At 36.8% G+C, this 72,089-nt stretch overlaps 3 protein-coding genes and 1 non-coding gene across 5 annotated transcripts in view; 2 read left to right on the top strand and 2 right to left on the bottom strand.

Annotated features, from left to right (window-relative positions):
- Positions 1–25,659: 25,659 nt before the first annotated feature.
- TRNAM-CAU (transfer RNA methionine (anticodon CAU)) lies at positions 25,660–25,746 on the bottom strand. The gene is given in 2 exon segments: positions 25,660–25,695; positions 25,709–25,746. It is a non-coding gene; the product is annotated as a tRNA-Met (tRNA).
- Positions 25,747–44,894: 19,148 nt separating this feature from the next.
- On the top strand, positions 44,895–46,029 carry LOC140886518 (protein DELAY OF GERMINATION 1-like). The gene has a single exon (XM_073293119.1). It carries the CDS (start codon positions 44,942–44,944, stop codon positions 45,785–45,787), a length of 846 nt encoding a protein of 281 aa, XP_073149220.1. The 5' UTR covers positions 44,895–44,941; the 3' UTR covers positions 45,788–46,029.
- A 126-nt stretch (positions 46,030–46,155) lies between these two features.
- LOC140886517 (protein ATAF2-like) lies at positions 46,156–48,044 on the bottom strand. Its single transcript, XM_073293118.1, has 3 exons — positions 47,790–48,044; positions 47,214–47,488; positions 46,156–47,084 (listed from the first exon to the last, which is right to left on the bottom strand). Exons 1-3 carry the CDS (start codon positions 47,959–47,961, stop codon positions 46,629–46,631), a joined length of 903 nt encoding a protein of 300 aa, XP_073149219.1. The 5' UTR covers positions 47,962–48,044; the 3' UTR covers positions 46,156–46,628.
- Positions 48,045–69,918: 21,874 nt separating this feature from the next.
- LOC140892290 (psbP domain-containing protein 2, chloroplastic) overlaps positions 69,919–72,089 on the top strand; it is a 5,342-nt gene continuing 3,171 nt past the window's right edge. For both annotated transcript variants that reach the window (XM_073301133.1, XM_073301134.1), the window contains exon 1: positions 69,919–71,326. In XM_073301133.1, the coding sequence (XP_073157234.1) occupies positions 70,982–71,326 (345 nt within the window). In that variant the 5' untranslated portion in view covers positions 69,919–70,981. The remainder of the gene's footprint in view (positions 71,327–72,089) is intronic.

Raw genomic sequence — 72,089 nt, 5'->3', positions numbered from 1 at the left:
AGTGTGACAAATCTCTGGCCAGAGTACTTGATGTGATTTAAGAAATGGTTTCTTAGTAGCACATGCGATGTCACTAATTTGATCTTCAAGATGCATTGCATAGTTATCGAATCTTGAGCGACTCTCGATATACCAATGGTTGTTGATTCGATCGGGATATATGGATGAAGGGACCGTACTGTACGCTAACCAAAATCTACTGGTTCTTGTAGGCACTATCAGTGATACCTAGGGAATCATGGGGCGATGTTGCTAGGCGCTTTACCATGATTCGTTGGGCAAGTCGGAAAGTGTTGTTCCGAGTCACAAGGAGTTGTGAGCCCACGGCTAGCTGTATCCCTGAACCATTGAGGGTCACACAGTGTAATGGAGTTTTAATCCCCGTTGAGATAGTTAAATTTAAAGAGTTAAATTTAATGAACTAAGGAGTTGGACTTCTTAAATAAGAGTAAGGGAGTAGGATTTCCTAAAATGACATAGGGATGGACATTTTTGGAAACCACTGAATTCGGATTCAGGAAAATTTATTTTGACTTTAAAACGTGCAGAAATGGTTTCTGTGCACATTGGTGAAATCGTTTCATCAATCGGAGTCACGATGAATTTTATATTAATTTCTGAACGAGCGGGCTTTGCTTGTCGGGCCCCAGCTTATGACTAATGGGCCCTAAGGTGTTAGTGGCCTGCATTATAAATAAGTTATTTCAGTACAGAAATTACACACAACAGGTCATTATTTTGAGAGCAATTTTCGAAAACCCTAGCCTCTCAAAACGTTTTTGGCCGCGCCCCTCCCTACTCTGTCAGAGAAAATTCCGGTCTGTGATTTTGAATCGCAGTAAGGAATAACGAATCAAATTCGTGTATTCTCTTCGCAGAAAACTTCTGATAGATTTTCTAGTGCAATCTATCAGAGGGATTAAACCTCTGTTCGTGGACCTGATTGAAGGCGTTCATCGGTTCCAGGGAGAGACAACAAGAGCAGAATTGTTCTGTTGGTGTCCATTAATCTCGTTGCGAGATTTGAGGTAAAATTTATTTAATTGTTATTTAAATTTTACACACACGTAATTCAATCGATGAACGGTTGATACCCATACCATGGAAACGTTCCATGAAAAATTTTTAAACTTCCGCTGCACCGGGTATCAATCGTAATTGGTCTGGGAACTCGCCAGTTTTCCAACAGTGGTATCAGAGCCAGGTTGCTCAGATCAATCGATTGAATAATCAATTGTACAAAATTTTTGAGTCTCGGTTTATGAAACAAAATAAATATTTTTAATAAAAAAATTTTTTCGGGGCAAAACCCGGCAGCGATTGGATCGCTGCCCGGTGGGGCAGCAATTGTTGCTGCCCCGGGCGGCGCACGGCGCCGCCCAAAGGGGGCGCACAGGGCCGCCCAAGGCGGCGACCGTCGCCGCCCAGGGCGGCGCACGGCGCCGCCCAGGGCAGCGCTGTGCGCTGCCCAGCGCAGCGCTGGGCGCTGCGCAGGGCAGCGCTCGGCGCTGCCCAGGGGCGGCGCTCGGCGCTGCCCAGCGCAGCGCTGGGCGCTGCGCAGGGCGGCGCTCGGCGCCGCCCAGGGCAGCGCACGGCGCCGCCCAGGGGCGGCGCCAGGCGCTGCCCTAAGGGGGCAGCCGGGCTGCCCCCGGCCCGCGCCCCGGGTGCGGGCCGACCCGGGAGTGTCCCGGGTGGCCCGCGGGAAAAATTAATTTTTAATTTTTTTATTAATTTTAATATTTAAAATTTTATTTTTGGTCCGGTCAAAAATTGTTTTTGATTGGTTCACGAGATTTCGGATCGAATTGTTCGAGTCCGTAAATTTTAAAATTGATTTTGGATAAATTTGAATTTTTGGAAAATTTTAATATTTTATCCGTAAATTGAATTTTAAAATCAATTATTTTGGTACAATTGATGATAAGATATGATCTTATGATATATTAGATAAAATATGATTTTATTTGTAAAATTGGATTTTATAGATAAAATATGATTTTATTTGATATGGAGATAAAATATGATTTTATATGTGAAATGTGATTTTATATATAAAATATGATTTTATCTTGTTTAAATTTGAATTGCCACAGCATGTTATCCAATAAATTAATTTTGAATTAAATGTTATTGGATAAGGATGATCGATTGCCATGACCAATTTTGTAGGTGTATGTTAGGAATTTACATTTTGTCTTTATTGTTGTTGGTTTTATTAATGGGCCTGGTTTATGGCCCGATATGAATGTCATATGTAATAAAAGTGGGCTTGGTTTATAGCCCGTTCCCACCCCCTAAAAATGTATCCCCTACTTGTCATTGTTATTTAATTGTAAATACATTAGATTTAGTGGGAGATCAAGATTTGAAGATGGTGGGCCCAGCAGACAATGAAGACTGAAGAAATGTAAATTGGAAGCATATGTAATAGGATTGCATTTGCATACTGCATATTACCTAGGATTGGACTAAGACCCGTGATTGGCAACCACGGGTCAATTAGAAATGGAATCGATCATCCTATATAATATGTGATATTATGATTGTATGCATGTTTAGACATAAATTGCGTGAATCCGGCAATGCATGCAATAAATTAAAAATGATGAGACAAATATTTTTATAAATAAAATCCCTCATTTTAAATATGATTTAAAATTTATATCAAGATAAATAAAGGAAATTTAAATATTGTTTAAATGTTCCCACCTTCCATCAACGGTCAATGTATGTGATGCTACCCGCGGATACGGTCCGGCTCATATTATTGGGGGGGCCCGTTCGTCGGAAAGCTGTACATTGGATCGACAAATGTTGTAAGTTGGGTGGAACTCCCATGGGATCGGCTCATATTATTGGGGATCCACATGGCGACCGTCCATCACAACTTAATATTGATGGGTCATCTTGACATGTCACTTTAAACGGCGTCATATTATTGGGCCCTTATTGGACATGAGGTAAATACATGGGGGTTGCTTTGGAAGCAATTGGGCTCTACCTTTTGAGAATTATGGTTGGCTGATATTATTCGGGACCATAAGTTTGTCAATTGGACTCCATGTTCTCACTAAGGAAAAAGTTTCCCGTTTTCACTAGAGGGTGGTGAAATCGTTAAAATAGTGGGAGTGAGATTCATAAAATTAAATTCGCCTATTTTATGTCTTAGTAAATTGTTAAACAATCATTGATATATGTCTGTTTTTCCTTTTCAGTATTTCACACAATGAATTCGCGAAATCCTTTATTCTCGATCCTCGAACAAAACAAGCTGACTGGCGCCAACTATACGGAATGGTTCCGGAAGTTGAAGATTGTCTTAACTTCGGAGAAAATGCTCTACGTGTTAGAGAAAGCACCTCCGAAGGAAGCACCAGCTGACATAAGTCCGGAGGAATTGGCCAAACTTGATGCATGGTGTGACCATGACATCAAGACCAAATGCTATATGCAAGCCTCGATGTCTGATGAACTCCAGAGGCGATTTGAGGACACGGTGAATGCTGCTGACATTCACACGCAACTCAAGGAACTTTTTGGGGCTCAGTCGAGGGCTGAAAGGTTCTCTACTGTTAAGGAGTTGATGACGTGCCGCATGCGTGAAGGGACTTCGGTCCGTGATCATGGGGTACGAGTGATTTGGCTCATACAGAAGTTAGCGACCCTTGATTTGGTGTTGGAGCATGAACTCAATGTGGACTTGCTGCTTCTATCTCTTCCTTCTTCATTTGATGGATTCGTGATAAATTTTAATATGAACAAGATAGAGGCCACCCTTGAAGAGATGGTCAATATGCTCGTTACATATGAATCCACACTTAAGAAGGATAAGCCAGCTTTCTTGGTGGGCTCCTCATCTTCTGCTAAGAAGGGGCCAAGTATGAAGGGCAAGAAACGTTCTGCCCCACCCAAGAAAGTGGAACCCGAGAAGAAGCAAAAGACAAAGGCTTCAAACGATGGAAAATCCAAGGATGTTTGCCATTACTGCAAGAAGCCGGGTCATTGGAAGCGCAACTGCAAGGAGTATCTTGAGCAGTTGGGAACTGCAAAGGGTATGTTCTATATCGAAATAAACATGTCACTTAATACAACTTCTTGGGTATTGGATACCGGATGTGGTTCTCACATTTGCAATGATTTGCAGGTGATGACAAGAAGTCGCAGGCTTAGAATGGGTGAGACCCAGCTAAGGCTCGGGAATGGTTCCAGAGTTGAAGCTACGGCCATTGGAGATGTTTGTTTGATTTTGCAGAATGGTTTTAAATTATTGTTGAGAGATGTTTTATTTGTGCCAGATTTAATTAAAAACATTATTTCTATTTCTATGCTTGATAGAGATGGTTATTCTTGTAATTTTGTGAATGGGATTTGCAGTATTTACAAGAATGAATGTTTAATTGGAAATGGACAACTTGAAAACGATCTATATAATTTAAAACTAAAAGACGTTCCAGTGAATTGTATTGACAAACCGGCGACAACAAACAAAAGGAAAATCGATAGTCAAAACCCGGCAAACCTTTGGCACGCTAGACTAGGTCATATTTCCTCAAGGAGGATGAACAAGCTAGTGGGAGAGGGCATGTTTGATATGTCTGATATTAACTCTCTACCTACTTGTGAATCCTGCCTAAAAGGGAAAATGACTAAATCTCCTTTTAAGGGGAAGCCTGAACGTAGTCAAAATCTGTTGGATTTGATCCATACAGATGTTTGTGGTCCATTTAGAGTAGGGACTCAACATGGCCACACCTACTTCATTACCTTTACTGATGATTATTCTAGGTATGGGTATTTATATTTAATGAAATATAAGTCTGAAGCATTTGAAAAGTTCAAAGAATTCAGGGCTGAAGTAGAAAACAAGCTAGGTAAAAGTATTAAAGCACTTCGATCGGATCGAGGTGGAGAATACTTGAGTACCGAGTTTTTGGACTATCTAAAAGAGAATGGGATTCTCTCTCAGTGGACTCCTCCTATGACACCACAGCTTAATGGTGTATCGGAGCGCCGTAATCGAACTTTGTTGGACATGGTTCGATCCATGATGAGCTTCACTGAGCTTCCACCTTCGTTTTGGGGCTATGCGCTTGAAACGGCGGTATTGTTGTTGAATAACGTCCACACTAAAGCAGTGGACAAAACACCATACGAGTTATGGAATGGCAAAGCTCCTAAGTATTCATACTTGAGGATTTGGGGATGTCCTGCTTACGTGAAGCGGACAGTGGGAGATAAGTTGGATAGTCGATCCAGCCTGTGTTATTTTGTGGGGTATCCGAAGAATTCAATCGGATATTATTTCTATTATCCTGCTGAAACAAAGGTGTTTGTTTCGCGGAATGCCACCTTCTTGGAGAAGGAGTTCTTATTGGATAAGAAAGGCGAGATGATGGAACTCGAAGAAGTTCGAGAAGAACCCGAAATACAAAATAACGATCCCACACCTCAGGAACCATTGCTGGACACGCCTGCACCTAGAAGATCCGAGAGGACTTCTAGACCTCCAGTTCGATATGGTCTTCTTCTTGAAGAGGGTCAAGATGAACCCGACATTGGATGTGATCCAAGAAGCTTCAAGGAAGCAATTTCTGATGCGGATTCGAATTTATGGCTTGAAGCTATGCAATCAGAATTGGATTCGATGCATACTAACCAAGTCTGGACTTTAGTGGATCCTCCCGATGGAATTGTTCCAATAGGGTGTAAATGGATCTACAAAAGAAAGCTTGGGCCTGATGGTAAGGTATTGACCTACAAGGCGCGATTGGTGGCGAAAGGTTATACTCAAAGGCAAGGAGTTGACTATGATGAAACCTTTTCACCAGTCGCAATGTTCAAGTCCATAAGAATCCTAATTGCCATAGCTGCATGGTATGACTATGAGATATGGCAAATGGATGTGAAGACTGCTTTTCTTAATGGAGACATTAAGGAAGAAATCTATATGAAGCAGCCTGAGGGGTACACATCCATGGGAAGCGAGCATAAGGTATGCAAGCTTCAGAGATCAATTTATGGTCTAAAACAAGCATCAAGAAGTTGGAACCAGAAATTTGATGAAACAATTAAAGACTTTGGTTTCATCAAGAACCCGGAGGAACCTTGCGTGTACAAGAAAGTAGTTAAGGATGCGGTGACATTCTTAGTACTTTATGTTGATGACATCCTACTCATTGGGAATGATGTAGGGATGTTGCAGTCAACAAAGATATGGTTATCAGGTAGATTTTCGATGAAGGATTTGGGTGAGGCATCCTACATTCTTGGGATACAGATCTATAGGGATAGATCTAAGAGAATGATAGGACTCACTCAATCAACCTACATCGATACCATATTGAAACGGTTTTCAATGGATGGGTCCAAGAGAGGACATCTACCCATGTGTCATGGAGTTTCTCTATCCAAGTCTATGTGTCCCAAGACTGATGCAGAGATAGAGAATATGACACATGTACCATATGCGTCAGCTATAGGTAGTATCATGTATGGGATGATATCTACCAGACCGGATGTAGCATTTGCTCTGAGTGTCACGAGCAGATATCAGTCTAATCCTGGTCAGATGCATTGGAAAGCCGTGAAGGACATTCTTAAGTACTTGCGAAGGACTAAGAATATGTTCATGGTTTATGGAGGACGAGAACTCAAACTGGAAGGCTATACCGACTCTAGCTTCCAAAGTGATGTGGATGACTCGAAGTCAACCTCTGGATTTGTGTTCATGCTCAATGGCGGTGCTGTCTCTTGGAAGAGTTCCAAGCAGGACACCACAGCGGATTCCACCACTGAGGCTGAATACATTGCAGCATCAGCTGCTGCTAAAGAGGCCGTTTGGATGAGGAATTTCGTCCAAGAGTTGGGCGTCATTCCTGAATTTGTTGGTCCAGTCCCGGTGTACTGCGACAACACGGGTGCCGTTGCTCAAGCAAAGGAACCAAGGTCTCATCAAAGATCCAAACACGTACAGAGGAAATACCACATAATCCGGGAGATTGTGGAAAGAGGAGACATCAGTGTCGAACGAGTGGCCTCTGCAGACAATATCGCTGATCCACTTACTAAGCCTTTGCCAGGACCATTGTTTGACAAACATCGCGAAGCAATGGGTCTACGTAGTATGACTAGTTGGCTATAGGGCAAGTGGGAGATTGTAAGAGTGGGTGCCCAGTGAGCCAACTGTGTGGCTATGGGCTTTGTTGACTCTTTGTATAAACAATCTTTTGTTTAATATTATTTACACTTTTATGGCAATGACTTTATATTACTTCATATTGTTATATTGTGATATACTATTGTTGTTTTGATAAAGACCTTGAATATACTATAGTGTATGTAAGATGTGGTAGAACATGGAGATGTCTATCATGAAATACATCTTATAGTCACTGTATATTCTAAAACCGTTCCTAGTCGATTGAGCCGTCCGATAATAAGGATAAGGATCGCTCGAGTTTGAGACTAGCATTTGCGATGCGGAGTACCACGTTTCATTGGTAGGGAACATGGAGATGTTCGAAGCATGCAAATGGATATTCATAGGATGAATAGTCGAACTACCCTATCCGGACTTTCCAAGTGGTTATCACTTATCGAGTGGATAAAGTCCGCGGTTTTGGTTGTACACCATTAGTCCTTACGACTTGAAACATCATGGAGACTCTATATGCTAGTACTGTGCTTTGACTCGTTTACCGACTCTGAGGGGGTCATCAGGTGTCGAGATTGGGTACAGTTACGACACATATAGGAGTCAATGCATTGTTGTCAAGGATTCACCACATACTTGCGAGTGTGGATATCCTATGCGATCTGAGGAGATATTAGTGTGACAAATCTCTGGCCAGAGTACTTGATGTGATTTAAGAAATGGTTTCTTAGTAGCACATGTGATGTCACTAATTTGATCTTCAAGATGCATTGCATAGTTATCGAATCTTGAGCGACTCTCGATATACCAATGGTTGTTGATTCGATCGGGATATATGGATGAAGGGACCGTACTGTACGCTAACCAAAATCTACTGGTTCTTGTAGGCACTATCAGTGATACCTAGGGAATCATGGGGCGATGTTGCTAGGCGCTTTACCATGATTCGTTGGGCAAGTCGGAAAGTGTTGTTCCGAGTCACAAGGAGTTGTGAGCCCACGGCTAGCTGTATCCCTGAACCATTGAGGGTCACACAGTGTAATGGAGTTTTAATCCCCGTTGAGATAGTTAAATTTAAAGAGTTAAATTTAATGAACTAAGGAGTTGGACTTCTTAAATAAGAGTAAGGGAGTAGGATTTCCTAAAATGACATAGGGATGGACATTTTTGGAAACCACTGAATTCGGATTCAGGAAAATTTATTTTGACTTTAAAACGTGCAGAAATGGTTTCTGTGCACATTGGTGAAATCGTTTCATCAATCGGAGTCACGATGAATTTTATATTAATTTCTGAACGAGCGGGCTTTGCTTGTCGGGCCCCAGCTTATGACTAATGGGCCCTAAGGTGTTAGTGGCCTGCATTATAAATAAGTTATTTCAGTACAGAAATTACACACAACAGGTCATTATTTTGAGAGCAATTTTCGAAAACCCTAGCCTCTCAAAACGTTTTTGGCCGCGCCCCTCCCTACTCTGTCAGAGAAAATTCCGGTCTGTGATTTTGAATCGCAGTAAGGAATAACGAATCAAATTCGTGTATTCTCTTCGCAGAAAACTTCTGATAGATTTTCTAGTGCAATCTATCAGAGGGATTAAACCTCTGTTCGTGGACCTGATTGAAGGCGTTCATCGGTTCCAGGGAGAGACAACAAGAGCAGAATTGTTCTGTTGGTGTCCATTAATCTCGTTGCGAGATTTGAGGTAAAATTTATTTAATTGTTATTTAAATTTTACACACACGTAATTCAATCGATGAACGGTTGATACCCATACCATGGAAACGTTCCATGAAAAATTTTTAAACTTCCGCTGCACCGGGTATCAATCGTAATTGGTCTGGGAACTCGCCAGTTTTCCAACAGTAATACCGAATCAGGTATTAAAGTTCTGAGAATAGTCTCAATATCTGGAAAATCAACTCAGATAATCCATCAATCAACGAATGGTATAATGCAATCACATATAACCAACTCTCAGAACATCAGTCAATCCATCGATGCCACATTCTGTCGAATAAATCTAAAGTCTTAATCCTGACAATAAATTTTCATCATTCCTGTAATTTCATCATATCTCTATCTTCTTCACAGATCTGAATAAATAACTGTTATTCACATCTCATACAGTGTATTCTAAAATTTTGATTAGTCTATTCGGACTATCTATTAATCAGAGTATAATATGTTGTAGTCACAGATTTCAAAGTATTCAGAGCTGTTGATAATTGGTATCACATCAAGTGAAGTTCATTCTCGACATTCAATTCATCTTCTCTGACTATTCTTCCAATTCAAGGATAATATATTGTACCTTTACCTCAAAAAGTACTCAAAGTCTTCGGATCATCTGTATTATAATTTAATAGTAAACCCAATGTTTCAATATGAAACAATATTTCTTGGCTTACTGATTATCTTATAACGAATCTAATCACAATTCAGTGATTTGATCATACAGACAGATCATCGTATACAGTAATGTCAATCAATTTGTTCATAACTATCACCTGTTTACCTCATCTATACTGTTTCATCATGGTAGTTTCACAAAATATTCTTTCAAATTATAATCTCGTTTCAATTTTTGGAGTTTCCAAACTATCACTGAACTCATCTGGTGAACGATCTTCAAATTCATCGGAAACTCTCGGTACATTTAACTTCAAAAATGTACTAATTCTGTTACTTCTATTTGCTTTATCTTCTGATAAAACAATTATCGAATGAATATTGAATTCATTGTTGTGCAATTCTTTAAATTTTGATATCTCTTTTCGGAAATATCAGGCACAATCAAATAAATCAATCATAATAGAATTCATTCATTCGGATCTGAGGCTTCAATTCATATCTCAATCTGGCATTCTTTACTGAATTCTCATCACTTCAGTTTACTTTCTGGGTTTCTTTCAACTTCTGAACAGTTTTGGCTTACTTCTAATCAAAATCATTATGATTGGTGATATATTCGTCTGAATATACTCAAACCAAAATACACAGAAATCTAAAATCAATCGATCAATGCCTATTTCATTTCTCACTTCTTTTCCAAATACCGAAAATTCATATCATCTAACCAAAAAATCATGGATCATATTCAAATTCTTCTATCAGTTACAGCTAAAAATCTTAAAATACGCTGAAATGTCATCAAAGGATCAATAATTCTCAAAATCAAAAGAAATAAATCAAGATTAAGAAAATCCCTCAATCAAGGTCATCTAAAATCAAATCTTCTGGATAACAAACTCTGCAAAGTGAAAACAACTCAATTGCATCACATAACTCAGAATGAGTAAATCACTCAGGCTCTATGAACAAAACAAGGAGAGTCACTCGAAATCAAACATTTCAAGAATTATATGTCCAATTGATGTAGTCGATTCAGCATAATCAAAGAAAAGACTCATCTGTAACTGATTTTCATATCATCATATATCTTCTAAACCTCAAAATTAATATTCAGTTCATAATCTCATCAAGTCGGTAATTCATAAATTCATCAATTCACTATTGAATTCCAGTTCACAACTTAAACTAAAGTCAAAAATCTTACTGGAACATATCTATAATCTCTATGCATTGGCATACCTATCAATGTTGATTTAGATCTTAAACATATTTAGTGCATCGAATATACTGATTTCGGAATATTTTTGTAATCAAACATCATACATCAATCCGAAATTACAGAATCTTAATTCGAGATTCCATATCATATCATCATATTCATATGCACATCATGTTCTTGTTGATCTAATTCAATCGTTTCTTCTATTCATCAATTCTATTTCAGTTCTCCTTTGATCAGACTATTCATACTTCTCCTCAATACTCGAGTTCTGATCAAGAACCAATTCTACTTCATTTTCACGGAATACATGCTTCCAATCAACTCAGATATTCAGGTACACATGTACTTCGTAAAGCATAAATCATACTGATTGGTTAAATCACAAAATCAAGTGATTCAATAATTTGAAACTATCACTAATCAGTACTTGGTTATAATCTCATAATCTATCATGCATCGTAACCAAATATTTCCCATATGAACAACATCATGTTCAATTTCATTTCATTGAAGCAATAGTTTCATTCTTCAACTCAATTCACAAATTCTCTTTTCTGACACAGAGGTTAAAATATAACACAGCTTTCAGCTATCATATATAACTTGCACCTACAACATCAACAGGTGAAAACAACATAAATATGTTACATGTAAGTCTCATTCTCAGGTGCAATGTTATTCTGATCCTCTGTATACTTCTGCTATTTATTCTTCATTCGAATCTTCTTAGAATCTATGTTTCTTCGAACAGATTCTAGCACATCTACCTAAATTTTCTATACACTGCTTGGTCGTATATCTTCCTCCACAATTAGTGTAATAATTTCTAATATACTTTGCATTCAGAATCAGACTAATCCATCTCGATTTGCTAGAGTTAAAGATTTATTTTCATATCATGCACTTCATATCTGTTCTAGAAATAAAATTGTAGATAAAGTTGTGAGTATCTCACATACTCTTGCATGTCTACAATTTCATTCTCTTAAATCATTATTCAGCTTCAATTCTCTTAGACAGGGCTATGTCTTTCAGAAAATGTTTCAATCATCAACATTTATTCAGACATATTCTTAGAATTCAAGCCATTATATAATTCACTCAATCTTGAGCTTTCTTATTATCATCTACAATTCAGAGAATCATAGTAGGCTTGAAAATTCTAATAAGGTATTCCTCAAATTCAAAATATTCAGCTTCTACAGGGTATATTTTTCTTTCTCATCATTTCTATCTGTTGTGGCAAAGAATAATAAACAAAAGTATGTTCTATGCACTTACCAACAATCAATATACCTCTGTTCTGTCGAAATTTCCTCATCAAAATCTATCAGCTGGTTGCTAGGTTTCGAAGTTGGTATTCAATCAATCTGATCCGATATTCATCTGAATCTTTCCGATATTTGAACAACTGGTCAAGTTCTTCGAGCCAACTGTTACCTACAACATCATCTATTCATTTGCTGATATTCTGTTCTATTCAATCAGAGATACTTCATTCAGCTGAGCAATACCGTTCTGTTCCGTTCAGTCTGACCATACCATTCTGTCAATCCGGGGTGCTTACATCACCCAAAGAACACTATTCTCTTCGATTCTGGGTGCTTACATCACCCGGGGGAAATCTTATAACAAAACAGTATGAAATTCAAAAATTTACAAATCAGTAAATCAGGCAGTTGAATTTTAAAGATAGATCATGCTCACATGTTATTTATCAAATCATTGAATCATCAAATCGAGTAATGCATAATCATGCAACACTAAAAATGCATGTGACTCAATCTACCCCGCTCAGCTTCTATCTCAGTCCAAGAACTTACGCTCTGATACCACCTGTTGTGAGGACCTCGGGTTGCTAATCTCGTATTAAGGAAACTAATGATTCATGAAACAAATCAATTAGAATATTAAAACCAAGAGCTAAAAAAAAATTTTTTTTTTTAAAAAATCCGGAGCCTCGCTCGATCGGATAAAATCCCCCAATCGAGCGAGCAAGAAATCATTGCTCTCGGTCTGTAGCACAAATGGCCTCGCTCGATCGGATGAATTCGTCCGATCGAGCAAGCCACACTCCAGAGCTCTCGGGTTCCAAGATTTCCATGCTGCGCTCGATCGGTGCATCTCACCCGATCGAGCGGCACCATGTACAGCAATTCGGCAGAACACTCCTCTTGCTGTTAAACTTGGAACAAGTGATCTAAATCATCACAAATCAACCTCAAACATGTTCCATAAAATCTAGAACTGGTATAATTACATGAACAATATTTCAAGCATCTAATCATGCAATTCAATACATCAAATGAATCCCATAAATATCAAGAAACTACAAACTATTCAAGATGTCAAAATCTCATTTACAAGTTTCTAATGTTCTTGCTAAGTTTGCTATAATTCTCACTATCATTCTTCCGCTTAAACCCGAGTCCACACTTGCTAAATCTCGCTCTCGAGCTGTCCATGTCATCTCAGACTAGCTCCTGCCCCACCTGTTGCAATGCACACATACAAAACAAAGCAACAGCCAGATAAACTCCGGTGAGAAACATATTTCCCAGTAAAAGAAACTAACATGCAAATCAAGTTATATATATCAAACTCATGATATAAATAAAAGACAATGCATGATTAAAAATAGGCTTCTCTCAAGAAATCTCTCGTTTCATCGGTTGGGATCCCGAGAAGAAGATATCATAACTAACCACCGACTCTCCCGATCGAGGTGGGGTTACTTATCTTACTTCTCTAGACTTTGAAGACACTATATATGTAAATCAGACACTAGGCTAACTCAACCACCCAGGCCATACATATATAATCCCTCAAATCGTCTAATCGAACGTTTCCGTTCATTTCAAAATCAAAGAATAAGTCTTGCAAGATGAATGCAACATATATCATCATAATAGCATTCATTAACATCAAAGACTCATTCCATAATTCATAGAAGAGCATATAAAAGCAAGTAATCAAATAAGTATGTGATTTAGGGAACTCGATACAAACCATCTCGAGTTATAATCCCATTCAAATAGTAGTCCACTTTTACCTTCGTATTTCTTCTGTTCTGAATTCTTCAAATCTGAACTGCAATCTCAAAACCTTCACATCAAGCTTCGTTCAATACATTCATTTCAGAATCGAGTCAAAATCATCAACACATATTCGATCAAATGCATTTCAAACCTCCCTTCTTCTTCTTCAATTCGAATTCGGAGTCTTGAGTCGTTAGCCTTCAAAACTAGTCTGAAATCGAGGAATAAAAATGCTATATCATCGATAACATTTCAAAGAACATGTGAGACCTCGATTCTAATCATCTAATCACAGAATAAACAATAATTACGCATACAAGATCTAAGATTAAAAGCAAAGTTGTTTTTTTTTTTTACACAGGGTGACGCGCGGGCGCGCCACCCGAGGCGCGGGCGCGCATACAGCCCTGCCCGGGCCTCCGAGAAAGGGAGCAGAACGCGCGGGCGCTCCTCACCAGGCGCGGGCGCGCATGTCCTGCTGTTTTAGCTCAAAAAAAGGCTCCAAAAGTGCAATCTAACACCCGGAAAGGCTCCGACATGATCCAACTAACACTTTTCCAACAACGAAGTATTCAATTACAAGAAAGAGTAGAACATGCATCAATTCTAAGTTCCAAAATCCAAAATATAAATCGAGTTCGAATACAATCTAAGTTCGATTTCAAATTCGACTTCTACAATAACAAGGCCTCACTCTATCAACTCATCCACCTAGCCATGCGATCTCTGACTCGGTCCTGCCCCACCTGTTGCCAAGCACACATACAAAGACAAGACAACAGCCGGATAATCCGGTGAGAATAATATTCCCAGTAAAAGAGACAAACATGCAATATCATAAAAACATCTCAAACGAAATGCATCATCTTCTAGATATTCATAAAACAACCATGAAATTCCACAAGAATGTCTAAAACTCAATTCATATGCATAAATGCAATGCATGTCTTTAAAATCTGGGATTATCAAGTCGGATAATCAAAACATTTCTGCTTTTGCTTTTGGGATCCCGAGGACGAGATCACGTAAACGACTCACCGACTCTCCCGATCGAGGTGGTGCTACGTATCTCCATCCTCTAGACTTTGGTGCGACTATAAGGAGTATGCTAGCACTAGGTGAAACGGCTACACCCAGGCCACTCACAATATAATCCCCAAAACGTCTATCATCAAAAGGACCGTCCTTCCCGCTACTCAAATCAAGGATTCATGTTCAAGATGAATGAAATTCAAAACATAACTCAAATAATTCAAATAATCAAATAACATGCAAGTATGTGATTCTTCGGAACACTCGAATCAAGTCGGATTCGAGTCACACGTTTCATTCCAATCTAAGTCATCTTATACCTCTTTTCAACAACTTCGATGCTCCAAACCGGCTACAATCTCCAAGTCGAACAAAGCTGAAATCTCACAATTCCACTGGCCTCAAATCAATCTGTGCAAGAAGTAATAAAGGCTCGAGATTAACATACAACTCAAACAAAGGCTTGGCTCAACAATTCGAACCGGTAAACAATCCAAAACTCAAACCGACGGCATAACGGCTATAATCTGATCAAACCGAAAATGCAGACAGCAGTTCAATAACGATATAACCTCATATCAATGCCCAAAACAACAATAACAAGGCAACCCATCAATCTCAAAATCCAAGTTTTCGAAAATGGCTTCCAAAAATCATAACAAATCCGAACGTCGTTCTAATTCAAAACTGACAGATAATAAACGATCAGAACTCCGCCAAGAACAACATACTAGAATCTAAATCGATTCTAACAACCTCCGAAAAACAAAACATATCCGATCGGAGAAATACTTACGGTAGAACGAAGCTCTTGCAGCCGTGATCGCTAATCTGCCTTCAGAAATAAATTCTAACGGACGGATCGTGCTCGGGGTGAAATCTGGGAGCTCAAGGAGACGTCCATGGCGTCTAGAGAGGGAGGAGGCGTGTTGGGGAATGGGATGAAGTGAAAAGGTAAGTCAACTCAAGCTTAAATATCTAACAATCTCAATATTTGCACTTTAGTCCCTGAAAAATCCGAAATTTGTAAAAAGGACCCTGATCAAAATTAAGTCGGCTCTTGAACTCTGGAATCTCCGATTATCTCAAATAAAGTCGATTAAGATAAAATCGGGGCGTTACAGAACATCTCATCTTGATAATCAGCTATCAAACTAGTCTCAAAACATGAATCGACGGCGTAGCGATTTAAAATCGGTAACCGACTTAATATCGACTTCGAAGCTAACTTCTTTAACTTCATAAGAAAATCATACGTGCATCTAAATCATTAATACAAAATTCTAATCCTCATAACAGTAGCTAAGTATATCAAATACAAGCTGGACATCATAACAAGTTCATTCCTTAATCCATATTCGATCCGGTTTCGAAAATAAACGATACAACATATCAAGAACATGATCATGTACCAAAGTACTGATCTCTACCAAATTTCGTTCTTCAAAACATGCCGAGATGATTAAATACTTACATCAAGTCGAAGTCCTCGTCGCAAGGATTCCAGAACATCTTTCGGAATCAAAATCGGACGATCGGATCAAAAGTTACGGCAATTTGAAAATCGGAAATCAAATCAAAGAAAAATATCGCGGCTCTCTGTTCAGAATTCTCAAACTTTTCTGAATGAAATATGAGTGATACACGTATTCATGCTGATAATTATAATTAAAATCGGATATGTATTGCTTAATTGCAATTTAGTCCCTCAAATCTTTCTTAATTGCAATTCAGTCCTCGGCCTTCGTTTTAATTCAATTTCAATCCAAAATAATTTAAGAATATTATAATTTAAATCGAAACTCTAAATATTCCCAAATTAAATATATTCAGATTAATCAAATAATCCCGGCCTTTTGCATTTTAGCCCTTCAACTTTGATATTTGCAAATCAGTCCCTCATCGAGTTGTATCTTCAAAATTAATCTTCTTTAATTCCCAAAACATGGAATTTAATCTTGAATTCCATAAATATTCAAATCGAATATTTATTCTTTTAATTTAAGAATTCTCGAAATTTAATTTTAAAAATCCGTAAATTCTCAAATTAAATATTTTTGGCTCGGAAATTAAATCTATCATGTCCATAACTTCTCAAATCAATATTAGCCCATAATATGGAATTTAATTCTCAAATCCCATAATTAATAATTTAATATTTTCGGGCCTTACAGGACTGAACCGAGAATGTGTCCAAACATTTAGGACTGAACCGGGATTTTGCCCTCAAGATCGTATACGAATCTTGATGGCAAATAGTGTGATAAGAATCAATTCTTTATATATGCGTTTACTCTACTCTCGAGTTAAAATGTTTAGAGTCGATATGTTTTATTTTAACGCATATATATGTTGATTATACTGAGATTGTATTCTCACCGGATGTTTTCGGCTGTTGTCTTGTTTTGTATATGTGCATGACGACAGATGGGGCAGGAGCTGGCCAAAGTCGACGAGGGTAGCTCATGAGAGAGTCTAGATATGTGGACTCGGGTTGTTGTTGGTGAAATGATGTATATTAAGTCTAGAAAGCATGATAGAAAATACTCTAGTTGTTGTTCTTGAAGAATTGATGAACACTTTTTATAATTTCATTCTTTTGATTGGATTCAAATCTCTACTTTGATGTATTAGCTTGTTATAAACATGTTTAGATCTTGTTCTATATATATCTACATGTTTTGGGACATCATTATGTTGAATTGGAGGGGTTGGAAAGATCAATTTTTGCTGTTAAAAACCAGAGCGAAAGGCTACCCAATGTTGTGCTCTGTCTGCTCTTTTTAGCGGACCGAGCGCTGCCTATTTTGTTCACAACCCGAGAGTTGGGTTGAGGGGGCGAACGGTCTGCTCTTTTTAACCGACCCCGCGCACCCCCCTTTGGAAAAAGAAATTTGTTTGATCTTATTTCTTCCTTTGTTTATTAATGATGTTTAATTACTAATTGCCCTAAGAATTATCAACCCGAGGCTTCACAGTTTCTGACAGCACAACGGTCATATTTGTGTTTCTGGACTGTAGCTTTGACTTGTTGATTAGATCTGGATCTGGAGTAGTAGACTGGTGAGAGCAAGTGATAAGCTAGGTGAACAGTCGAGATAAATCAGGTGACATTCTTGCTGATCGGTTGAGATAGAGCAGGTGACATTACCTCAACCGATTGAGAGACCAAGTGAGAATCTCATCTGATTGAGTTGTTGTTGTCTCTTCAGATGCTTTTAACTCTTTCTGCGTTGACTTCTGGGCAAAATGGTAAAAATAAAAGTTGTAGATCTTGATCTTAATTTCAACGTCACAATAATCACTTGATTTGGAGTTCATATGCGAAAGTGATGATCGAAATACCAAAGCTGCTCAAATCGGTCGAGTAGAGCTTTGTAGCCGATGAGATATCATCGGTCAAGCTCATGTTGATCGGTCGATTGCTTGTAGATCTTGATGCATTGATTTCTGGAAAAAGTTATGAACATAAAAGTTGTAGCCCTTTGTCTTGTATTTCCAACGCATCAAGAATCACCTCATTTGAATTTGATACAAGAGAGATATATGTGAAATACCAATACTGCTCCAAATCGGTCGAGGTCAAAACAGTCGAGTGCATGTTGTCTGTTCGAGTGATTATATCTCTTGATTTGTCGATTTCTGGGCAAAAATGATAAACATAAAGGTTGTATAACTTTCTCTTAGCTTTCCATGGAATAAATAATCACTCGATTTTGAGCATGTATGAGATAAATATGCTCGAAATACCAAACTGTATACAATATTAAGCTCTGTCAGCAACCTGTGCAGAACCAACAACTTCAACATGATTTATCATCTTCTTAGGCTCCGATTTAGACTTTGACTTGTGATGATGATTTCTAGATCATCTTCTTATCTTTTCAACGCATACTGAATCATTCCATTTGGATAACGGAGTTGAGAGATATGGCCATTAAACCAGAGCTGGTGTGTCACTCAATCTGCTGCTACACTTTCGTCCAGCTCTATCTTGAGATGATGGTTTGGCCCTGATATCATCCGAATTGGTCCACCTGGCATAAGACATGACTTGTAAACTTTTGCGTTGGCTATGCGACGATATTTGCAGCTGGTCATTTGGATCATCGAGATATGAGATATGCTTGAAACAAACAGCGGCGCCAGAAACTAAGTTGAGCTAAGATTGTATTCCAACAAATTAGCACTTCCAATTTGTTTTGTATTAGCTGCACACTTAGTAAAGATGTTAAAAACCCAATGAAAAGTTTTGTTATCATCAAAATCAAGATTGCTTGATGAGATATGTTTGAAACAAATAGTTGCACCATAAACTAAGTTGAGCTATGGTTGTATTCCAACAAATTAACACTTCCTATTTGTTTTTTATTAGCTGCACACTTAGTAAATATGTTAGAAACACAATGAAAAGTTTTGTTATAACCAAAATCAAGATTGCTTGCATTTTCGGACCCAACACAAAGTTTGTGCATGTGTAAATAATAAGTATCTCATTCCAAATTGTCTATCTGCTTATTCGAAAATTATTCGAGATTGTTCCAAATATATTTAAAATTATATCAAATTGAGACAATTCAAAACTAATTTACTATCACTAGGGAAGGTCGGTCATAGTGGCCTGAAATTTTATTCTGAGAAGTAGAACATTATGTGCTCAATTGAGACGCATTTGTACTCTTCTAGATCATGTGTTGTGACCCCATGATCATGAATATTCTCTTAATAGTAGAGTTCAAATACATGTATCGTATTACAAATTGAGTCAATCAATGCCAAAATATCATATTCAACAGTTTTTTTTAATTTAGAATTACATTTAATTATGCAATTGTAGATATTGAACAATGAATTATATCACCACATGTGATCTCATTGAATAATAATCAATACATTCATCTCCAATATTTGAAAAAGTAGCGCACATAATAGATTCTAATGACCAACACAAATATAATTGGATACAATTTAGAACAATCTCAAATATTTACGACATAAACAAAAAAAAAATTAAGTATAAGAGAGAGACTCATTCTCTATACACGCACACACGAAGATGTTATGATTTTGTGCATAACACGTGTACGTATTATAATGTTTATAATAAGTTTTCATTGTCGTATGAATTGTCGTCAAATTACATTGGTGTTGGTCATATAATATCATGTGCACTACTTTGGCAAATAAAGAAGATGAATGCATTGTTCATTATTGAATGAGATCACTTATAGTGACATTATTTATTGTACAATGACTACAATTGCATAATTAGATGTCATTATAAAATTTAAAATTATTAAATATAATATTTAGACATCGATTAGCTTAATTAGTAAGATGAAACTTATATTTGAAATCAACTATTAAAAGAGCATGTCTGATCATGTTGTTTGGCACAACACGTGAACAATAAGAGTACAAATGCAACATAATTCAGCATAAATTGTTTTACTTATCGGGATAAAATTTTAGGCCACCAAGACCAACCTTGCCAAGTGAAAATAAATTAGGATCAAATTATCCCGGATTCGGAATCATTCCATATTAATTTGGAACAATCTCGAATATTTACGACATAACAAAGAAACAATTGGGTATGAGAGAGAATCAATATTCCCTGCACACACACACATTAAGATGTTATGATTCTGTGCATAACACATATTATAATGTTTATAATACGCTTTCATTGTCGTAGGAATTCTCGTCAAACTACATTGGATATCATGTGCACTACTTTAACAGATGTAGAAGATGAATTCATTGTTCATTATTGAATGAGATCACATATGGTGACATTATTCATTGTACAATGATTACAATTTCATAACTAGATGTCATTATAAACTTTAAAAATTGTAATATAATATTTAGACATTTATTAGGTTAATGAGTAAGATGAAAATTATATTTGAAATCCACTATTAAAAGAGTGTGTCTGATCATGTTTTTTGGCACAAAACATGAACAATAAGAGTACAAATGCGGAATAATTTAGCATAAATTGTTCTACTTATCGGGATAAAATTTTAGACCACCAAGACAAATCTTGCCAAGTGAAAATAAATTAGATCAAATTATCCCGGATTCGAAATTATTCCATATTAATTTGGAACAATCTTAAATATTTACGGCATAAACAAAAAAAAATGGGTATGAGAGAGACTCAACATTCTCTACACACACACATGAAGATATTATGATTTTGTGCATAACACATAATATAATGTTTATAATAAGTTTTCATTTTCATATGAATTGTCGTAAAATTAAATTAGTGTTGGTCATATAATATCATGTGCACGACTTTGATAAATGTAAAAGATGAATGCATTGTTCATTATTGAATTAGATCACATATGGTGACATTATTCATTGTACAATGATAACAATTACATAACTAGATGTCATTATAAACTTTAAAAATTGTTAAATATAATATTTAGACATTGATTAGCTTAATTAGTAAGATGAAACTTATATTTAAAATCCACTATTAAAAGAGCGTGTCTTATCATATTCTTTGGCACAAAACATGAACAATAAGAGTACAAATGCGGCATAATTCAGCATAAATTATTCTACTTATCGGGATAAAATTTTAGAACACCAAGACAAACCTTGCCAAGTGAAATTAAATTAGATCAAATTATCCCGGATTCGAAATCATTCCATATTAATTTGGAACAATCTTAAATATTTACGCCATAAACAAAGAAAAAATTGGGTATGAGAGAGACTCAATATTCTCTACACACACATGAAGATGTTATTATTTTGTGCATAACACATATTATAATGTTTATAATAAGTTTTCATTGTCATATGAATTGTCGTCAAATTACATTGGTGTTGGTCATATAATATCATGTGCACTACTTTGGCAAATGTAGAAGATGAATGCATTGTTCATTATTGAATGAGATTACATATGGTGACATACATTGTACAATGATTACAATTGCATAACTAGATGTCATTATAAACTTTAAAAATTGTTAAATATAATATTTAGACATTTATTAGGTTAATGAGTAAGATGAAAATTATATTTGAAATCCACTATTAAAAGAGTGTGTCTGATCATATTTTTTGGCACATAACATGAACAATAAGAGTACAAATGCGGAATAATATAGCATAAATTGTTCTACTTACCGGGATAAAATTTTAGACCACCAAGACAAATCTTGCCAAGTGAAAATAAATTAGATCAAATTATCCCGGATTCGGAATCGTTTCATATTAATTTGAAACAATCTCAGACATTTGTAGAATAAAAAATAGACAATTGAGAATGAAATACTCGTTTTTTAGGCTATATAACACACTTTTATGACTTGTTCTTTTGAGGCAATATGAAACTCATTTTTTTGGTACCATATGATTCATATTGCCGAGTTAAAATGAATTAAAATTAAAATATCGAGTATTTAATATATCAATTTGTATTTATGTTCTAATATGTCATGTTCTAGGATATAAAGACATAGATCAGTCGCATAAGTGTTAATGTGTGGTACTTATGGTACGTACATTTAATACAAAAAGTCTATCTGATTTACGATCATAATTAATTTTACCCTCACAATACAAACAAAAAGTAACATCATTATGACCTGCACTATATCATTATATAGGAAATGAGTCTTAATCATAAATCAAACATCGATTGCGCCTCAAATCATAAATAAAATATTGAAATTTAAATAAAAACTAAATTAAACAAAGAACACATTTCATAAATTAATCACTAAAAGTACACATCATTAAAGTTTCTATCATCATCCATAAATACAAAAATAAGTTCCGACAAAACAACTTCTAAATAAACTACAACTTACGAACCAGTTTCACACGATACGACAACACAAGATAACACAATACATAAGAGTACATTACAACCAAAACTCAAATTAATATAAAACTGCAGTGTGTTCCACAAAATCATCTAATCAAGCTAAGCCAACAATGCTTCCACTGAAATATGTATATCCCCTCGAAGTTAAGGTCTTGCTCGAGCCAAATTCCAGTAATCGCTTTCTCATGTGCAAGTGTAAAGATAGAGCATACGTCGCTTTTTTTATTATGGAAGCCCAATATTTTTTTGTTATATCGGCGATAATTTGTCCACACCTAAAATGAAAGAAAAATAATTTACATTAAGCTTAAAAAGATCACATCATGTATGAGAAATTTAATAAAATTGGAAAATAATAAATAATTTAATATTATTAGCTTCACAAAATTATCTACTAAATATTACAAACATAAGCATGATGACTCCCCATAAATAATTGTTCAACTGTCTTGATAATATCATGATGTATGTCCGAGAAAAATGAACTCATCGAATAGAATGCATTGATAAGAAAGTAGAATACTTTTCAGATGGTAGTGAAGATACGTATCGAAGAATCGTGATTTTTAGTGAAATTTCAGTACATTGTTCTCAAGTTCACTAAATTATCCATCAAGCTATACCCAGTGAAGATTGAAATCACAAAAATCTGTTTCTTGTACTTGTAGCAATCAAAAAAATATTGCCAGAACCACTTTTAAATTTCATTATAAAACTATTTTTAAAAAATTACATTCAATACAATAAGATCTAAATTAAAAATCATATATTCATTCATGTAACATATTATACACAAAAAAAAAAAAAAATACACAACAACAAATTCAAGCAGTTCATTTGTATTTTAATGATAAAAATTATCAATATCTAAGTTATAATGTGGAACTAAAATCATTATGATTAGGAATTAAATCGTTATAATCAAGAACAAGAAATTTCAACTACTCTATCCCAAAATTGCAATAAATGAGCTTCATTCTCACTCACAGACGGAAAAACCAGAGATTGACCAATAAATCTGTAAAATTCCCACGATGACACGAAAATTTAATACAATCACTAAAATCATGACTAATCTCTAAGAATAGCTCAATTGCAAAGGATAAAAACAATTACACTACATCAAACACTGTGATGTAATTTGTTTGGTTGTAAATTTTTAAAAACCTAAAATAGTACCTTAAAATCTTTGAACTAATGGTTCTTCAAAACAAAAAATTCACGATCTAGAAACAATTGACAATGATCAGCAAATTTCTTTAATCCGATTCGAAGCAGATTATTAAATATTACAATCATATTTTTAAAAATATATTTTGGAAAGTTATTTTTTTAAAAAAAAAAAGTCTTGATTGTTTCTATTTAGGTATAGGTAATTTGAAAATTGTGTTATTGGCGTTTGATTTATTAGATTATTGTAAGGGTGTTCATCGGTCGGTTCGGTTTGAATTTGTCTAATTTCGGTTTTCGGTTTATGAAAAATACAATCCGAAGTCAAACCGTTTTACTTCGGTTCGATCCGGTTTTTATACTATAACGGACCGGTTTATACGGTTCAGTTTGATCGGTTTTATCATTAATAATACATAACACAATAAAAGAAACATAAATTTCATCCACATGTAATTTAAATACCCCAATACACAACTAAAAATTATAGTCATATAGTGAAGAAATAAAAAACATCAAACAATACAAAGATAAATATCCAACCACAATCTTATAATATTTTCAAAAAAATAAAACAAATTTTGATAGGTTTAAATTAATAATATAGATACATTGTAAAATATAATATGTTTTTTTAAATGATTTCTTAGTAAAAACTTTAAAAATAAAGTTTAAATAACTTACATAAACAAGAATCAATTAAAAAATATAAACAACAACAATGAATTAAATAAATAACAATCAACTAAAAATTATTCAAAATGATTATTCATTCACTAAATATCATCTCATAACTTATATAATATAAATAAAATTATTAATTTAATTCAATTTCGGTTTTTTTCAGTCGGTTCGGTTTTGACATATATAATCCAAAACCGAACCAAATAAACTTCGGTTTTGATATTTATATACAAATTACAAAATTCGGTTTTCGGTTCGGTTCGATCTTCGACTTTTTCGGTTTGGATTTTCGGGTTTTTTGGTTTTATCCGAAATATGAACACCCCTAGATTATTGTACGCTCATAATCTAAATGATTATTTTTTCATTTAGGCTAAAACAAAATTGATTTTTTATGACTATATTTTATGTGTTTGATTTTTAGTAACACATTTTGTGATTTTATACATATTAAAAATATATTTCTAAAATCTTCAATATATATATATATATATATATATATATATATATATATATATGCAGATGATATGTAGCTCATTTGACATCAAGATCTCAAGTGTGGGAGAAAAACTGGAGTTCGAGATCTAATTATAACAATCTCTCCCCCAATTTAGAAAAAATATAACTCTATATTTTTACGAATTACTTTACAGTAATAAATTTATTTTTTTATGATGAGTGTAAATTTATTTTAATATTTAATTTTAAAATTCTCAATTCTAGTACATCTATTATTATATATTATGTAAGAGCAGGTGGTTTCTTGGTATGGACACTCTCTTGATTTTTGCCCTTCAATGGTTATGTAATTACGAATATGCTATTTTCATTATATTTTTTTTGTCATTTCATGAATATTTTATTTAAAAAATGTCTTTTTTTTTCATTTCACTATTTATAATTATTTTTTTATTTTCAATTGAAAAAATAGATAAATAGAAGGCACGCAATGCATGCTTTTGGGTACTAGTATTATACAGTGAAAGAATAGGGAAATAGAAAAACGACCGAAAAAGAGAAAGTATAATGAGGAAATAAAAGCGGGAAAAAAAAAAAAGAAAAAGAAAAGAAGAAAATAATGTATGCAGCACAAATGCACAATACTAAAAAATAAAATTGAAACAAATAAAAAAAGATGATTATATTTGGGGTGAGAGAGGCTCGAACTCTCGACCTCAGGATCACTCAACTAAGCTATGAGACCTACGCGCTAGCCAACTGCGCCACCACCCCGATCTTGCTATTTCTTACATTAGAATATATTAATAAAATAGATACTCTAATTTAGTGACGAAAAATGTGTATCCGAAAAATTTTACGACTATAAGAGCGCCGAATCTTTGCTTTACCCTTTTGGATTTATAACTATGCAAACGTTAATGCCATCATCTACACTTTCTTCAAATATATATATACAATAGGCTAGAAAATTATACTTGGGTTTTCGACCGTATTGGGAAAAAAAAAATTAGATTTCCTCTTCCAAATTAAAAAAGAGCAATTTTTTTTTTAAAAAAAGAGCAAAATAAGTTATTAACACCAATTAGAAAGTAGCAGTCATCATTATTACATGCAACGTACGTACTAGCTACGTAGTATCCTCGTTTGGTCTAGTCTACTGAGTTTGTTGCGGATTGGAAGCTCGTGTCACGTGTCTTCTTTAAAGTTCCAGTCCCATCTATTAATTGACTACGTATACATATATATTTCGAAAGAAATTTGAGTTATTATTTACTTCTTTTGATAATTACTGCTCGCACTTAATTTTGACGTTTTCGATAACCATTTTAATGTCTCGAAAATTCTGGGTGTACCTTTTTAGGGGCTACTCTATGTTCACTGAGTATTTTTCTCTTTATTCCCATTGCATTAGATCATGATGCAAGTATCAAACATTTTTTTAAAAGTTGATGTATGTGTTTTAGATCATGTTGCAAGTCACACATTTTTATGAAAGTTGATGTATGTGTTGATAATCCAAAGGATAATATTTGACCACATAATAAGTGATAATATATTACAGATTTAAATGTTAGAGATTTATCAATATATGTGGAGTCCATTATTTTTTCACTAGATCTCACAAATATTGATAAATATCCACCCTAAATTAAGGAAGTGTTTGCAATCACTAAAAAAATATTGTTAGCTTTTGGCTTAAAAAATCATTTTTGTGTGTTTCTTAAACATAGATTATGTGTTAGCTTATGCTTAACTTAATTGAAATCTAAAAGCTAGTCATGTGGTGATTATGATTCTCCAAAAGTGATTCTAATAAGAAGGTCATTGTTAAAATCAATATAATCACTTATTTATCAAACACTACCCAACTTTGATTTTTAGATTTTCACATTTGTTTTCAAACACTACCAACTTTTGATTTTTCTTAACTTTTTTATAATCTATAAATTAATCACTTGCACAAAAGCACAATCTATTGCAAACACTCCCTAAATACATCATTGGATTTGGACGTAATGCGTCTTGTAAAGTTAAGATGAAATTAACACCAAAACTCGTATACCAAACCTGGTCGACTAACATCCCAAGTTGGGTCTTTATATATTACCAACTTTTTTTATTTTATCAGAATTCTGAGCAGATTCAATGAATATATTCCGTTAGCACTATAAAATTTTATGGCAAAAAACAATATAATAAAATAATAATATAAAGGGCTGGAACGATCCGTACATTTATCTTTATTAATTAATTAATTAATATCTTTGTGGGAGTCCACTTGTATTAGTAAAAATCTTTCTATTCCATTGAGATTCTGTTAACGGAGAAAAAAAAAAAGTTTGTAGGTCGGTGTGGGCGTGGCCAAAATTAAAAATTTCAATTTGGTCTCTCACCAAAATCAAACATTGCAACATGTCTCTCAATATTTTTGAAAATTATGTTATTATTCATATTTTAATACAAATCAGATTTAATTAAAAAAAAATGTATTAGCATGTAACGCATGTGTAGGAGCACGCCTTAATAGAGACAAAAAAAAGTTTGTAGGTTGGTGTTTCCAAAATCAAAAATTGCAACATGGTACCTCACCAAAATCAATCATTGCAACATGCTCCCTCAATATTTTTGAAAATTATGATATCACCCATATTTAATATAAATCAAATTTAATTTTAAAAAAATTGTACAAACACGCAACGCATGCGTATAAACACTAGTTGGGAGAATTATATTTTTTGTCATGTAATTTGCACATTTTCTATTTTTGGTCCTGTTAAAAGTAAATTTGCAATTTTAGTCTTGTAACTTGCATTTTTTTCATTTTTGGTTTTATTAACATTGAATTCTCATTTTTAGTCATGTAACTTGTATTCTTTTTCATTTTTAGTCTTGTTAACACTGAATTTTTATTTTTTGTCCCGTAACTTTTATATTTTTATTTTTAGTCATATTATCGATGAATTTACATTTTTAATTCTATAAATTACACATTTTGTTATATTTTTAATCATAATATATTATGATTTACATATTTTAAAACTTTTAAAATTTAAATGAGTTAAATAAAAAACAATCAACTAAAAATTATTCAAAATATTTTTACACTAAATATCATCTTATAAAATACATAATATAAATAAAACTATTAAAAATGAAAATTCACCTTTAATATGACTACAAATAAAAATAAAATTATACGGAAGTTGCATGACAAAAAAAATGAAAATTCTATGTTGATTGTTGACGGCTAAAAATAAAAAATGCAAGTTACATGACTAAAAATATAAATTCAGTGTTAACAGACTTAAAATGAAAAAAATCATGTAAGTTACAGGACTAAAAATGCAAATTTAATGTTAATACAACTAAAAATGAAAAAAAAATGCAAGTTACAAAACTAAAATTATAAATTTACTTTTAACAATATCAAAAATAAAAAATTTACAAATTACATTACCAAAAACTACTTCTTATGTGTATATGGTTGGAGAGCCACCTTAAATTTATTAGCCATGCATTGATCGCCCACTTTTTTGTTTTCAACAGACAATTAATATGTATATGGCCCACTTTGTTTGTTTTCAAATAATTTCAATATATAATTAATATACCACTCAAAAAAAATATAATTAATTAATATATATATATATATATATATATATATATATATATATATATATATATATTAAAAGTTGCAGTCATGGAAAGTCATGGTATAGGATTGGTCATGGAAAGTTATGGTATAGGACGAAATTAAGATTAATACAAATTGCAAGTAGCACTATTTTATTAATATTTTCTTATCTTCTTGCAATGTGTGAAAACAACAAAACAAAAAAGTCCAACTAAGATGGTGCAACTTTCTACGCTATTTCTTGGTGTAGGATTAATTAAGCACACTCGACTCTCCATGTATTCAAACTGTCTCCTGTCTTTCCGATGAATATCAAACCAAGTTACACAATTTTAATACTAATTTTACGGGTTTTCAAATTATATATATCCAAGATGAGAAATTTCATTTATCAAATCTATCTATACAAACACAACGTGAAATAATTTTCTTCCGTGAAATTATTAAAAATATTTTCACAACTAAAGTTGAGCTCTAGCTTTTTGTTCCATCATTTTATCGGCTTGTATTTGAAGGAATAACTATGAATAGGCTTAATTAAAATTTATATTTTGCTCTCCATGTACAGTCATGCAAAATAATCCATGTAGCTTCCAAACTTATTCTCCAGTATAATAAATTTTAAAAAAAAATAATAAAATCATCTCATAAATCAATTTTGTGACATATATCTTTGACTTAACCCTATCTACTAATAAAATAGTTGTTTTTTATGTTAAAATAATTTTGGTTACAGATATAGATCGGATCGCTGTATCTCATACGTTTAAACATATGAGATCATCTCACAAGATGCAGACGGCTTCTTATAACATATATTTGGATTGTTCATTTTTAAATTAAAAATCATGAACGACTTGCGCGGTGTTGTCCGGTCTGTCGAGTATTGTTTTGTACCAGTTAACAACATTACAGAAAACCAATGAGGTCTTGGCCTAGTGGCCAAGACTAGTGGTCAAGAGGTCTCAGGTTCGATTTTCGTTAACTGCGGATTAGTTTTTTAATTTATTTATGTTGATTTAGTTACTTTTTTTGCTCGAGACAAGCACGCCTCGAGTCCATGCTTAAGTCCCGTCAGTTGTGCGGACAATTTCATTCTTTAGTATTACAATTTGATGTAATTTGATATCCGATTTACTCAAACTCAAATTTTTTTTTTTACATAAATTCTTTCTTCAAAAACAAATAATAATAATAATAATATAATGATGATGATGATGATAATAATAATATTGAAGAAATTGAATTTATTTATTTTAATTTAAAAAAATAAGTTTTTTAGTCCACTAACTTTACCCCCTTTGATTTTGATCAATTAAATTTTTCGATGTGAGTTTTGGTACACTAACTTTTCATTTTCAGTGTTTTTTTGTCCAACTGCATGTGTTAGCTTCTGATCGGTCCATGTCATCGTTTTGGACCAATAAGAAGTTGACACATATGCAGTTAGACCAAAAAACACTGAAAATGCAAAGTTAATATACAAAAACCCACATCGGAAAAGTTAATGGACCAAAACCAAAATATGAACAAGTTAATGGAACAAAAAACTTATATTTCCTTTTAATTTTTAACGAGATTAGACGTACGATAAACAAAGTGGTGACTGGTGACTGGTTATTGGTTATCGTAAAGATGTAACGGAACAAAATTTATTGTGAGAGAAATTAATTGGAAATGTAATTGAAACAATTTCTCTCTCTAATATTCGAGCATTTGCAAATTATTTGAAAGTACAATTATCAGTCCATCTCTCGTGTTTCGTTCTTTTCTTCAATATATATATCCGATACATGTCAGCTTTTATATTTGTAGCTGAACGACCCCCAATAAGTGGTGTGGAAGTATTTGATTGGTCCAATTATGTTGGTCTCACATCAATCACGTGGGATCCACATAATTTAAACCAATCATAACACTCTACATCACTCATAAGATATTACCCCATGGATAGATTCAAAATTTTCGTAGCGAAATATAATCTCTTACTTCCAAGAAAAATCACTAAAACAAATTATTATTAAAACCTATATAAATTTATACTTCATCTTTAAAAGTTATCTACTTCACCAATCTTCAACGATATCCCAGATTTAAAACTTTAATATTATATAAATTATCAGTCATCAGTGTTTTGTGACGACTTTAAAATATAAATAGAACATTAAAATTAAAATCGTTGAAGGATGTACATCACGTAGTTTTCATAAAAAATTTATTATTATTCGGCGAAAATGGTTGTTTAAAAAACACACACAATTGCATTCCTAGTCTCTTGCTATAGAAAACCACCCATTATTTCATCATTCCATGCTAAAGTTAACTTTCATTTTGATGGATCATTGCTCATTACCCAATTTGACTTTCTCTTGGGCCCAAGCCTAGTGACTCAATCCATTTGGGTCTCATATTATTTAGTTATTTATTTGGATACTTTATCAAGACTCATAAATTCTTAAAAGCACATAAGAGGTTCAAGGTCATGAAACTCTTCGACTATCTATAAATAACTCAAGTTCTCTCATTCTTAAGGTACACACTTTATAGTCGCATGCTCTATTTTCTCTAGAACTTTTATTGGGCAAATACTGACTCGAGCGTCGGAGTGTCTTCGCCGGGCAACCCCCGACGCCACTCACTTTACTTTTGTGATGCAGGTAACAACTCACGAAGTTCGATCTTTGAAACATTTCGATTATTAATTCAGCTATCCAGATCTCCACAAATTACCCAGATTCTCTCCAATCGGGTAATATCAATTTTTTGCTACATCAGCTTGGCGCCGTCCGTGGGAACTTGTTCACTGCATCATTGAGAATGCATACTCCATCACAAACATCTCAAGGAAATAATCGCAATAGAGACTCACCTCCAATCTCCAAACCACTGCTTGGATTTAGTTTCACACAGGACAAGTTGACAGCCTTAATGGAAGGAACATCCGCACGCGCAGAGACTGAAGCGGTCGCTCAATTTGTGGAATCCCGTCAATGTCGAAGCACCGACAAGAGAGCTCATAGAAGAGGGCTCTCATCTCATGACCCCGGTAACAAAGACAAAAAAAAAAAAAAAAAACCTAAGTTTAAAGTGAAATACAAAGATCTTGAGGGGACCAAGAAAAATACTGCTCATAAAGAGGGTGAAACAAGTGCTCACACAGTTCACGACATCTCTAACGAAAACAAAACCACTAATCCAACCCGTGGAGATAGATCTCACACATATGTAACTGGAGATAATTCGTCAGCAATTGTCCCGTAATCCCCTTACCCGATTTCCGTCCCGATAGGAATTGTGATTTTTTTTTCTTCCGATCCCGTACCCGAGAAGTGTCGGGACCCGAATGTTCGGGATCCCGTCGGATCGGGAGAGGGTAATCCCGAATAATATTTTTTTAAAAAAAGTTCTATGAAAATATTTTTTAAAAAAAATTAAAAAATTATGAAGAAAATCAAACAATTTCTTAATACATTACAAATAAATTAAAATTTCTTTATATATAACCATTAAAAAACTAAAACATCTTTTTAGTACATTACAATTAAACTAAAACAACTACTTGATTAATAAAAAAACATATAATTATTCATAATAATAAAAAAAACAAAATAAAAATTTATAACTCAATGTTAATATTAAAAAATATAAATATAAAAAAAATTATATGATATATAATTATAAAACATTAATATTAAAACATAAAATTAAAAAAAATTATTTTTTTAATTAAAAAAATTATTAAAAAATATTATTTTTATATTCGGGTCGGGTCGGGTCGGGAATCCTGTCGGAAAGAGTTTTCTATCCCGATCCCGATCCCAAAATTGATCGGGTCGGAAAAAGTTCGGGACGGGAACGAGTTGGGAATCGGGACGGATCGGGATTTATGTGAAATTTGTCACCCCTAATCTTTCCTGTACGTCAGAGCCCGTTCACTAACGTCATTATATCTGAAGCATTGCCTAAGGGAGTCAAAATCCCCAGCCTATTTGAGTTCGATGGAACTAGTGATCCTCAAGATCATATTGAAAAATTCTACGTGAAAGCAGATTTGTATGACATCACAGATGCAGCTTACTACAAGATATTCCGAACAACGTTATCAGGACAGGCTCTCACATGGTTCAATAAGCTGTCGTCCGAATTCATCGCCAACTTGGTGCAACTCATCCAGCGCTTCATTCAACAATTCTCAATTAATAAGAAATACCTGAAAACAACATCATACTTATTCACAATTTTTCAAAAAAAAAGGGGAAAGTTTGCGAGACTATGTTAAGAGATTTACTCACGCGGTTCATAAAGTCCCACACGTAAACCACGATATGTTATCTGAAATAATGCAGCAGAACTTGCGTCCTGGAAGGTTCAAGGAATCTATAGCAGGAAAATCCCCGAACACCTTGGAGGAGCTGTTGTCTAGAGCCGAAAAATACATCCGCATCGAGGAAACTGATGAGTTGCACTCCTTGAGAAAAAGAAAAAGAAACGAAAAATTTGATGAAATATAACCAGGACAGATAGTCATGTCAATCTAAAGAAACTCTATACTCATAGAGCAAACACCTGCAAGCTAAAATAAATTTTTTGCCGCTACTTTATTTGCTCTGCAGATCAAAACTTTTATTTAATTCTCTTTTATTTTAAGTTTAATAATAAACTTACGTTTATTTGTTTACTTTTATATTTAATTATATAGGAAGGAACTCAACTCCGTCAACGAATGCTTAACCCATACGTCACGACTCATGCCATCATTAAGGCTACTCATCTATCAAAGGCTTGGCCAGCCCTGTAGGACTACCTAAGCCATGATGCTGTAAGAGGTCAAGACGACAAAAATACAGTCTCGAAATACCTCACCACCTAGCAAATAGAGTGGGTTCAGGACCTTTCAATGAGACAAAATCTTAGGAACTTGATTCATTCCTAAGTACTCCATGTTAATCACCACGTTATTTTTACTAGAGCGCAACAAAAAGTCATAACGACTATAAACAATTTTAAAAAAATCATAGTGACTATAAATAATTCAGAAAATCATAGAGACTATAAACAAGTCAAACAGTCGTAGCGACTATAAACAATTCAAAAAAGTCATAGCGGGACTATAAATATTTTTTCAGAAGAAGTCATATCGACTATAAAAAAATTATCAAGTCATAGCGACTATAAAAAAATTTTCAGAAGAAGTCAGAGTGACAATAAAAAAATTTCAGGAAAAGTCATATCGGCTATAAAAAATTTTTCAGAAAAAGTTATAGCGACTATAAATATTTTTTCAGAAGAAGTCATATCGACTATAAAAAATTTATCAAGTCATAATGACTATAAAAAAAATTCAAGTCATGATAACCATACAAAGTTAACCAAGTCCTAAAGACTACAGAATCATAGTCCCAATGGGTTACATCCAAGGCACCAACCTAAGAGGCTAAATGAAATACACTAACTCAAGGGTTTTTATCAAAGATACTACTCCAATAGATTGCAGAAGATACATTCCTTGAAGAGATTGTATGAAAACAAAAATCTACAGGGCGTTAGAAAAACTCTCCGTTAAAAATATTATAAGTGGCGGTCCTAACAATCTTCCCTCTTACACGTGTTAGTACAAATAATCGTTCAGAAGTATTGTCGTGGTCTAAACCGACAAGAGGGGTTAGGATCCTCCGGCCCCTAAACAACCCATCGTGCGGTCGGTCCTATCACATGACCTCCGAATCAACACACACAATACTACAGGAACATCATCCTGCTACACTTTCTTCGTTCGTAACTCCAGAGAGTACCGCCAGGAACTCATCTTTGTCATGGGCTTTAAACAAGCCATCACCGAATTTTGTCAGTGGCCGTGAAAAAGCCATCACTATAAAAAAAAAAAAAAAAATCACCACCAGAATAGCAATTGCGGTCCAACTAACGTATATGATCACCGCCGTTATACCCCGTGGTCCAAATTTTGAAAATAGTGAAAATTCACTCATTACATTCACTATCATCGCTAGGTTCCGCTAGATCAACAAACAAGTTAGTATTTCCGTTCGCCCTCAACAAGGACAATACCTTATCTCAGAACGGACACCCCACCAAATATATATATTTTAAATATATATATATATATATATATATATATATATATATATATATATATATATATATAATACATCCTTTTCACTACCACTCAATTCAACTAACCAAATCATAATATTTTTAAAATATTAGACAAAAGTTGTAAGAGTAAGAAAATCAAGATTCTCAAGATTTTATACCAAGTTAGTGCATGCATTTGAACAAAAATAAAATAATTATTTCAAACAATAATTATAAATTAAAAGAAGCCAAATATGTGTATATACATATGTGTGTGTATACATGCATCTATCCATCCCTCGCACGGCCCAAGAAATTCATTGTCGTGTCATCGCCGCTTCGTCGCCACGCCATTGCCGTCGCACTATCATCGCCACCGTGTCACGGCTGACGTCGCGTCGCAACCACCGCGCCCATATAGAGCTATAAAATGAAGCATCCACCGGTGGTGGACGTTCCATGCTGGAAGTCGACTTCGAGCACTGTTTTTTTTCCATCCCCTCCCGCAGACTATCTATAGTGACCCTACATGGAATCACCTACTAACTGGAAACTAATAGCATGCATTAAACTTAATACAACAAAATACTTAAACAGAGTAAATCGTGCGGAAACATAATCCATAATTTATATATCAGCTTAGTAAAACAAGTTCAGGCTTAATATTGTAGTGATACAACCATATCGAATAACTTAAAAAGTAAACATTATACAGCTAAACAAATCCTGTTGTATAAAGTCCCCTGACAGGCTCCGGCTCCCTAGTCCTGCCTCGAACTGCCAGCTCCATCCATCCTGCGACCTGCCCCATGGAATAGGGTGTCCAAGATAACAACTAGGACGTGAGCGCTAACGCCCAGTACATAAACATGAGTAAACATATGTATATAATGCATGCAACATGATGACTGGTAAATGGTCATCTGAAAATTCATGCTCAGTACCGGCGCCACATGAGTGCTGCCACCACACGGATCAACCTCTGGGTGCAACCACACTCGTCTAGTACACCAGAGTAGTCAGACATACATGTCCCCGCCTCGCGGTACTCTTAGAAACAAACTATCGAGTATAGAGCTGAGCGGCTCTATAATCAGGTATAACAAGGTATAGGCTCAACGTGTATATGCACATGACATATGAATATAGAAATCATATATCTGCCATATAATAATGCCAAATAAATGCAACATATAAACATGTATACTCGCTGGCAATCTCAGTCAATGTGTACATACTTCTAGGCTAGTTCAAGTATAGTAGATCCTAGGTTCCAAGCCTATATTCAAAAGTTCATTGTATTACCAAACAAGTTCTATAAGCCTTAACTAAGCTAATAAGTACTCCCAAAACTTAAATAGATTCCCGGACCATACCTTCGTCCGTAGATAGCCCTTTGGAGTCGCTAGTCCCGGATGACTATAACCACACCTTGGTTATTCCAGAACCTCTATTATAACCGATATGGCCCTCAAGTGTATAACTCACACTATATAACTGATCGAAGAAGGAAACTTGGAATTCGTATTTGAAAATGAACTCCGGAGACCCCTATTTATAGCCAAAATTTCCAGACACGAACGTTGCGTCCGTTCGGGTTCGTTGCGTCCATTCCTGCATGTTTGACACTTGTCAAAACTCATAGCTTAGTCATCAAGCCACCTCATGCCTGCCTGTATCTCAAGGAACGTTGCGTTCGTTGAGGAACGTTGCGTCCGTTCTGCCCCTCCATCGTTGCGTCCGATGGCCAACGGAAGCTCCGTTCATCAAATCATCTTTTTAGTTGATTAAACCCCGAAATTGGTTAATTACCAACCCTTAATCATGTTTAACATATTATTATCTTAAAATAGAATCTGGGTTACTACATTCTCCTCACCTTTAGATATTTCGTCCGCGAAATAAAATCTAAAGACAAATCAAGATAACAATATGAAACATCAAACCATGTTTTATTACAACAACTGTAATTACACCTTTACATGGTAATCAAAAGTACACATCAAACAACTCAGGATATTCTGCTTGCATATGGCTCTCGATTTCCCAAGTTGCTTCTTCAACGCCTCGGTGCTGCCACTGTACCATCACAAGTGGTATAGTCTTCTTCCGAAGAACTTTCTCCTTCCTGTCTAGGATACGGAGTGGTCGTTCAACATACGACAAATCTGGCTTTATCTGAACATGAGTAGATTGAATTACATGTCATTCATCAGCTATGTACTGTCGAAGTAACGACACATGAAAAACATTATGTATACTGGAAAGAGATGGCGGTAACGCCAATTGATAAGCAACATCTCCAATATTCTCCAGTATCTGGAAAGGCCCAATGAAACGAGGTGAAAACTTGCCTTTCACACCGAATTTCATCACCTTCCTGAAAGGTGATACTCGTAGAAACACATATTCACCAGGCTCAAACTGCAATGGCCTGCGATGAATATTAGCATAACTGGCTTGTCTATCTTGAGAAGCTTTGATCCTCCGCTTGATCAAATCTACCTTATCTACAATCTGCTGCACCAACTCAGGACCCTCGACTCGTCGTTCTCTGACTTCATCCCAGAATAACGGAGTACGACACCGTCGACCATACAATGCCTCGAAAGGTGTCATATCAATACTACGATGATAACTGTTATTGTAGGCAAATTCGATCAAAGGTAACTGATCCTGCCAAGACAAACCAAAATCCATGACAGAAGAACGTAGCATATCCTCCAGCGTACGAATTGTCCGCTCTGACTGCCCATCAGTCTCCGGATGATATGCAGTGCTCAAACTCAGAGTGGTACCCAAAGCCTGCTGAAAACTACTCCAAAAACGTGAGGTAAATCGCGGGTCTCTATCACTAACTATACTCACTGGAATCCCATGTAATTGCACTATCTCTTGGACATATAAGTATGACATGCGATCATAAGAATACTCCCGGTTGTAAGAAATAAAGTGTGCGGATTTCGTCAAACGGTCAACAAAGACCCAGATAGCATCACACTGACGTGAAGTCATAGGCAAGTGGGTGACAAAATCCATAGTCACATGCTCCCACTTCCATTCGGGAATCTCAAGATTCTACAGTAATCCACCTGGTCGTCGGTATTCAGCCTTGACCTGTTGACAAATCAAACATCTCGAAACAAATTGATACACACTCTGCTTCATCCCTTTCCACCAGAATCTAGTTCGCAAGTCCTTATACATTTTCATGCTTCCAGGATGAACTGATAATCGACTCTTGTGAGCTTGAGAAAGAATATCGTTCCTGAGTTCCGCAACATCAGGTACAACCACTCGATTAGATAAGCACAATAATCCATCTGCCTGAAAATGGAATCCAGTTGTATTAACCTCATTGACTAGACGTGCCAAACGCTGAGTCTTAACATCAGATATCTGAGCATCTCTGATCCGAGAATACAATGCTGGCTCAGATAATATAGTATACAAAAGAATTCCATTTCTTCCTTTCTTGTGTTTGAGTGTAAAACTCAATGAACAGCATTCTTGAACCAAATGAGATATTTCACTAATCTGAAGTGCAGAAAGTCTCACCTGCCGACTCAAGGCATCAGTAGTAAGATTAGCAGAACCTGGATGATATTTGATTTCACAATCATAATCCTTCAAAAGATCCACCCAGCGTCTCTGTCGCATATTCAACTCCGCTTGAGTGAATAAATACTTCAAACTCTTGTGATCCGTGAATATCTCAAATTTCTCTCCATAAAGATAATGCCTCCAAATTTTGAGTGCAAATACAATGGAGGCTAACTCGAGATCATATACTAGATAATTATTCTCATGCGTCTTCAACTGTCGAGAAGCATAAGCAATAACATGTCCATGCTGTGTAAGAACACATCCTAACCCCTGACCAGAGGCATCAGTATAGACAACATAACCTCCTGATCCAGAAGGTAGAGCTAACACAGGTGTAGTAGTAAGACGTCTACGAACCTCGTGAAATGACTCCTCACAATCCGAGGACCATATGAAGGCAACATCTTTCCGTGTAAGCTGTGTCAAAGGCCTGACCAACTGTGCAAAATTCTCGATGAACCGATGGTAATAACCCGCTAGACCCAAGAAACTTCGAATCTCAGCAACCATCGTCGGACGAGACCAGTTCAGCACTGCATCTATCTTATTTGGATCAACAGATATCCCTTTACTAGAAATTACATGACCGAGAAACACTACCCGATCAAGCCAGAATTCGCACTTGCTTAATTTCGCATATAGCTGCTTATCTCGTAACGTCTGTAAAACAATCCTCAGATGTTGTACATGCTCATCCCTATCATGAGAATATACAAGAATATCATCAATGAAGACGATGACAAATCTATCCAGATATTCTCAAAATACCTGATTCATCATATTCATAAAGACTGCCGGTGAATTCGTCAAACCGAATGGCATCACCAGAAATTCATAATGCTCGTATCTGGTCCTGAAAGCAGTCGTAGAAATATCTGAGTCTCGTACCCGCATCTGGTGGTATCCAGATCTCAGATCTATCTTCGAGTAAACAGAAGTACCCTGTAATTGATCGAACAGATTATCAATCCGCGGCAAAGGATACTTATTCTTGATGGTGATACGATTCAACTGCCTGTAGTCAATACATAATCGCGTAGATCCATCCTTCTTCTTGACAAATAAAACAAGTGCTCCCCACAGAGAAACACTCGGACGAATATATCCCTTATCAAGCAGATCCTGCAACTGCTGTTTCAATTCCCTCATCTCTGACAGTGCTAGACGATAAGGTGCTCGGGATATAGGCGTTGTTCCTGGTACTAGATCAATACCAAATTCAACCTCTCGAACCGGAGGAAAACCAGGAATCTCATCAGGAAATACATCAGGAAACTCGCTGACAACCGGTAACTGATCGATACCCGGACTACTCGTGGACATATCAACTGCATAGATGAGGTAGCCCTCCCCACCTGACTCTAAGACACGACATGCCTTCAAAGCCGAAACAAGTGGCATCGGAGGTCGCGCACCCTCTCCATAAAAGTACCACCTATCACCCTCATCCGGATGAAACTGTACCAGACGAAGATAACAATCCACAGTAGCGTGATACAAAGTCAGCATATCTATTCCCAAAATACAATCAAAATCTGCCATCGCTAATATCATCAGATTAGCCGATAACACATGACCCTCAAACTCTAGAAGGCAACCCATCACTAGACGCTTAGTTACTACCTCCTGCTCCAGCTGAGTAGATACAACTAAATCCATATCTAATGATACATAAGGTAATCTATGTCTCTTAACAAAGCGACTAGAAATAAAGAAATGCGATGCTCCAGTATCAATTAAGACAAATGCAGGAATACCACATAACAAAAAGGTACCTGCCAACATGCGATCGCTTCCCTCAGTAGCCTGGTCTTGAGATAGAGCAAACACCTGCCCTTGTGTGTGTGGACGGTAACCAGAAGAACTCTGTGGTGCTGGCTGCTGACGTGGAAAATTAAAAGCCTGAGATCCAACCTGTGATCCCGATCCACTAGCAGAACCCATACGCTGAGGACAATCTCTCTGCATATGTCCCTGCTCACCACAAATATAACAAGCACCAGTAGCCTTCCGACATGAAGCTGCAGGATGTTTTCCTCCACAATGGCTGCAAAATTCCTCCTTCTTCTTCTTCTTCTTCCTGAAACGGAATGTACCTCGTGAGCCACGAGAACCAGACGAAGTAGTAGGAGTAGAAGAAGACATAGGTCCAGATTGCACAACAGATTGAGCTCTAGGCTCAAAAGATCCACTAGGCTGTTCTGGCATCATCAACTGTGCCCGCCTGTTGCTAGTCTCCACAAGACGACAACGGTTCACCAAAGTCTTATAAGATGTTGGATCAACACAGACGACAACTTGTGAGTAGATATCTTGATTCAGGCCTTGCAGAAAGATATCATACTTGGACGCATCACTGTCACTGATATGAGGATTGAAAGGTAGCAGATCAAGAAATCGTTGCTGATATTGATCAATAGTCATTGATCCTTGCCTCAGAGTAAGCAACTCCATAGATCGTGCCTGTAACAGCTGAAAGAAAATACAGTTTCTGAAACTGCTGACAGAAATCTCCCCAAGTCACCTGTCATCTCTCTGTACGTGCCTGAGCAGCCTTGGCATCCCACCAAAAATGTGCTCGATCCTCTAGAACAAATTCTAGAACTTTCAATTTCTGCTCCTCAGTGCAATCGAAAGCTCGAAAAGCACTCTCGAGTTTGGACATCCAACTTCTTGTTTGTTCAGGATTCTCGCCTCTCACCAAGGGTTTCGGTCCTATTTGCATGAACTTATTGATAGAGTAACAACGTCTATCCTCATGAGGACGATATCTATCATCATGATGGCGATGATGACGATGATGAGCACCTCCCTGGCCAACACTACCGTGACTCTCGTCAGCCATATCCTGAAAAGAATTGCACATTAAAATCCCAAATGCGCAAGAATTACTCAAGACTAAACTAAATCCCAAGTATTAATTCCCAAAATCTATGCATGCTCTGATACCAAAAATGTAGTGACCCTACATGGAATCACCTACTAACTGGCAACTAATAGCATGCATTAAACTTAATACAGCAAAATACTTAAACAGAGTAAATCGTGCGGAAACATAATCCATAATTTACATATCAGCTTAGTAAAACAAGTTCAGGCTTAATATTGTAGTGATACAACCATATCGAATAACTTAAAAAGTAAACATTATACAGCTAAACAAATCCTGTTGTATAAAGTCCCCTGACAGGCTCCGGCTCCCTAGTCCTGCCTCGAACTACCAGCTCCGTCCATCCCGCGACCTGCCTCGTGGAATAGGGTGTCCAAGATAACAACTAGGACGTGAGCGCTAACACCCAGTACATAAACATGAGTAAACATATGTATATGATGCATGCAACATGATGACTGGTAAATGGTAATCTGAAAAGACATGCTCAGTACCGGCGCCACATGAGTGCTGCCACCGCACGGATCAACCTCTGGGTGCAACCACACTCGTCTAGTACACCAGAGTAGTCAGACATACATGTCCCCGCCGTCGCGGTACTCTCAGTGACAGACTATCGAGTATAGAGCTGAGCGGCTCTATAATCAGGTATAACAAGGTATATGCTCAACGTGTATATGCACATGACATATGAATATAGAAAATAGTAAATCATATATCATGCCATATAATAATGCCAAATAAATGCAACATATAAACATGTATACTCGCTGGCAATCTCAGTCAATGTGTACATACCTCTAGGCTAGTTCAAGTATAGTAGATCCTAGGTTCCAAGCCTATATTCAAAAGTTCACCGTATCACTACACAAGTTCTATAAGTCTTAACTAAGCTAATAAGTACTCCCAAAACTTAAATAGATTCCCGGACCATACCTTCGTCCGTAGATAGCCCTTTGAAGTCGCTAGTCCCGGATGACTATAACCACACCTTGGTTATTCCAAAACCTCTATTATAACCGATAGGGCTCTCAAGTGTATAACTCACACTATATAACTGATCGAAGAAGAAAACTAGGAATTCGTATTTGAAAATGAACTCCGGAGACCCCTATTTATAGCCAAAATTTCCGGACACGAACGTTGCGTCCGTTCGGGTTCGTTGCGTCCGTTCCTGCATGTTTGACACTTGTCAAAACTCGTAGCTTAGTCATCAAGCCACCTCATGCCTGCCTGTATCTCAAGGAACGTTGCGTCCGTTCTGCCCCTCCATCGTTGCGTCCGATGGCCAACGGAAGCTCCGTTCGTCAAATCATCTTTTTAGTTGATTAAGCCCCGAAATTGGTTAATTATCAACCCTTAATCATGTTTAACATATTATTATCTTAAACTGAAATCTGGGTTACTACACTATCCCTCATTGAAACCACCATCCTCGGATAGCTCCATCTCTCGTGCGGCCTCGACACAGCTCCGTCGGGCCAGATCAGAAAGCTTAAGAGATAACCATGGCTGGAAGTCGACGAAAACCATCGTCGGATCACACCTCGCCACCGCCGCCACGCCGTTAGTCTTGAATGGATGTGGAAGTGCAGAAAGATGGAGTAGGGGAGGATGGATGCACTGCGGCACATAGATACATACACACAAAATCTCACGCATGACAGAAGAAGCAAAAGAAACAGGGAAACATGGGAACAACACGTTGCCAAGGGGAAAGAGAAAGTGCAACTTTCTAAATTGTACCAAAAGTCAAACACAAATAAAGGGAAAACAACATGTCATGGGAAAAAAATTAATTGTATCTCCTTTATTTTTTGGGGCTTGCTCAAGAAAATACTGTAATAAAATATTCAGGAACAATATTGAGTTCGTAAGTTGTGATGAAAACACTACGGTGTTGAATTTATAATGGTAATCCAGCCAGAGTTCTACTGAGTTTCTACAATTATTATTCTGGCAGGACTTTGATTCATATCCTATTACACCACAATCATACTGCAATTCTACGATCATTATTTAGACAGGACTGTAAATCCAACAATTTTTAATTCAACTAGGACTTTGCTTCCTACTATCTGCGATTCAATTGCAACACATTCCTACTACAATTACTTTACAACGGTATCTCCAAATTTTCTACTCTCGGTCATCCTGAAGCATGCAACATGTTGAGAGTGGGGGGCTTATGATGTGTTATTACCCAATTTGATTTTCTCCCGGGTCCAAACCCAATGACTCAATACATTTGGGTCCCATATTATTTAGTTATTTATTTGAACACTTTATCAAGACCCATAAATTCCTAAAAACCCATAAGAGGCTCAAGTCCATTAAACTCTCCGACTATCTACAAATAACTCAAGTTCTCTCATTCTTAAGGTACGTACTCTATAGTCGCATGCTCTAGTTCTCTAGAATTTTTATTGGGCAAATACTGACTTGAGCGTCGGTGTGTCTTCGCCAGGCAACCCCCGACGCTACTCACTTTGCTTTGTGATGCATGTAACAACTCACGAAGTTCGGTCTTTGGAACAGTTCGATTATTAATTCGGCTATCCAGATCTCCACAAATTACCCAAATTCTTTCCAGTCGGGTAATATCAATTTTTTGTTACATCAAATTTTAATTAATTCCATTTTTATTTTTTTAATACTCAACATATGCTTTGCGAATAATTAAAATTTCATATTTATGATACATTTTAATTAAAAAATGAATTATTTACGTACACCCAAACGGTTGATTTGTTTAAAAAATAAAAAATAAAAAATCTAGGCTTCTAATGTTGGTACTTGGTAGCCTCCAAGTTAACATCTTAATTTATAATAATAATAATAATAATAATAATAATAAAGAATAAAGTATGCGGATAATTGTGAGGATTCAAAGTATCTGATGCTTAAAATTACAAATAAAGATACGCAGCAAACAATACAGAAACAGAAACAGAAGTCAGTGCATCGTAAATCTCACAAGAAAACAAAACACTACAATTTTCCACGCACCTCTCAAATTTGTTGGTTATAATTATCACTGCCCACCATTTATTAACCAACTTTCTAAAATATAATATAATTCTTGAAAGAATTTTATAATGTTTTAAAAATAAATTTTAATATATAATGAAATAAAAAAAATTAAAAAATAAGTAAACAACTAATCATGAATTATATATATTCCACTCGTTTTGTTTTATAAGGATGGCGATGGAACTCACAATCACTTAATGTTACTCGCGAGAGCAGAGCAAAACTTCTTCATACCGGGTGGAAAATTTTTGTACCTTGTGTTTGATCTAATTTAATTTATTAAAAGTCCGATTTCAATTTCAATCTATAAAAGAGCTTTTTTTAATTTCATGTTCATGTTTGCTATAGGAAGATCGGTTTGAAAGATACGAGGGGAATTATGTGTCAGAGAAAATAAATGAGTCTAAACTAGGGATTAGTAGATGCTATCAGCAGAATAGTGTTTTGCGAGTGACGTGGCGGCACATGATTGGTTAAAATCAGTAGACCCCACATAAGACCCATTAATTTTAACCAATTATAGGGTTACACATCACACGCAAGGTGCGACATGTAATAAACCCTAAACTAGGTACATAATTTTTGCGATATTTTAATTTTCAACAAGTGGCGAAAGAAAGCAATAGAGATTAGAAATATATTTAAGTTATATATATATATATATATATAGAGAGAGAGAGAGAGCAGGCAGTGACAGTGAGATAGTGGGCATGGCGCAAGTCCGACCCAGAAATGGAAATGGGCGAATCTCCTTCCCCAATTTCTTCGAGCAATGGCTGGCTGAGCAAAACCAGCATCTGGAGTCGCTAGTTTCTGCCTCCAAAGAGAACGAACAGCAGCTGGAGAGTGGTCGCGCAGTCACTCAACAAGAATTGGATGGGAGAATCTTGAGTCCTCTCATAGAACGAGTCATTCAACACTACGAGCAGTATTATGGAACCAAATCCAATGGGGCCAAGGAAGACATTCTCTCCATGTTCAATCCTTCATGGAGGAGTAGTCTCGAAGATGCTTTCCTCTGGATCGGCGGCTGGCGCCCCAGCATGGCTTTTCACTTGCTTTACTCCAAGTCCGGCCTGCAGGTCGAGGCCAAACTTATGGAGCTCATACAAGGACTCACCACTGGTGATTTAGGTGACCTTTCTGCGGACCAGCTTGAGAAAGTTAATGAATTGCAGAAAGAGACCGTGAGAGCCGAGAAGGAGTTGACTGAGAAGCTGGCCAAGAAGCAGGAGAGCGTGGCTGATTCCAGCATGGTTGAGTTGTCGCATGTTGCCACGGAGCTCATCAGGGGAGGGGAGGAGGCGGTGGAGGATGGCCGGGTGGATGCGGCCTTGGATCCCAAGAAACAGGCGTTGGTGGAGATTCTGCAGAAAGCTGATGACTTGAGACTCAAAACGCTGAAAAAGGTGCTTCAGATTCTAACTCCCATACAGAGCGTGCATTTCTTGATTGCTGCTGCGGAGCTGCACCTGAGGTTCCATGAATGGGGGAAGAAAAGGGACGAAAGGAACCGTGAAGTTGCAGAGGTTGGAGTGGAGCCCAGAAACAGTTAGATGCTGCATGAGTAAAAACTGAGAACTAACAGTGTTATTATATAATATCTAATATAATTATGTGCTGTACGTTTTCCTTTATTGTCAGCTACTATGGGTGTATAATCTTTGGTAGTTTGGTTTAATTAGAGGATTTCATAACGTGTATTTGTTGTTGTACTAAGTATTATCTAAGGATGTTTGTCTAGTCAGACTGCAAATGTTGCTTGGTGATCAGTTTTTAATTTTCGTCTGTATTGGCATATGTTGTTTATCCGCCTTCGCAGTTATTATCCATTTTGTGTCCATTCAACCTGATCAGTTGAAGAGCGGTGTGATTGTGAGTGATTCTAGGTAAGAACCTCAGCCCTTCTTACTTGCTCAACATCTACAAATTTGTGTTTCTCTCCAACGGTGAAAGAAATACATTGGCTCAGATTAAAAACAAGAAATTTTCGCCGGTATGTTTATCATTGAATTTGGTAAACCAACATCTTATTCTCTTTCTCTGCTGCACGAATGCCTGCATTCTCACAATACAATACAAAGAAAGAATAAATCCAACAAATGCTAAGATTCTAACTACCATATATATAGATGGCCTACTTGTTGCCCATATATATAATCGACTCAGCAGCATTTTGATTTCATATGTCTTCATAATCAGCTAGCTATCCGCAGCCGCTCAATGGATCCATCATATTAGACCGATTCATAAAAATCATAACCATCTGCATCTAGTCCCAAAGATCACACGATTCTTGAGTCTCTAAACAACTAATGGATGTACATGGCTGCTGCCTACCCTTGATTTTATACTAAACTGTCCCATTCTTGATCCCATAATCAAACAGTCAGTCTTCTACATATAACCAGACATTTCTTGAAACAAAGACATCTGATCGTTGTACTGTATTTGGGAGCCTGAGAGGTAATCTTGATATCCATCCATATAGTTCAGCTGAGAATCGAGAAAATTTTCCAACTCACTCCACTTAGCTTCGCTTTGGACCTCCTTGTAATCGCTCAAAAACTCCGGTGACAACACGTGCTCGGAGCTGCTCGAGTCGGCATGATACTTGGGCATCGATTCTGATGTATCGAACTGCTGATGGCCATTCACCCTTCGTGTGGTGTAGGGATCCTGCACTAATGCTGCCTCCGTAGCCATTCTTTTACATTCTAATGTGTTCAAGTCTGGTTTTTGTTCTTCTTCGACTTCGGTATCTGAGAATTCCACGGTGTTTTCATCCAAATTGTAATGCTTTTCGAGAGTTCCTTTCTTGTTGTATATTCGACATAATACCCAATCATCGAGCTGCAACATCAATCAAATAGACAAAATAATCACAAAACTAGACCAATATAACGAAACATGAGCATGATAACATTAGCTTAGGCAAAAACATAATCTTCAAAGTTGGGTACAAGGTACAAGAATTAGTACCCTCGAATTGCTTCTTTTGCCAGCAGATCTATCGACATTAGCTAGGCGGTACTCATGCATAATCCAATTAGTTTTGACTCCTTTTGGAGCTTTTCCTGCATAAAACACCAGAGATTTCTTGATTCCCAGAGTCTTCGGCTTGCCCACAGGTTTATCTGCTCCTGTGGCCTTCCAGTAGCCGGCTCCGGCGGCTCGATTCGGCCGTGAACCGTTTGGGTACTTGCGGTCTCTCGGAGAGAAGAAATACCACTCCTTTTCACCACATAGTGCCATCTCTGTTATCAATCCAAGAATAGAAAATTCAAATATTTAAAAGAAACTTTCATAAAAAACTGAGAGGGGAGTGGGGATTATGCCATTTTCCGCAGTTCTCTTCAATCAAATAGCAAATATGACGTTTAAAACTAGATTCTCATAAATTTACTTGGTAAGAAGTAAAATCACCAAAAGGGTGTGGCAAACAAGAAGTGTTGAAAACAGAGGAAATTTGATAATGGAGATCTGGAAGAATCATGAACCTCAATCAACCAAGAAAGTGGGAAAAGTAAAAACCCAGAAACAAAAACACATATTTACCAGGAAGCTGCCAGGGATCAAACTTGTAGAGATCAATCTCAGCAATGATTGGAACCGCAATCCGCTGTCCCGCACACTTGCGGCAGAGGTAATGCACCACCAACTCCTCGTCCGTGGGATGGAACCTGAATCCCGCCGGCAAATCCATTTGCTGATGACCACCACCCTTCATTCACAGAGAATTTTTCTGGTGTGGAGTAGAATTTGCTGAGCTACAAGTCACGGTTGTCTTGTCTTGTGGTATGCTAATGCTGATGCTGCTTTGAAACAAAGAAAATGGAAACCTCTGCCTCATATATATACACGAACAATCGGTGGTTTGTTTGCAACACGTGGGTCCTTGCACTTCTCCCTTTTCCTTTCTTCTGATTTTTTTTTATTATTATTTTAATTTCTTTTTTTTGTGGATTGTGTGTTGCGTTGGTAGGCTTGTGCGTCTACGTGGATAGCGTATGTGTATTTTAATTTTTGGGAAAAAATATTTTAATTCTTTTTTTTATTTTTTCGAAATATTATTATAAACTAAATGGAAAATCTAAAAAAATTAGTATTTTATTATTCATTTACATTGGATATGTTGATAAAATAATAATAATAACAATTCATAGTTTATCAGACCAAAAAAATTTATCATGTTACATCATTGTTAGTAAAACCAATACATTGAACCAAAACTAACATGTATTCATACTTGTACGTTATATACCAAACCTACTTGGTAAACTTGGACTTAGTGCACTATTTGGGGTATATTTTCTATGAGAAGAGTTGATCTACTCTATATTAATTTTTTTATATAAAAAATAATATTTTTTATTAATAATAGAATAAATCACACAATTAAATTAAACAGTAACAATATAAAGCACAATAATTTGTGCGTTAATTTAGTTGATGTTAGTTAAAAAAGTTAGGGGGTGGGTTAAAATTGGTGTTTCCCTTGACCGAGGGTGGATGGCGTTTGCTTGGGGCGAAAGAGAGTTGACCCCCGAATTGGAGCAGAGCAGCCAATGAATATCCCGTCGTCCAATGAAAATATGCCAAGTAAACATAAAACTCATGCGTCATTGCTTTCGTCACCACCCATTCATTTAATCCCTTTTTACTATTTAAAGTATTACAGGTCAAACGCTGCTGACTCGTGGTTTCTAGAAGGCAACTGGGTTTGACGGCCATATTAACTATATACAAAATTTTGTGACAAGATATCTTGATCGGATCATGATAATATATTATATTTTACGTAAAAAAATATATATATATAACACTCTGTGGTAAATATGATTGAGTTTAATATGTATTACGGATAAAGATCGGTGAGACAACTATAATAATATTTCAATTCGATGAATTTTTTTTTCGATCGGATTATTCGAAAAACAAGATTACTAATGATGATGATAATAATAATAATAATAATAATAATAGGATAATGTTACGTGTATACAGAGTCTTACACGTTGGATTACACATGATACTTAAAATTACATGATTATTCTTGCACTTTATTTGGAAAAAATCTTTCAAAAATGCATGTAGGATAATCATGTAATTTTAAGTCTCATGTGTAACCCAACGTGTAACTCTGTGTACACGTAGCATTATCCATAATAATAATAATAATAAGAAATAAAACATGCAAATAATAAGAAGGATCGATGTAATGTAAAAAAAAAATAACGAAAACTTTACTGACTGCGTAGGTTCATGCACGCATGCACTTGTGGTGAGAATTTGATCAAAATTGGTGGAACGAGGAAACACACACTTGTAGATAAGTACATTCAACTCTATCCATTCTTGAAGAGACCCGAACCAAAAAATGGACCCCATTTGTCTCCCCTATGCTGAATTTCAATTTACTTGTCTTTTAGATGTCAATAACATTCATCTTAGATGTATTCGAAATTCTCTAGAAGCTAGTCAAGTTATACAAATTTAAACTAGATTATGAGTTCAAATCTATATATGGATCCGATGACAACTTAAATTTATTGGCTAAAATGGAGTATGAAAGTGATTAATAACGTGCATGGTGTGATGTGCTCCATGAGCTTAACCAAGATAAGGATATATGTTGCATGTTGTGTTTCCTGGAAGCTGCTTCGTGAGTGCATCTGGACACCCACCTATATTTCTTCTTTTTGTCTTTTCATTTTTTTAATCTATAATTGAATAATCATATAATAATTAAAATCTACGTGGAACACATCGATCTCACTCAATTGAGATTTTACTATTGTTAATTTGTTTATGTCAACATCGGATATCATGTTTCCTTGTATGAATGGATCGGAATTGAATTGGTTTAATATATACAACAATGTATCGGTAATTATATATGGTTTCTAAAAATGTAGTTAATGTTGCTTAAAAAAATAATGTTCTTTAAGGTAGTTGAATTCTAACTTGCTAAAAAAATTGAGGTGGTATGAATTTCAGTCCACACACATGTAATGAAAGTTGTTCAATATCTACTTGGAGTAGTGAATTCCAGACGGACGATGCAATTTTACATTTTTGTCTGAGTTGTCTCATCAATTTAAGTTTTACTATGATTAAAATTAAAATGATAATTTTAAATTTTTTTTATATACTTTTATTTATGTTGACGATTCACTACGTCCAAAATTCCAAATTCCAAATTCCAATATGATTGTCACACATTGACGAATAATTATTGACGCAGAAGTTGTTTTCATAGATATAATGCAGAATGGGGGTCCAACAGAGCCGCCCATTTTTTGCAATCTTTTGAGCATTTTGGTAGATTCCTCGAAAGAGGCTTGCTTAACATCATTAATACTTAATGACAATTATCAAAATGATTAGCCCAAAGCTAGATATTTTTTTAAAAAAAAAACAATTAATTTATTTTTCTTAAAGGTGCATGTGACGTAGCCAAAAAGATGAAGTGAGAAGATATTTCTTATATAGAAAATCTTAATTTATTTAGAGGGTATTTGACTAAACTTATTAAAAACAACTTATAAGTTTCTAGGAGCTTATAAGTTTTCAGGTATTATTTTAAAAATAAGATGTTAAAAGGGTTTGGATGAACTTATTTTTTAACAATTTAAAGATGTTGATGTGTTTGATATTATAAGATTTTTTTATTGTCAAAATTACCAAAAAATGTATAATACTACGAAAATAATGTAAATAGTTATATATATATATATATAATAGTTTTAGAAATTTATCATAAATTATAAACATATATTAAAAAATAAAACTATTTTATATTTTAATTTTAAAAAATTGATAAATTATGAAAAAATTTGGGTAGGGGGCATGGTAGGTATTTAATAAAATATATAAGGATAATATGAAAAAATAAAATATCACAAAAAAATCTTTTCTAAAAAAATAGGGATGACCTTACCTTTTTAAAAACAACTTATAAGCTGTCAAACAACTTATTTTAACAACTTAGTTGTTTGAAATTTTTTTTACCAAACAGATAAGCTGTTTTGGAGCTTATAAGCTCAGCCAAACACCCTGTTTGGCTAGCTTATAGGTTTTATATTAAAATTAAGCTGTTAAAGTGTTTGGATAAATTTATTTTAAACAACTTAAAGATGTTATGTTGCATGGATACGGGTATGAGTATCGTATCGGACACGACACGGATACGGCGATACGCCAAATTTTGAAAATACAAGACACGATACAGCTAAGATACGTCGAATATTAAATAATATAAAAATATTATATATATTAGAAAGTAAAAATCCTAAAGTAGAAAACCATATTTCATCAATCATAATATCCATTACAAACACAAGACAAAACAAAATATAATAAAACACCAAATCCATCTTAAACAAGTAAACAAATCAAACATACATATCGATCTCATCACCAACACCGCCTTTGTCAGTAAATAAGACCGACTCCAATTCAGGTTCATCAAGAGACAAATTGGCAATTTCTAGGATAACAGCACCCTCCATGTCCATGGAATCAAATCCATCTGCTCCAACATCCCACATCTTACTTTTACCTTCACTATAATGTGGACTCCTCTTAGATAAAAGACGAAGAATATAGTAAACATACACCAAATATTCCTCTCTTTGTGGTGTTCTTTTGTTCCTCTTTAGTGAGTGTATGAAACTATAGGTGCTCCAATTTCTCTCACAACAAGAGGAAGAAGATGGTTGTCCAAGTAGCTTTAAATCTAAGCTTTGAAGCGTTGGTGCAAAAGCACCATGGACAACCCACCACTTAGTTGGAGACATCAAACCTCGATCACGCATTGCATCATTATCAGCAAAATCATCAATGGCAGCTGAAAAAAAAAAAAGCAAACTCATCATTGACACTTCTTCGTTCAGATGAATTGGAGTAATATCTTTCAATTCACTTTTTCCTTTCCCTTGAAACTTTGATGTCCCTATGAGGAGGAAGATGATTGATAGATTCTTGTAGCCACTCATGGCTATAATACCTATATAAAAATAATGATAGTTTAACATCATTCATGAATTAATATTTCAAATTTGCTAAAACTTAGTGAAACGACCCTGACCCAACTTTTAAATTTAAACTAAATAAAAATACGGATTTTTCAAAAAGAATCAAAATATTAAAAATTTTATTATAAATTTCGGCATGACCTCTCTGTTTATAATACAACAAACCTATCTCAGACAACAACCAAAATAAAATAAAAGAAATGGACGACTGACGACACAAGTAATTAGGCCGAGACAAGAACGAGACCCAAGAAAGAGGTTCGACATAACAAATATCCAAAAGGTTTAAGAAATCTAGTGTTTACAAGCCCAAAACAATACTAACTATACTTCTCATATGCACTTGACAGATAAACAAAATGAATGCTTCATAACATATAAAATTCTATTAACTATGCGGAAGACGAGCAAAGGTCAGAGGAATGTGCCATGCCCGCATCGTAGTCCACTCGATAGTCTTGCCCCTCGATCTCAATGAAATGCACCTCACCTGAAAGTATGAAGAAGTGGGGTGAGTCTAAAAGACCCAGCAAGACTATGGGGGGGGGGGGGGGATAATGAGTACTACATAACTACAAGCACACACAGAATTCGAAATAGTGCGTAATAAAATAACCGTTAGTGCCCCTGAACTTATAAGTAATGAACATGTAAAAGATGCGAGTACAGGAATATGACAAGTGCAAGGCTAAGTCAAATAACTCAATAAATTGCATAACATGGTTCTGAACATAAACATATAAATAGCGAACTTAGATCCTTGAGTTGTGACCCTGTGGTTTCGATCATGATCATGGCTGCAGTGCACTATGCCGCAAGGAAGTCAGGATGTCTCCTAAACTCATCTTGCCCTGTGATTGGTAAGGGAGGCCAAGATTTCTCTCAACCCCACGCTTACACGTCTATATTTGGTAAGGTAGGCCAAGACGTCTCTTAACCCCACACATATATGTCCATTGGTAAGGTAGGTCAGAACGTCTTCCAACCCCACACATACACGTTATTTATATAGTCACAATCAGTTCACCTCGTTCGAAAAGTAATTTTCTTTCTTTATTGGATATAGGACTTAGCAAGCACATGTGAAAGTAATGAACTCAAAGAAAAACTGTTTACTCAATGTACATGCAAGAGACTCGATGGTGAATAACTGAAATGGTGATTTAGGAAAGTACCAGGGGTGGGATTCTAAACCATGATTAAAGCACTTAGGTGAAAGGAGCGGTACACCCATCAAATCTTATATCTCACACAAAACTTATTCAAAAAGAGTTTCGCTCGAAACCACGATCCCGTGAAACTTAGGACTAAATAAGGAAGTCATCTTCGGGGTATTATTCCTATCCCAACCATTTTATAAAAATAAAATAAAATTCCGGACAGCAGCAGGTCATTCTTCAAATTCTGCACCTATACATTCAAAGGCTTAGAACTCGACCAAAACTTAACCGAATTAATTCCCGCTTTTACCAAAATATTCCTAACATGTTGGCCTAATCCCAAACCCAAGCCCCTGTCCAAATTCTGATTTTAGCCTAACTTTAGCAATAAGTTTCTGGACAGCTCCACACCACCTGAAATTCTGCTCAAGATCAATGTCCTAAATTCAAACCGAACTTACCAAATTGCCCCAAAATCCTTGAACCACTAACCTAAGACCAAAGACCGATATCTAGTCTCAACCATTGTAGTGACCCTTACCCGAATCACCTACTAAACAGAACTTAGGCATGCAATTAACTTAATTAAACAGATATCAGAATAAAACTGCGGAAATCAATAACATTATACAATCCCAAGTAAAGGAATCTGTAATTATCCCATAATATACAACCAAATCGAATAGCTGTATAAACCCAAACAACAGTAATAAAACCTAAGCGAAGCTCCAGCCGGCCAACCGCTGACTAGCCCCTCCTGGATCCACCCTCCTCGTCCAATCGCAAACCTGCCCCATGGAATAGGGTGTCCAGAAAATACAGAGTACGAGACGTGAGCATAAATTGCTCAGCACGAGAGTATGAGTATACATGCATGCAAAGTGAACTCCCTATAGACTTGAGGTCAAGGATCAGATAACAGAGACAGACCGGGCCCTGGTATGTAGCACGCTGTGCCGTCGCTTCAGGAGGTGGCTCCCATACCGAGATAACCGTGGAAACGCCGGACCCAAATCGATGGAAGTCCATCCACTAACAGGATAGGGTACAACCCTACTACAGACATCTCGAAGGAGATACAGCAAGATGCAAATGAATGCAGCATAATATCATGGCATATAATTCATGCAGTCACATAATACATGCATACTCAGTCAGGATATCTCGAACAGTACTTTCGTACCTCAATACAGTGCAAGCTCTACCAACTCTAGGTCCACGCCTATAGTCTGCTCTACACTGCCAAATGATACTACTATCATTAAAGTGCTCTAAAAGCCTTAACTAAGCTATTGCATACTCCTAAATATTTATAGGAAGCAAAAGCTATACCTTCGTCCGTCGTTAGCCCTTTGATGTCGATGCCTCCAAAACTTGGGCACAACTCCGCTACGACTATCGAACGCCCCGCCGACCTCCGGACCAAGCCTAAGAAGACTAGAACGGCTCCAAAAGGACTAGAAAGGAAAGGAGGACTCGGAATTGGCATTTGAAAGTGAAGTCTCGGCCTTCTATTTATAGACAACGATCGGAACTTCCGATCCTTGATCGGAACGTCCGAACCCCGATCGGAACGTCCGATCCTGCCATCGGAGCTTCCGAAGATCCTGATCTGCCACGTGTCAAAATATCACTTGTTGACTCCGGATAGGGGTGATCGGAGCTTCCGGTCCTGATCGGAGCTTCCGATCCATCCACACGTCATGCCTGACGTAATAACATCGGTGCCTCCGATCGCTCATCGGAGCTTCCGATCCTGTTCGGAACTTCCGATCGTGCCTTCGGAGCTTCCGATCCGTCCGATACCCAATTCAATTAATTAGCATTAATCCTTTAATTACTCAATTAGGGTACGGGCTACTACATTCTCCCCCACTTAAGATATTTCGTCCTCGAAAACAGATCTTAAGTACCGAATGCAAAATACAGAAATCAGAAACATTCTTTATTCAAATCAAACGTTTACAGAGTTTGCAACTGAATACATCTTAAAGAATGAAATCAAAACAACTCAGGATGGTCTTTACGCATCCTGTCCTCAAGCTCCCAAGTAGCTTCCTCAGTGCCTCGGCGCTGCCACTGAACTAAAACCAAAGGAATGAATTTGTTCCGTAAAACCTTATCCTTATAATCCAGGATACGAAGAGGTTTCTCAACATAAGTCAAATCCTTGTCTACCTGAACCTCAGACCGCTGCAGAATATGAGATTCATCCGCCACATACCGTCGCAATAAAGATACGTGGAACACGTCGTGAATACTGGACAGATGCGGTGGCAAAGCTAGTCGATAAGCCAAATCGCCAATACTCTCCAAGATCTCAAACGGACCGATAAATCTGGGAGACAACTTGCCCTTAAGGCCAAATCTGAGAATCTTGCGGAAAGGTGACACTCTCAGAAACACTTTCTCCCCGACCTCGAACTGCAAAGGCCTACGCTTGATATTAGCATAGCTGGCCTGACGATCCTGTGCAGTCTTAATCCGTTTCTTGATCTGATCAACCATGTCTATCGCCTGCTGGATAAATTCTGGTCCCTCAGCCTGTCTCTCCCCCACTTCTTCCCAAAAGAGTGGAGTACGACAACGTCGCCCATACAACGCCTCAAAAGGTGCCATCCCAATACTAGTGTGATAGCTGTTGTTGTAAGCGAACTCGATCAACGGCAAATGATCCTGCTAGGCTGAACCAAAATCCATGACGCACGCTCTAAGCATATCCTCAAGGGTACGGATAGTGCGCTCTGACTGGCCATCAGTCTCCGGATGATAGGCTGTACTCAAACTGAGAGTAGTACCCATCGCATGCTGAACACTCCCCCAGAATCTAGAAGTAAACCTGGGGTCCCGATCACTGACAATGCTCACAGGCACTCCATGAAGTCGGACGATCTCCTGAATGTACATCCGTGCCATGCGATCCACAGAGTACTCTCGGCTATAGGCAATGAAATGCGCTGATTTGGTGAGTCGGTCCACCACCACCCAGATAGCATCACAGTTCCTCGGGGATACCGGCAAATGGGTCACAAAGTCCATAGTGATAAAATCCCATTTCCATTCAGGAATAGGCAGACTGTGAAGCAATCCTCCAGGTCGTCGGTGCTCTGCCTTGACCTGTTGACACACCAAACATCTCGAAACAAACTGATAAACACTGCGTTTCATTCCCTTCCACCAGAAACGAGTACGTAGGTCCTTGTACATCTTGTTGCTCCCAGGATGAATACTCAACTTAGTGCGATGTGCCTGAGATAAAATCTCCTCTCGCAACTCTTCATCCTGTGGAATCACAAGCCTACCAGACAAACACAAAAAGCCATCTGACTGATAATGAAATCCAGACGAGCTACCCTCGTTAGCTAGATGAGCTAAACGCTGGGTCTTCGAATCAGACATTTGAGCATCTCGGATCCGCGAATACAAGGGTGGCTCAGATAATATCGCAAACATCTGGATACTCTGCATACCTTTCTTATGCTTGAAGGTAAAACCTGAAGTACAACAGTCACTGATCGCACTAGACATCGAACAAGTCTGAAGTGCGGATAGTCGCACCTTGCGACTCAAAGCATCGGCGGTGAGATTAGCAGCTCCCGGATGGTACTTAATCTCGCAATCATAGTCCTTAAGCAAGTCCATCCAACGTCTCTGTCTCATGTTCAATTCTGCCTGAGTGAACAAATACTTGAGACTCTTATGGTCGGTGAAGATCTCAAATTTCTCGCCATAAAGATAATGACGCCAGATCTTCAAAGCGAACACAATGGCTGCTAACTCCAAATCATGGACTGGATAGTTGTCCTCGTGAAGCTTCAGCTGTCTAGAAGCGTATGCGATCACATGCCCATTCTGAGTCAGGACACAACCTAACCCCTGAAGAGAAGCATCCGTGTAAACTACATACCCTCCAGATCCTGACGGTAATGCCAACACCGGCGCAGAAGTCAACCGCCGTCGAAGCTCACGGAAATTCTCCTCACACTCGGAGGACCACTCAAAATCCACACCCTTACGGGTAAGCTGCGTCAACGGTCGAGCTAACTGAGAGAAGTTCAGAATGAAGCGACGATAATACCCTGCTAGACCCAGAAAACTACGGATCTCAGCAACTGTCGTCGGACGCGACCAATTAAGTACCGCTTCAATCTTGCTTGGATCAACAGAAATTCCCTCCCTGGATATGATATGGCCAAGAAAAACCACTCTATCCATCCAGAACTCACACTTGCTCAGCTTGGCGTACAATTGCTCATCTCGAAGAGTCTGCAGTACCAACCGCAAGTGAGAAACATGCTCTTCCGTATTACGCGAATAAACCAGGATGTCGTCAATGAAGACCACGACAAACTTGTCCAAATACTCCCTGAAGACACGGTTCATCAGATCCATGAATATAGCCGGCGCATTAGTCAAACCAAATGGCATCACTAGGAACTCGTAATGACCATAGCGAGTATGGAATGCAGTCTTGGCTACGTCCTGATCACGGACTCTCAACTGATGATACCCAGATCTCAAGTCAATCTTGGAGTAAATTGATGTGCCCTGCAGCTGGTCAAACAAGTCATCAACACGAGGCAACGGATACTTGTTCTTCACAGTGACTCGATTCAGCTGCCGATAGTCAATGCACAGCCGCATCGACCCATCCTTCTTCTTCACGAAGAGAACAGGAGCTCCCCAAGGAGATACACTAGGACGAATGTACCCTTTGTCCAAAAGATCCTGTAGCTGATTCTTCAACTCACGCATCTCTGACGGAGCCAGACGATACGGTGCTCTAGAAATAGGCGAAGTACCCGGCATCAACTCTATGCCAAACTCGACTTCCCTAGCAGGAGGAAAACCCGGAATCTCATCAGGAAACACATCTGGAAATTCATCCACAACAGGAATGCTCTCTATCCCAATACTCTCAGCGGACAAATCAACTGCATAGATAAGGTAGCCTTCCCCGCCAGACTCCAGAGCTCGACAGGCTCTCAAATCTGATACCAAAGGCATCGGGGGTCGCGCTCCCTCACCATAGAAAAACCAACTCTCACTCCCTTCCGGATGAAAGCGTACTAATCTCTGATAGCAGTCCACTGAAGCTCGATAGGTAGTCAGCACATCTATTCCCAGAATGCAATCAAAGTCGTCCATCGCCAGGACCATGAGATTCGCTAACAGAATGTTCCCTTCGAACTCTAAAGGACAACCCATCACTAGACGCTTAGCCAAAGCAGATTGGCCCGTCGGAGTAGAAATAGACATCACTACGTCTAGTGCAATGCATGGTAACTTATGCCTCTTAACAAAACGTGCAGAAATGAAGGAATGAGATGCACCAGTGTCAATAAGTACAAGAGCAGGTATACCATAAAGCAGAAATGTACCTGCGATGACTTTCTCATTCTCCTCCACAGCCTGATCATGTCTCAGGGCAAACACCTGGCCAGAAGCTCGTGGCCTAAAATGAGAACTCCCAGCAGACTGTCCCTGCGACCTCTGCTGTACGGTAGCCTGAGAACCCGATCCAGAACCTGAACCTGAACCGCCTCCCCCAGACTGTGGACAATCCCTCCGGATATGACCAGTCTCTCCACAACGGAAACAAGCTCCCGAAGCCCTGCGGCACTTGTCGGATGGATGGTTCTTCCCACAGTGATCACACTTGTCCTTCTTACCATAACGAACAACACCTCCAGAACCAGAGGAAGAAGAAGATCCAGACTTCTTGAAAGTTTGGGCACGGGGACCCAAAGAACTAGCAGGCCTCGACTGAGGGAAAGACCTGTTCCGCCGAATGCTGTCCTCTGCCTGATGACAACGGCTCACCAAACCCTCGTAGGACATGTCGTCGCCAACCGCCACACGGTCATGGATCTCAGGGTTAAGGCCCTGAAGGAACAGATTATACTTCATCTCTGAGCTATCAGCAATCTCTGGGCAATAGGATAACAGATCAAAGAACCTCTGCTGATACTCATCAATAGACATGGCTCCTTGTCGCAGACTCAATAGCTCGCCCGCCTTCGACTGTCGGAGTGCAGGAGGAAAATACCGCTTTTGGAAAGCTGTGCGAAACTCGGCCCAGGTGGCCACTCCTCTCGCCGCAACAAAAGGTGCAGAAGTAAACCTCCACCACCTGCGCGCACGCCCATCCAGAAGATAGCCAAGGGTCTCCACCTTCTGCTCATCGGTGCATTGAAAAGTCTGAAAAGTCGTCTCCATGCGGTCTAACCAGTTCTCCGCATCCTCCGGAGACTCACCTCCAACTAAGGGCTTAGGACCCATAGCTAAGAATCGACGCACAGTGAAACGCTCGTCGTCATGGTGACGATGACGCCGTTCTCGACGAGGCTCCCGGTCGGCATCACCCCAACGCCCACCAACACTACCATGAGAACTCTGATCGTCACGATTTGACATCTACAAAAATACCTCAAGATGAGACTAAATCCCAAGAAATCTTTTGCATGCTCTGATACCATAAATGTAGTGACCCTTACCCGAATCACCTACTAAACAGAACTTAGGCATGCAATTAACTTAATTAAACAGATATCAGAATAAAACTGCGGAAACCAATAACATTATACAATCCCAAGTAAAGGAATCTGTAATTATCCCATAATATACAACCAAATCGAATAGCTGTATAAACCCAAACAACAGTAATAAAACCTAAGCGAAGCTCCAGCCGGCCAACCGCTGACTAGCCCCTCCTGGATCCACCCTCCTCGTCCAATCGCAAACCTGCCCCATGGAATAGGGTGTCCAGAAAATACAGAGTACGAGACGTGAGCATAAATTGCTCAGCACGAGAGTATGAGTATACATGCATGCAAAGTGAACTCCCTATAGACTCGAGGTCAAGGATCAGATAACAGAGACAGACCGGGCCCTGGTATGTAGCACGCTGTGCCGTCGCTTCAGGAGGTGGCTCCCATACCGAGATAACCGTGGAAACGCCGGACCCAAATCGATGGAAGTCCATCCACTAACAGGATAGGGTACAACCCTACTACAGACATCTCGAAGGAGATACAGCAAGATGCAAATGAATGCAGCATAATATCATGGCATATAATTCATGCAGTCACATAATACATGCATACTCAGTCAGGATATCTCGAACAGTACTTTCGTACCTCAATACAGTGCAAGCTCTACCAACTCTAGGTCCATGCCTATAGTCTGCTCTACACTGCCAAATGATACTACTATCATTAAAGTGCTCTAAAAGCCTTAACTAAGCTATTGCATACTCCTAAATATTTATAAGAAGCAAAAGCTATACCTTCGTCCGTCGTTAGCCCTTTGATGTCGATGCCTCCAAAACTTGGGCACAACTCCGCTACGACTACCGAACGCCCCGCCGACCTCCGGACCAAGCCTAAGAAGACTAGAACAGCTCCAAAAGGACTAGAAAGGAAAGGAGGACTCGGAATTGGCATTTGAAAGTGAAGTCTCGGCCTTCTATTTATAGACAACGATCGGAACTTCCGATCCTTGATCGGAACGTCCGAACCCCGATCGGAACGTCCGATCCTGCCATCGGAGCTTCCGAAGATCCTGATCTGCCACGTGTCAAAATATCACTTGTTGACTCCGGATAGGGGTGATCGGAGCTTCCGGTCCTGATCGGAGCTTCCGATCCATCCACACGTCATGCCTGACGTAATAACATCGGTGCCTCCGATCGCTCATCGGAGCTTCCGATCCTGTTCGGAACTTCCGATCGTGCCTTCGGAGCTTCCGATCCGTCCGATACCCAATTCAATTAATTAGCATTAATCCTTTAATTACTCAATTAGGGTACGGGCTACTACAACCATGACCCTTAGACAGTCTCCAATTCCTCCTTGCTAAAGCTCAAAACCCGGACAGCCCAACACAGTCCCTAAGCTGCTGTCAAGTTCGAACAGCCCCTATCACAATACTCAAAACGCATCCGACTCATTCTATTGCTACCACGTGAACTACGTATCACTCATGGTAGCCTCTATATCGCCACACCAATCAAACACCATCAACACCACAACAAAAAACGTACAAGACAGCCCAAAACTTTCTGGAATTTTCGGAAAATAAAACAAGCATGAAGGCAATGGCATTCGAAGATTTTAACTCCATCATTTAACTCATATGTGCAATAATAAACTCACGGCAATCAAAATTCCAGTGTTAAAAAAAATATTCCAGCCGTGAGAACAAGGGAGCAGGGCATGCACAAGGGGGGAAAAATACTTTCTATACAACAACAAAATGCCAATCAACACAACTAACATATTCTATAAAGCATATGAATGAATTCCATAATCTTTCCTTAAACTAAAAAAAATCAGAAATGGAGGAGAGAGCTCGGTTGAGCTGGAGCCGATTCCATTTACTTCGAAACAAGGGCACGAACTTTCTGAAAAAGAGTGAAATGCGATTACCCAATCTACGCACGACCCAAAACTCTGAAATGGTGAGAAAAGAACTAATATTATTGCCTTTGCCCGAGGAAATTGAAGGGAAGGAAAAGAGAAGAAGCCGAGAACGAGCTGGTACAAGCTTGGGAATGAGCTGGAACGAAGGAGCTCACTGAGCTCGAGCTTCAATCGGAAATGGCGGCTCACGGCGATGCAGGCAGCGATCAGGAAGAACAAGGAAATAAGAGGTATCGCGAGAAGAACAAGAATGGAAAGAAGGGATGTCTGTATCGGCTTTAGGCTTGGAGAAGGGGTGAGGAAATTGGGTTGGAGTTAATCCCTAATGGGCCGAGAACTTTGGGCTGGGAAATAAAAGTAACTCCTTTGGGCCGATGAAATTAAGTGTGCGAGGGTCTTAATGCATAATATATAATGTATGACATTTATAAGCGCTAGGTCTAAATTTCGCAAATACTTGATTTTATAAAATTTAAGAATTAAATACTCAAATTCTCTTTACTGGGTTTGCAAATGCTAACTTTTAATACATAAATATTTTGATGTCACACCGATAAATAAAATATTTAACTCATAAACTGAGCGATTTAAAATAATTTAAACGAATTATACTAACGTTTAAAAGCAATTTAAATAGACACACAAGCGGAAAATAAAAACCTTTAAAATGATTTGGATAATTAAAAATGATATAAATAAATAAGCTAGACATTTAAAATAGTTTAAAATAATTTAAAGTAACTAACCGCTAAACTTAGGCTATTTAAAAATAAATAAGTTGGACACTCGAAAATATTTAAACAAATAAGCTAACCAGTTAAAATCATTTAAAAGAATAAACTAAACAATTAAAAATTATTTTGACAAATAACCTTAAACAATAAAAAAAACATTAATTAAATAGTTAGTACAATAAAAATCATTTGAATAAATAATAAAATATTTTATTAACACATAAATCGCATAAAGAATTTAATCAATTAATCTTAAAAATAATAATCCTAATATTTATTTAATTTAATACATGTGATATAGTAGATTGGATTTTAGGCGTCACACTTAGATAGTTAAATTTTTTAGAGTTTTACGTTGGATTCAAAGAATGCGCCAAACAATGTAAAGGTGTGTTCCTTTTATTCCATCGCTTCCATCAGAATATTATGAACAACATCATAAAACTTTGAATCTCCACTATGAAGCCCCTTTGAGATAGCAACTCTCATTTTCTCTATCATTTCATCCCATCACTCATAGACTAAATGAAGACAAGGTTGATCAGTGTCTGCTTTCCTTAGCATCTCATAAATCGGACTTGTGAAAGCAAGTATATAATCAATCTTTTCCCAAAATTGATCATCCAATATATTGTACTTCACTGCTCTAGCGTTCACTACATCATCCTCCTTGTACATATCCTATCTTTCACTAATCATCATGTTTTCAAAACATCTTTTGATTTGTCTGAACCTCTTAAGTATAATGATCGTGGAAGCAAATCGAGTATCTGCAAGTGATAGAATCTTCAAGTTTGAGTTATCGTTGAACATCGATAATCTCATATTGTGATTCATGATAAAATTCTTGATCATTGAAGCATCATTTGCTACTTCAGCTATCCACTTTCACTCATCAAAGGCTTATCTGTTTTGCAGAGAGTCAGTCGGTGCACAAATATTTTTCAAAGCAAGATTCAATGTGTGCACAACACAAAGAGTCCAAAATATGTGTGGGTACTTTGCCTCAATGAGTAACCCAGCAGCTTTGCAAATAGGAGCATTATTAGTGACCACTTGTACAATATTCTGATGTCCCACTTCATTTATGGCATTAATGAGTAACTTAGAGATGAAAATTTTATCCTTGTACTCACCTTCACAATTAATCTCCTTAAAAAACATAGGACCACTCTCACACACTTGACATGATATGAATTAACGGTCTTCTTTGCACATCCGACCACCCATCACTACAAATACTAACTCCTTTTTGTTTCCAAACAGCTTTTGTTGGCTCCAACAATTTTTCAATATGAGCTTTTTCTTTTTGAAGAAGTGAAGTTCTCAATAAATTGTATCAAGGTGGAAGATAACCTGGAATCGTTCGTTGAGTAGAACTGAAAGCACGAACGTAATGAGGATTTCTAGCAATGTTGAAAGATAATCCCCCGGTGTAAAACAACCTAGCAATTTCAGAGTGAAGATCATCTCTAGCATTCAAGTTAAAAGTTTTTTCAAGAGGGCCAATTGGTACTTTCCTCTTCTTTGTTGGATCATCGCTTTGCAAAGGACCACTGAATGAAGATTTTGAAGCCATGTTTGATGATACAGATGATGAAGGCAATGGAAATTCTTTCGGTTTAGAATTTTCTTTCTCAATTCCGCATCATCCACAAGCTGTTGCATACGATTCATTTGGTCCATTGTAACAGTCGTACAACCAGCAATTCCAACTCATTTTTGTTTTAACAGATGTGCTTTTACCCTTGAATATGATCCTTTGCACATTTTAGTACATATGTTGCATGACCAAGTGACATTTCCTCCTCCAGTTCCCTTTTCCACCTTGGTTAAAAATCTCCACAAAGGAGAATAATCATCAACATTCTCCTGTCCACTCTCATTTTGAAAGCTTTCCATGGCAAATAGGCTGAAAATAATGCAAACATATCAATCAATAGACTTTCCAACAAAGCAACAACCTACTGCTTAGTGCCTATTGTACAACCTAGTGCCTAATGTGCTGTACAAAATCAATCAAGACTTTTCTGCTAGAAACAACAATTAAGAAGATACATCCCAAAAGAAAAAAAATAATCTGGGCAGTGGGCACTGATTTTAGAAAGAAAAATAAAAAAACGTACCAAAAAACTAGAGTGAAGCTACAGGGGACGGAGAGCGGCGAGTGGCGGGACGCGGTGAGGGACAACGACTGGCGACTAGTGTTGGGAATTCGGGATGACTGATGATAGATGGACGATGTCGATGACGATAGAAAGACGCACTTGGGCAGAAAATTAATCGGAGAAGAAAGACTACTGATTAGGGCTTTTTAGGCCCAATTAATTTTAGTATATTTATTAAATAGTCCTCAGAAGTCTTATTGCTTTTCAATTTAACCCTAAAAATTTTAAATTTTTTGCAATTGAGCCGAAACGTATCCAAAAACGTGTCCTAGTCGTATCCTCGTCGTATTCGACTGGTTAAACTTCAAAAAAGTCAATGACACGTTTTTTACCGTGTCCGATATGCGTATTTGTGTATCGTATCCGTATCTGATACTTTAAAAAAATCTGCAATATCCGTGCTACATAGTAAAGATGTTGATGTGTTTGGTATTTTAAGATCTTTTTATTAAAAAAATTACCAAAAATTATATAATATTATTAATGTAATGAAATAGTTATATATATAAAAACAAATGAAGTAGTTTTACATTTTTATAAATAAATGTTAAACTTATATATATAAATATATAATTAAATCTATTTTATATTTAAATTTAGATAAACTGAAAAAATAAATTAAAAGTTTAATGTATCATTAATATTTCAAATAAAAATTGTAGTTAAACACTATTCAATAATACGTCATACACTTTTTAATCATGCTTTACTATTTAACAATTAATCATGCTTCGTAATTTAAATCACAAAATCATGTAATTCAAATAATTCTCAATTAATAAAGCATGCTCGCATGGAATTCAAATAATCAATAAAAAATTCATTCACATGCGAGAAGAACTAAATCAAGTAGACTCGATCTACCCCGCTCACTTCTAATACAGTTCAAAAACTTATTGCTCCGATAGTACATAATGTGAGGACCTCGGTTCTAATAATCTAATCATAAGTAAATCATGCTATCAACGAAAATAGAGGTAAGAGATCAACCATAAATATTTTTTTAAAAGGGGCCTCGCTCGAACGCACGCTGACCGCGCTCGAGCGAGCAAAGTCCTGCCCGAAAAACACTGGGTAGCTCGCTCGAGCGGCGATATCATGCGCTCGAGCAAGACAAACTATATCTCAAGGCGCTCGAGCAAGACAATGCTGGGACAAATTCCTAGATCTGCTCTCACTCCCAAAACTCAACTCAAATTCCAAATACAACTCCAAACATAATATAACATGCATTGATATACCAAGTCAGCAAATACCATACAAGAAGTTCTAGAGTTATTCAAACTAGAAGAACATGCTTTGGTTCTAGGTTTACAAAACAAAATACAACAAGTTCGAATTACAAATTTGACTTCTAAAACCAAGTTCTCACTTCTATCCTCTCGATCCCAGTCTAATCACGCTGCCTCGATCCCGAACCTGTCCTACCTGTTTTCAAGCACACATACAAAATAAGACAACAACCGGATAACTCCGATGAGAATAACATTCTCAGTAAAAGCAACAAAATAGGCAATATCAATTAATATATCAAAACATGATATACCAATGACCAGACATGTAATTTCACGTAGTATATCAACAACATGAATAACGATATCTCAATTCAAAATGCAATAAAATGCAATGCATGTCTTTGGATTTCAAGATTATCTAATCAGATAATCAGATGGAATTTTTTTCTTTGATTGGGATCTCGAGGCCAAGATATATCACCGCAATCTCACCGACTCTCTCGATCGAGGTGAACGCATAATATCTCGCTCATCTAGACTTTGGAGCACTATAGATAGTTAGTCGGGTCATTGGAATTCGTCTCAACTACCAATGCCCCTCAACTATAATCCTCAAATTGTCTAATTCGAACAGTGAACAAATCATTGGCTCAATATGTATGCATATGGTAATCGTAATACATTTAGAAATTCAATTCAATGCATTTAATCAACCAAAATAGGTAACAATGCATGTATGTGATTTAGGGACTCGTGAATCAATCGAAACTCGAGTATTCATCCATTTTTCCATTCGATGTCGTATTTTACCTTTTTCTACGATTCGATGTAGCTGAAATCTGGACAAGCTACAAGAACAAGAATTTCCAATCAAAATTCCATTCAATTGTATTTCAATGATTAAGGTAAACTCGTTACCAAAACTCGATCAATTTTGCGACGCTTCGGATTTCACGAACTCTGAAATCAACAATATTCAACCAAATATGTACGGAGATACAAAAGAGCTCAATATCAAACAATCCAATTCAAATCAATCCCAAAAACGCAATCTAACTCCTAAATTATGAAAATCTCAAACCGACGGCATAACGGCTATAAAACGGTTAACCGAAAAACCACAGACAATAATATACCGATCCAATTCAACTTCTAACAACAAAAATCCAACAAACAATTCAAATCTCAACACAAACCCAAACCTCTATTTCGAATTTAGCTTCCAAAAATCATAACAATTCCAAACGACGTTCTTTTTCCGATCCGAATTCAAATATAAGATCTATTCTTGCTCAAAAACGATATATCCAAAAATAATCAAATTCTGACAACATCCGAAAATCGAAGTATAACCGATCGAAGAGAAACTTATTGTACAACGGAGCTCTCGCAGCCATGATCGCGAATATACCTTCGGATTGAAATTCTATCGAATGGATCGAGCAAGAACCGGAATCAGGAAGCTCAAAGGAGGCGTTTTAATGGAGGCTGATCGGTCCAAGGAAGAAGGAAGGAAGAAGAATGGTGACTCACATGTTCAAATCCATAATATTAAATACTTGGTCAAAATCTCCAATTTGTACTTTGGTCCCTGAATTCTTCAAAATTTTCAATTCAGTCCCTAATCGAATATCAATTCAATCTTCAAATTTCCTAATCTCCGATTATCAATATTAATCTCTTAAAATCTCAGTTAAGCTAATTTTGGGGTTTTACAATCGCGCACCACAATCCCTACACTGTACTGATTTCTAACACCATCAAAAGCTGCATCTACATCCAATCTCACTTGATCTAGCAGTGGTGGCACCTATCTCCTGCCAGACTGGAGCATCGATTTCGAACCTGTATCATGACCCCTACCACATACATTCATATATGCTTCCAACAGAGGAAAAACCCAATCAATCTCTATACCCTTTCTCTGGTATATTGCATCATGTTTGCCTTTGCATATCTCCACCCAAATCGACCAAACCATCATTGCAAATAATTCCACATCCTCCTTATTCATGGAATTCATCACTGCCCCTCCACAAATCACAAAAGACTCATTCTGAACCTGTTTCAACACATCCCAAAAAATCGATTTTTTCCTAATATTTCGAATCCCATCACAGTACAACTGACAATGACTGGTATTAGCTTGGAACAATCTGCACAAAGAGAAAATTCCATTAGTAGGCACATGTTTCATCATTAGATTTAACTATGTCAGAATAAATTCTCTTGAAGTTCTCCATAAAAATACGTGCACTTTGTGGGGAATCCGCATATCCCAAATAAACTTTCACCAGCTTTGAAATGAGTGAGTTGATTGGAAAGGAGGAGGATCTCAGCTTTTCATTCCAAGGTGATATCCGGATTTTACAGAATACATACCATTCTGAATACCCTCCCAAAACCTTATATCCTCTCCTCCCCTACGATTCAAATGTAACTCAAGAAGAGCATTAGTCTTATACTCAGAGAATAGATATCTCACCATTCCTTCATTCCATTCACCCTCCGACGAAATCAAATTTGAAACCTTCATGTTAATATCTGACATTGGATTGACACAACATATATGCGATGATATACCATGAATCCAATTATCAGAGAATACAGATAAGGTTCTCCCATTAGAGTACACCGATTGATGAATTTTTATCAATTGATATCTTCTATGATACAATTTCACAGATATTTATCTGTGAGATGAGTCGATCAAATTCATATATAAAAATAAAAAGTAATACTTCTTGACTCGGATCGTGTAGAAAACCGTTATCATACAAAATTAATTTACGAGATGACTTCACACGAGTTTTTGTGTTTATCAATAGTTGACCCATATACGATGATAATTATTCAACTTTTTTTTATATATACTTAGGGTGTGTTTACTTGGTTTGATAATTATATGACGAGCTTATAAATTCAATCTCATATATTTTTTATTTACAAAAAAATCAATTATCCTCAAATCTCAAGGTCAGTCATTCAACCATAATTTCATGAGATTTAATATCCTTAATTACACAAGGTATAACATATTCTGAACAATATTTGTAGGAAAAATTCACAGAAATCTTAATCTACCTTTCTTTCATTCCTTTTTTCTTTTCTTTTTTTTTTCCTTTTATTTTGTTTGATTTGACTTTAATTTCTACGATTGGGAGGATAAGTGAAAATAACTCACATGCGAATTAATAATAATTTACAATAATAAAAAATAATCCAATCCATATTATTATTATATGAATACAAAATTAAACATAAGATTATTTATCATAGGTGGAGGATAAAACTGTAATTCGTCTCTCAATGATTATTTCAATATCAAAATTAATAACTCAAAGTAAACATGTTATTGTTTATCCATCGTTATTCTACATCTTTCAAAATCATTTTAATAATACTAATATGATTTATATACATATAATCTCATCTCATTAAGTAACACAAGCCGCAGCCTTTGGGATATTACTATAAAGTAGCATGAAATCTCCCTCGTTATTCTTAAAAAAATTTGTGTAAAATGTATACTCCCAATCTAATATAAATGTGTCTATTATTTCACATATATTAAAAAATTTATTAGAAAAAAAGATTTCAAAATAAATTTTGATTTTGTAGCCTTTTAATAAATGTGTTACTAATATATCAAAATTGTTGGAACTCCCTGATAATTTTAACGAGTAGAGGACTAGACGTATAATAATAAAAAAATATACAATATAGACATTGAATTATTTGTTTCGAATTAATAAATAAAAAAGGAAAGAGAGTTTTTATATATATTTTTTTTTGACAAGAAAACTCGCAATTCTTATTAACTAAATAATGTCAGATTACAAATTTTCTAACTAAGCTGGAAAATTCTCAATCTCCCAAACAAGAGGGGAAGGAGAAGAAGAAACAAAGTGAGTTAAATTATGTGCAGAAAAATTTGTTGTGCGTTTAACATGTCAATAGCTTGAGTTTTCTCCATAAGTTTTTGAATCTGAAAAATCCGCGCTCCCATATAATTTAGATTCTCATCACTACTCGTGACTGCTTGCACAGATGTTAATGAGTCGAAGACAACCAATAGTCTTCGTAGTCCTCGAGCATTCGCGAAATTTAAACCTTCGTAAATCGCTTGGAGCTCTCCCTCGGTGACCGATTGTGGTGCTAATGTACTTCTCCCGAAACCATATAATTTCCTGCCCTGGTGATCTCGTAGCACTCCTCCAACACCAAACTTATTCAGATTCACATTAATACAAGCGTCAACCTCTAACCGTAAAACTCCCGGTGTTGGCTCCAAACAATCTGTGGTGGTTTGTCTGCTTAATTTGGAAACATGGGGATTCATTTTCGTTGCACAACTTTGAAACTCTCGGAGTAATTCTTCGCACCATAACAGATTTTGATCCAATGCCCCATTCTCCTTCCCGATAGATTTCAACCTAGCATATGGGTAATACCCCAATGATAGATATAATGTTTCATGATTTGCCACGTCAACAATATATAATTAATTACGCCTATGTATAAAAATACGAACCGTTGGATGCATGGTTTGGATATTACCCATATACTAAAATCTCATCTACCCTTCTTCCCTTCCCATAGACAACTTTCATCCGCATCTTCCACAATAATACTTAAAGTCTTTATATTTGAAACAAATGAAATGTTACTTACTAAAAATATATAATTGCATTACCTTTTAATGCGTTACAATTTGTTTCGACAATAAAATTTAAATCACCACGTTCTCCAAACTTCAAAAAAATTCAGCCTGTTGGGGAACTCAAAAGTAGCAAATAAGACCACAAAAATCAGGAACGAGTCTTGTGTTTGATTTATTTTGGGCCAATAAAATTGAATCGTAGTTTTTTTGGGCCATGGCCCAACGAAAACCGGGCTAATGAGTCAGACTTCTCCTTTTTTAGCCCGTAAAATTTAGACCCATAGCTGCCACTCAACTTCTGTTCCTGGAATCCTTTCACGGGTCGGCAATGGCTGTGTGTGTGGGGGGGATTTCGATTTCACTGAGCAAGCAAAGCCATTCTTACCTTATTGGCACTCTGCCTTCTTTATCAACTCTCAAGAAACCAATCCAACTTCTTTCTTCCTCATCTGCCTCTTCTTCAAGTGTCGTAAGATGGAGGGAGAGGTTAGGAGGTTCTTTGGGGAGAAGAATGTTTAATCTGTCAATCTTTGGGTTTTTATCATCATGGGACCTAGCATTTTCAAGATTCTTGTTTTGCTCCGAGGCTCTGGCATCTCCATTGTTGGAGCTTGATACATACACCGATTCCAAAGAAGGCTTCAGTCTCCTCGTACCCCCTTCCTGGATTAAGGTCTGTTTCTTGCTTCTACTCCAAAAAGGGGCTCATTTTTAGATTTTTTGTGCATGATTGTACAGTTAGGACAGAATTCACCGGAAGAAGGTTGCAAAAAAAAAAAAAAAAGGAAAAAAAAAAAGGGCATAAAGTTGTCATTTTGGTCGTCCTAGGTGGTTTTCACCCGTTTACATCAAATAAGGAGTGACCCATGTTCAAGTTTTAAGTAGGGGTGCATCTTTAATGCATGTTTATTTTGACTCTATATAGTGTGATTTTTGGGACTTGGTGTGGATGGTATGGAGCATTGACAGCAGAGGCATTCAGAACAAATTAAAATATTGTTCGTGTTTATTACGAAGAGTAAAATACAAGGCTACTTGTTGAATTGAGAAAATGAATTTTTGATTAACTAAACAGTGGTCGTTGTACATGTAGTTATATGTGTTGATCTAACTGAAAAACTAATCTACTGTAATCAACTAACAATTAATCACTAACCACTAATACTAACCACTAATGCTAATAGCCCCCTCTCAAGATGGACGGTAAATGTTTATTATAGACATCTTGGACATTAAATGCAAAAGAGAAGAAACAGGAATAGGCTTAGTAAACATGTCGGCGAGTTGAAGATGCGAGCAAACGGAAAGAAGCTTGATTGATCCGTCGGTAATTTTGCCACGAATAAAATGGCAGTCGATCTCTATATATTTCGTACGCTCATGAAATATGGGATTGTGAGCCAAATGAATGGCGGACTTATTGTCACAAAAGATGG

This window comes from Henckelia pumila, chromosome 3 (assembly GCF_033568475.1).
Source record: "Henckelia pumila isolate YLH828 chromosome 3, ASM3356847v2, whole genome shotgun sequence".
NCBI lineage: Eukaryota > Viridiplantae > Streptophyta > Magnoliopsida > Lamiales > Gesneriaceae > Henckelia > Henckelia pumila.
The sequence above is the reverse complement of the archived record's forward strand: the minus strand, read 5'-3'. Positions and strand labels throughout refer to the sequence as shown.

What these genes read in the sequence shown, in the direction of transcription:
- LOC140886518 (XM_073293119.1), top strand. Translation starts at nt 44,942, where the DNA reads ATGGCGCAAGTCCGACCCAGAAATGGAAATGGGCGAATCTCCTTCCCC.
- LOC140886517 (XM_073293118.1), bottom strand. Translation starts at nt 47,961, where the DNA reads ATGAAGGGTGGTGGTCATCAGCAAATGGATTTGCCGGCGGGATTCAGG. An exon ending in TGATCCCTGGCAGCTTCCTG is followed by an intron (nt 47,489 to 47,789) that starts GTAAATATGTGT and finishes GATTGATAACAG; the next exon opens with AGATGGCACTATGTGGTGAA. An exon ending in GCAAAAGAAGCAATTCGAGG is followed by an intron (nt 47,085 to 47,213) that starts GTACTAATTCTT and finishes TTGATGTTGCAG; the next exon opens with CTCGATGATTGGGTATTATG.